At 45.2% G+C, this 72,089-nt stretch overlaps 2 protein-coding genes and 1 long non-coding RNA gene across 10 annotated transcripts; 1 reads left to right on the top strand and 2 right to left on the bottom strand.

The window, feature by feature from the left end:
- Nucleotides 1–33,352: 33,352 nt before the first annotated feature.
- Nucleotides 33,353–37,912, bottom strand: LOC125510563. Of its 8 annotated transcripts, XR_007284663.1 has the most exons (8): nucleotides 37,279–37,912; nucleotides 36,377–36,633; nucleotides 36,105–36,196; nucleotides 35,767–36,012; nucleotides 34,099–35,675; nucleotides 33,923–34,011; nucleotides 33,742–33,844; nucleotides 33,353–33,610 (listed from the first exon to the last, which is right to left on the bottom strand). It is a non-coding gene; the product is annotated as an uncharacterized LOC125510563 (long non-coding RNA). The 8 variants fall into 8 exon arrangements; XR_007284660.1 differs by lacking the exon at nucleotides 36,377–36,633; XR_007284665.1 differs by lacking the exon at nucleotides 36,377–36,633 and having other exon boundaries at nucleotides 35,767–35,920.
- Nucleotides 37,913–47,729: 9,817 nt separating this feature from the next.
- On the top strand, nucleotides 47,730–53,719 carry LOC125510562 (magnesium transporter MRS2-I). Its single transcript, XM_048675779.1, has 11 exons — nucleotides 47,730–48,220; nucleotides 48,678–48,707; nucleotides 49,334–49,478; nucleotides 50,472–50,593; nucleotides 51,283–51,357; nucleotides 52,211–52,438; nucleotides 52,519–52,563; nucleotides 52,721–52,765; nucleotides 52,851–52,880; nucleotides 53,245–53,364; nucleotides 53,473–53,719. Exons 1-11 carry the CDS (start codon nucleotides 47,969–47,971, stop codon nucleotides 53,557–53,559), a joined length of 1,179 nt encoding a protein of 392 aa, XP_048531736.1. The 5' UTR covers nucleotides 47,730–47,968; the 3' UTR covers nucleotides 53,560–53,719.
- A 10,862-nt stretch (nucleotides 53,720–64,581) lies between these two features.
- Nucleotides 64,582–68,139, bottom strand: LOC125505963. The gene is made up of 4 exons (XM_048670857.1): nucleotides 67,615–68,139; nucleotides 66,478–66,596; nucleotides 65,097–65,191; nucleotides 64,582–64,972 (listed from the first exon to the last, which is right to left on the bottom strand). Exons 1-4 carry the CDS (start codon nucleotides 67,777–67,779, stop codon nucleotides 64,917–64,919), a joined length of 435 nt encoding a protein of 144 aa, XP_048526814.1. The 5' UTR covers nucleotides 67,780–68,139; the 3' UTR covers nucleotides 64,582–64,916.
- Nucleotides 68,140–72,089: the final 3,950 nt, after the last annotated feature.

The following is a 72,089-nucleotide window of genomic DNA, read 5'->3' as shown; positions in this document are numbered from 1 at the left end:
TATTATAAGTTTTTGTGTTTTGATGTACTGAAGGTAGTTCAGAGTCCTGGATATGATCACGGACATGACGAGGAGTCTCGAAATGGTTGAGACGTAAAAATCGATATATTGGACGACTATATTCGGACATCGGAAGTGTTCCGAGTGGTTTCAGATAAAAATCGGAGTACGGGTTACCGGAACCCCGGGGGAGTTAATTGGGCCTCATGGGTCTTAGTGGGAGAATAGGAGGGGCGGCCAGGGTAGCCGCGCGCCCCTCCCCCTCTAGTCCGAATTGGACAAGGAGGGGGCGGCACCCCCCTTTTTCCTTCTCCTCCTCTCTCCCTTCCTTCCCTCTCCTACTCCAACAAGGAAAAGGAGGAGTCCTACTCCCGACTCCCCCCTGGCGCGCCCTCCTCCTGGCTGGCCACCTCCCCCCTTGCTCCTTTATATACGGGGGCAGGGGGCACCCTAGAACACACAAGTTGATCTGTTGATCTATTCCAGCCATGTGCGGTGCCCCCCTCCACCATATTCCACCTCGGTTATATCATAGTAGTGCTTAGGTGAATCCCTGCGTCGGTAGCAACATCATCACCGTCATCACGCCATCGTGCTGATGAACTCTCCCATGAAGCTCTGCTGGATCGGAGTTCGCGGGACGTCATCGAGCTGAACGTGTGCTGAACTCGGAGGTGCCGTACGTTCGGTACTTGGATCGGTCGGATCGTGAATACGTACGACTACATCAACCGCGTTGTGCTAACGCTTCCGCTTTCGGTCTACGAGGGTACGTGGACACACTCTCCCCTCTCGTTGCTATGCATCACCTTGATCCTGAGTGTGCGTAGGATTTTTTGAAATTACTACGTTCCCCAACAGTCGGTAGAACCAGTCTTGCGTAAGCGTACGCGTAATGTCGGTCCGGGTCGCTTCATCCAACAATACCGTCGAACCAAAGTATGACATGCTGGTAAGCAGTATGACTTGTATCGCCCACAACTCACTTGTGTTCTACTCGTGCATATAACATCTACGCATAAACCTGGCTTGGATGCCACTGTTGGGGAACGTAGTAATTTCAAAAAAAATCCTACGCACACGCAAGATCATGGTGATGCATAGCAACGAGAGGGGAGAGTGTCGTCCACGTACCCTCCTAGACCGTTAAGCGGAAGCGTTATAACAATGCGGTTGATGTAGTCGTACGTCTTCACGATCGACCAATCCTCTGCACCGAACGTACGGCACCTCCGCGTTCAGCACACGTTCATCTCGGTGACGTCCCGCGAACTCACGATCCAGTAGAGCTCGGGAAGAGTTTCGTCAGCACGATGGCGTGGTGACGATGTTGATGAAGCTACCGACGCAGGGCTTCGCCTAAGCACCGCTACGATATAACCGAGGTGGATTATGGTGGAGGGGGGCACCGCACACGGCTAAGAGATCAACAGATCAATTGTTGTGTCTCCAAGGGGTGCCCCCCTCCTCGTACATAAAGGAGGGAGAGGAGGAGGGGCGGCCAAGGAGGAGGAGGTGCGCCCAAGGGGGGCAATCCTACTCCAAGTAGGACTCCCCCCTCTTTCCTAGTCCTAGTAGGAGAGGGGAAGGAAGGGGAGGAGAAGAAGAACGAAAGAGGGGATGTCCCCCTAGTCCAATTCGGTTTGGGCTAGGGGGGCCGCGCGCCCCTAGCTGGCCGCCTCTACTCTTCCTCCACTTGGGCCCATAAGGCCCAATAACCCCCCGGGGGGTTCCGGTAACCTCCCAGTTCTCCGGTATTTATCCGATAACCCCCGGAACTCATCCGGTGTCCGAATATAGTCATCCAATATATCAATCTTTATGTCTCGACCATTTCGAGACTCCTCATCATGTCCGTGATCATATCCGGGAATCCAAACTACCTTCGGTACATCAAAACACAAAAACTCATAATACCAATCGTCACAGAACTTTAAGCGTGCGGACCCTACGGGTTCGAGAACTATGTAGACATGACTGAGACACGTCTCCGGTCAATAACCAATAGCGGAACCTGGATGCTCATATTGGCTCCTACATATTCTATGAAGATCTTTATCAGTCAAATCGCATAACAACATACGTTGTTCCCTTTGTCATTGGTATGTTACTTGCCCGAGATTCGATCGTCGGTATCTCAATACCTAGTTCAATCTCGTTACCGGCAAGTCTCTTTACTCGTTCCATAATGCATCATCCCGCAACTAACTCATTAGTTGCATTGCTTGCAAGGCTTATAGTGATGTGCATTACTGAGAGGGCCCAGAGATACCTCTCCGACAATCGGAGTGACGAATCCTATTCTTGATCTATGCCAACTCCACGAACAAAATCGGAGACACCTATAGAGCACCTTTATAATCACCCAGTTACGTTGTGACGTTTGGTAGCACACAAAGTGTTCCTCCGGTATTCAGGAGTTGCGCAATCTCATTGTTTCGCGAAAAAGAAACGTCCCCCGGGTAGGGGTATTTCCTAATGCGTAACGGCGATAAAATAAAGTGTGGGCGTGCCAGTATACAATAGTATACAAATAAAAGAGAGAGACAAGATCAGGGAACTCTGTATTTCATTAATTCTTTTGGAGAATTACATCAAATGGTTCCCACACAAGTACATCATGTTTCTCTATGCAATCTGACTAAGTTTAGCGACTGTGTAGCTTCAGGTTCCCGGAGCCTCGGGAGACGATCCGGTTAATTACCTCCACAAGATGCATCTTGTAGAAAACCTCCGATTAAGCTGCTCTTGATGGTCATCGTCTTCAACCTGAAATATTCTCCAAAAATATATGTGGCCGATGTGGCCATGTTGTGACATGGTAAAGACTTGTCGGTCTTTGGACTAAGATATCCGGCCTCGTCGGCACCGGGTTCATAGCAAAGTCTCAAGGTGAACGTTCGGCCTCATCGATCGCGAACAAAAGGATATCCTGCCTCATCAGCAAGGACGTGTGAGTAACTTCCGGCCTCATCGGTCACGGAAGGTAGCAGTCTCCCAACCTCGTCGGTCGAGGAGAAAATGTCTAGCCTCGCCGGCCTAGGCTATGAGTGGTTCCGGCCTCGTCGGTCACGGAAAAAGAAATCATGTCATGAGACTTTGGAACGGGCACCAAGCTATGAAGGCAGTGGGTAAACTGTATCTAGATACTAGTCATGGCATGGCATTGAGAAGCCACACTGTTCACATATCACAGAACCTCGTCGTCACCGGGTTCATAGCAAAGTCTCAAGGTGAATGTTCGGCCTCATCGGTCGCGAACAAAAGTATATCCTGCCTCGTCAGCAAGGACGTGTGAGTAACTTCCGGCCTCGTCGGTCGCGGAAGGTAGCAGTCTCCCAACCTCGTCGATCGAGGAGAAAATGTCTAGCCTCGTCGGCCTAGGCTATGAGTGGTTCCGGCCTCCTCGGTCACGGAAAAAGAAATCATGTCATGAGACTTTGGAACGGGCACCAAGCTGTGGAGGCAGTGGGTAAACTGTATCTAGATACTAGCCATGTCATGGCATTGAGAAGCCACGCTGTTCACATATCACAGAAAGTTTAACTTCATGTGCGGGCTAAATTAACTAGCCGGCGCTACTGATAATGCAATGTATTGCGCCACTTACTGACCATAAAACTTATTTAGCTAGCCCTTACCAATCTAGTCAATCTGAACTTTGTACACAAGCTTTATGAGAAGATCTGCCACCCCTCTGAATATTTACAAGCCCAACCTTTCCTGATTAGGCTGAGGAAATTTTATAAGTGCAGAATCGATCTGCTTCTTGAGTAATCTGGATCCGAGTCAAACGTCATGATTTTTCTCTCAAAATTTTCTAAAAGGAAACGATCTGCAATGGCGATCCGAATCTGACTCAAGCTGCCAAATTAACAGGCTCCTCAAATACTTCTACGTGGAAATGATCAGCACTAGGGCGATCCGAAACCAAATATTTCTTCTCAAACATTTCTATACGGAAACGATCGACTATGAAAGCGATCCGAATCCAAATCCAGCACCAGCAATTTGCCCCCAAATATTTTTATAGGGAAACGATCTGCTATGGGAGCGATCCGAATCCAAACCATGCATTGGTTGATCTGCCTATCAAATATTTACTACATGCCACGACTGGATTGGTAAACCAATCTAAAACAATCCGAGGCAACAAATGGATTCGGTGTAAACCAATCTTTTAACTTGAGGCAACCACCCGTGAGAAAAGAGTATGTCAAAGATCTCACCATTTCTTACCATTAGAGCATGGGGCCATGTCGACGCGGCCACCGACGAGGCAACGTATACTAGGGGATTTTGGTGAGTAGCAGGGTAAGGGTAGTAGGGCTTCACCATCAGGGACTATGCGGGAGTTGCATGTTCAGGTCTCCATGCATGCGAGCAGCCTGGCGGCGGCCAGCCCGTGTATGCCTCTCCTCCTCTCTTGTACATGGGAGGAGATGAGCCTTTTATAGCCAGAGGCTAGGGTACGAAGGAGCAGCTGGTACAGCACGGCCGCCGTCGTTTTTCTGTTGAAGCCAGCGTGATCCTGCCTACAAACCAGGTGCTTTTGTTTATCCCTCCCGTCGGGTGTGCTAATGTTTATCCTGGCTAATTAAGGATTAATTATGAAAGTGTACGCGGTTGGATGCTCGCAGCACATGAGTACACGCTGACCTGATCGATCACGTTTGGGGTCGTGTACTGGTGCTACTGTGCGTCTACACCCATCATTATACGTACACTATACATGCTTAGCCACGGCTCTTTGCGCCTGTTGTGCATGCTGGCACATAGGACTAGTAGTTGTACGTGAGGCACAATCCATCTATGTACATGCAACATTGATTAATCATGGGACTTGCTAATAGCTAGTGCCTAGTGCACCTATGTATATTACTAAGCACCACATCCATTGCTTTCTCCTTTTTTAAATCTTTCTTTTACCAAGGCTAAACATATGGCCTAGCAAAGTGGCCCATGTAAACATACTCAGCCAACTTTGCTATGGATGATGACAAAATTTCGTCGAACACTCATAGTCACAGGAACATGTATAAATCATGAAGAAAGCAATAGCAGTAAACTAAAACGATCAAGTGATAAGCTAATGAAATGGGTCAAGTCAGTCACATCATTCTCCTAATGATGTGATCCCATTGATCAAATGACAACTCATGTCTATGGCTAGGAAACTCAACCATCTTTGATCAATGAGCTAGTCAAGCTAGAGGCATACTAGTGACACTATGTTTGTCTATGTATTCACACATGTATTACGTTTCCGGTTAATACAATTCTAGCATGAATAATAAACATTTATCATGATATGAGGAAATAAATAATAACTTTATTATTGCCTCTTGGGCATATTTCCTTCAGCTTCCTATGGTGCGCCAAGGATGGAGCAAATGGGAGCCAATGCTTGGTCGCGTGGGACAAGTTATGCACACCAAAGTGGGCTGGAGGCCTGGGGATCCCGAATTTGAGCTGGCTCAACACCGGTATGCAAGCGTGATGGCCTTGGCTGGAGTGAACGGATACATCCAGGCCTTGAGCAGAATTTGACATCCTGGTCCTGGAGAAGGCAAGGGCGCTCGGCGCGGCAGCCATGTGTGCAACTGTTGGGAACGGACAGCAAACCCTCTTCTGGGAGGATCAGCGGCTCGATTGATTTCGGCTGCAGGAGATCACGCCTCGCGTTTATGTAACATCCCAAAATTCTAAATTTTGGAATGTTATAATAAATAGATAGATTCGATTGATTGTTTGATTGATTGTGTGAAATTGAGTGAAATTCGAAACCTTTTTGAAAGTTAAACAAGAGGGAATAAAAGGACTTTCCCAAACTTCCATTTTGCATTTGTGATCTCCGTGAATTCAAATTATTTTCACCACGAAACCCTGGAGAGAAGATGACATGACTTCTTCCATTTATTTAAATGACAAGGGGTGTTGAAAATATTTGAATTTCATTTGGAAAATATTTCCAATTCTGAAACTTTATGCAACTCAATGATTTTCACGAGAGGAGATAAAATGACTTTTTCAAATTATATGAAATATGAGTTGGGAGTTTCAAAGGATCAAATTCAAAGTCTTTTGGAATTATTTTTCAATTTGGAGTTATTTGGATTTTATTCAAATTATTTTTCTCCAAAAATAAAATACATGGAAAATAGGGTAACATGATTCCCTACAACAGAAAATTGGAGAGAAATAAATTTGATTTCATTTTGGTTTCTTTAAAATAATTTTGTTGGATCTTATTAGAGCAGGAGCACTGTTGGAAATATTAGAATTTGTGTGTATTTTATTTAATGCTAGAAAAATGTTCATGTCGTAGGAAAACTTTTTCTAAAATTTTTGATATATAATATGCCTATATAAAATTTTCATTTTATTTTTGTTATTTGGTTTTCCTTCTGTTTCTATTTAAAAAAACTGTGTGTGCGACCCATATTTATTTATCGCCTACACTGCGCAGTATAGTAGCTTCTGGCGCCCCATTGTCTTTTTTCTCTCTTAAATAGGCCAGGCCCAGCCAGCCTTTTCAAATAAAAATATTTTTTTTCTTAGGCCGAATTTTGTAAAAAAGAAATGCAGCGGGAGCGTGCGTGCCGCCGGCCGAAGGCCTTTAGGCCCATGCGAGCCACCTCTTTTCATCTATGTTTCGTATATTTTCGTCTACGTTTAGTCCCACATTGCCTAGCTTTTGACCTCTAGGCCTCTTTTCCACCAATAAATATAGATTCATAGAACCTCCAAAAATCATCCGATTCGGGTTAAATCAATATTTTGGTTTGACTAGATTCATTTAAGAAAAATATATTTCTTCTCTCCGGCGCGACTTCTAGAAATTTTCTCATCTATCCATAGGTATCTTTCTTTGTTTTTTTTGTTTTCTTCTTATACTTCCGTAGTTTATTATTTTTAGACTAATACGATAAAATAATTAGATTATCAATTAGTCTATGTATTTATACATTAGACCTGTCCCGTAGCTATTTTTTCTTCCATAAAACAGCTTGGGCCTGATTTTTCAAATAGCCATAACTTTTTACTCATTTGTCCAAATCCAACGAAACCAACGCCCACTTCTTCGTTATCATCTCCTCTATCCAGTAATTCAACTCAAACATGTTTTTGAAAAGTTTAAAATTTGAATTAGATCAGATTTGAATTCAAACTTCGTTTGATCATAACTTGAGTTTCGTAGCTCCGTTTGAGTTGATTCTTTTTGCAAATCGAAGCTCTTGACCTAAACTTTCTGATAAGGCCAAATTCATATAATTTTGGTACTGTTAGAAATTGTTTTATGTTGCAAGAGTTATTTGCTTGGTTTTGATGTTTTCTGAATTGTCTTCTTCGATCTTTCTGATCTTTTGAGTGATTGCTTATGTGTGGTTACTATTGCTTGCTTACGATAGATTGACCGGAGTGTGACGAGTAGAACTATCAAGAGTTTTGAGTGCGAATCATCTTCATCAACATTGCAGGCAAGTTCACACTTTGATCATATCCCTTTCATACCCAGTTTTTATGCATTAGTTTCACCCTCAAACATTGCATGAGTAGGATTGATAACATGTGGGTATTGGGAAGTAGTTGATGAGGTAGGAACCTATTGTCCTGCATTCAAACCTGGGAGTTACTATTACGTTATGCTTATATTGTGATGCTATGCTCATAGACGTGGATTGGGTTTGAGAGTATTTCATGACAGATGTGAGATTGTTAATTAATGGTTTACTTAAGGTGGCAACTTTAACACACATCTGGGTGGATTGAGGCACCTGGGTATTCCAGTGATTGCCTGTCTAGGCACCTGGGTATTTCAGGATTGCCTGTTTTTTTATGGACCGCCACCCAGGCTCAAAGGCATCATGAGATTATTCATACTAGAAACTTCCGTGCGCAGCCACAAGCTATTATGGGCTCTAGCATAGTTGATTAAGTCGTGTGAACTCTTACAGTGGTAGACTAGCAGATGTAGGGGTTGTAGGTGGTACGGTCTACCCATCGTAAGGTGCAAACACTTCTAAAAGACTATGTCTTGGTCATCCGTTTCTCAAACACCATGTAGTGCGAGAAATCCAACAGAGGAGATCGAGTCTTGTGGGGAAAAGTGCGCAAACCTCTGCAGAGTGTATAAACTAATCATGATTAGCCGTGTCCCCGGTTATGGACGTTTTGAGTATCTAGTACTTGGATTATCATGTGAATCTCATCATGTGACTTTAAATTAATTTTGTTGGGTTTAATGATGTTACTTAATTGGGATTGAGAATGCTGTCAACCATTCTCAATGTTCAACAACCACCATGATAGTTAATTAAAATGTATTCCGTTGCAGTAGGGAAAAATTAGCTTTTCGCAAAAACCTTATAACCATAGAGCTTTTCCACCAGCCATATATGCATGTAGTGATAGCCATTGTTCATCATTTCTCTATGGTGTGAATTTGCCAGTACATTCAATGTACTGACCCTCTGTGGCTGCAACGTCTCATGTTGCAGGATTTCTTACGACGAGTAAGTGATACGTTAGGGTTACGATTTCTACACTCAACTTTGCCGTTGGTGTTGATGGGAATCCACAACCTTTGTTACTTCCGCTATTTGGATTGAGGTAATAATATTTATGTTACTGTTACATGTGATTTACCTCTGTTATAAATCCTCGAGTACTGTGTGTGTCAGCATACCGATCCAGGGATGACACTTAAGCACAGAGACTTGATCCATTCGGGTCGGGTCGCTACAGTTTATGAGTCTGTGAGCCGATCTGCGAGGCGCTGTAGAACGGTGGATCAAGCGCTGACGGATGCTGGCTGGGCTAGGGACATCGGTCCTGAACTCTGTGCGGAGGCTCTGCATGAATACGTGCATCTATGGACATGGGTCGGTCAGGTGGCTCTGACTCCGGAGGCCACCGATGAGATTAGCTGGGCTTGGGAACCGGATGGTACATACTCCTGCAGATCTGCCTATCAGGCTAACTTTTGGGGACGTGAAGTTTCGTCGACTACTGCTTTCACGTGGTCGTCCAGGGCTCCGCTACGATGTTGTTTCTTCACCTGGCTTGCGGTCCAAGGTAGATGCTGGACGGCAGCCCGGGTTGCTCGTCATGGCCTGGATCACCATGACACCTGCCCTTTCTGTGCCCAGCATGAGGAGTCCATTGGGCATATATTCTGCTGAACTGCATCATGGCTAGGGAAGTTTGGACTATTGTGTGCACGACTCTGGAAAAACCAGGTTGGATTCCGACTAGCGAAACAACATTGGTGGAGTGGTGTGCGACGAAGAATGGCACGAGCCAGAGCATGAAGAAATTGAGGACGATCATCCTCCTCATCCTTTGGGAGCTTTGGAAGCACCGGAATGCCATCGTCTTCGATGGTGCCACACCATCCTTGCAAGCCTTGCTGCAAACCATTGTCAAGGAGGGCCGGAACTGGAAGGAGGCGGGCCTTATCAAGGGAGATGTGGAGGCTCTCTTTAGAGTGGTGGCTAGGTGGGATGGTATGAGAGAGTAGAAGTTCAGATGTTCTTTGCGGTGGAGCTTGGGTTTCATGTAATGTAATCTCATGTAACACCAAACGTGGAGGGGTTCTTCCCCCTTTCCCTTCTTTAATGTATAGTGCGCACGCTCGTGCGCATTCGAGAAAAGGGACCATTATGACGAAGCATTGTATCATATCTCATTATCAATAAAGATTACTTGTTCTTTATTTCTTCTCATTTATATGAAAGGTCTATATATGTATATGATCAATTCATAATGTCATCGGTAACTGAACTCTCTTTTATCATTAGTAAGAAATACCTTTTATTGTTTATTGCAACTAGGAAAATTGCCCGTGCGTTGCAACGGGAGAAAAAACCACATACCCATTGCCCGTGCTTCGCTATTGGTTAAACAACAATTGCGATAAACCAAGCGGCAGACGACAATGCAGCTAAATGAACCAAATGGATTTTTTTAGACATAAATGAACTACATAGATAATTAAGTGTATATGGTTGATGGATCAATTAACAATACGATTCTTTGGGACGCTGGCACATATGCCCATGCGTTGCAACGGGGGGAAATGTGGCACTCCCCTAGCCGAATAAGTATCCATTTTCTCTAACATGAAAAAGCATTGTACTTTCACCCAAATCATTGTTGCAAAACTCCTAAGGAACGTGTGGATTGTTTGGTTTCCAACTTCTCTATTTTATTTGGACACCCACTATTTCAGGTGCTATCCACTAACAATGGTGTACTAATTTTCCATGATTAATGCAAGACATATATGCACTAGTAGAAAAAGGGACATTTGTCCCGGTTCATAAGGCCCATCTGTCCCAGTTGGGGAACCGGGACTAAAGGGTCGTTACTAATGCCCTAGGCCTTTAGTCCCGGTTCTTATACCAACCGGGACAGATGGGCCTCCACGTGGCCGCTCCGGCGAGCCCAGTCACGAGGGCCTTTGGTCCCGGTTGGTAGCACCAACCGGGACCAATAAGCTTCCACGCGTCAGCATTTCAGGGGATGGTTTTTTTAAAGGAGGTGATTTAGGGGTTTTGGGGGTTAATTTAGGTTGGTATAGGTAGCTAATAGGATGTGTCCTCTCTTATCTCCGTGCTACTGCTACTGCTATGCCTAAACATGATTTAGATTGAAGTGAGGCAACATGTGGTGCATGTCGAAAGTAATACTAATCCTAACTTGATCAAGTTTGGATTGTACTACTTTCGACATGCACCACATGCATGTTGCCTTCACTTCAATCCAATCCATGTTCATTTCACCCGCTGATACATAATAACTCTTCATGCTCGCATCATGTATCATCATATATAATAACAAGTCTACTAATCATCATCATACAACTTCTACTCGTTATTAGTAACAAGTCATACGATCATCATCCTCATAGTCATCGAACCAACCCTACTTAATTGTTCTTAGCACATGATCATCACTATTAGGTAAGACCTAAATACCCTCCTTAAGGTAAAATAGCATAAAACAATATAGACCCTGACTCTCCATTATGGAGAATGGAGATCATCATGTCTCCAATTCTTGCGCTTCGCTTCCTTTTGCTTCCAAGAACCTCCTTACGACTGTCCATACATTTTTTCCATCCTTTGATTTGCATGTCTCCATTCCTTTTAGAAATCTGGTATGGACAGTTGAGATTCATAGGATGACCTGGCTGTATGTTCAAAACATTAAGGCTACCTTTATGATACATCAAATGAGGCACACAATTCTCTGGGATTATCTGTTGGAAAACATAGTAATAACTTCATAGTTAGCAATGATGTACTAGTTTTAGAAGTATGCAAAAGATGCACGGATGTCGTAATAGTAAAAAATCCTACCAGGGTATCTCCATGGTAGTTACCGTAGTTGAATACATGCACTAGTGGCACGTATTGACCATAATGTTAAGGAGTTTGATTGTAGATATTGTAATTCTCAATGTCAGTACAAAATCCGACCAAATGATTTTTCTCCTTGTAAGTTAATTCGGAGCCATCGGTGTAGTGGGTTTTGTCTACCATCTCCCGCACATTCTTTGAAGAATGAAAATAAGCTGTCAATGGAAATAAGAAGTCAGCTATTTTGAAATAGACAATATAAATTAGCTAATAACTATGTTTGAGAAACTAAACTCACATAGCGGTAGAATTGGAGGTGTATCAACAAGGACCCAAATGTCCATATTGTCTTGCTCGATTTTAGGATCACCAAGATCCATGGTGACAAGCATACCCTCATCAAAACCATACATCTTGCAAAGTGCTTTCCATTTTTTGCAACCAAAATGGGTTATGCTCTTAGAATTGTGCAACTTTACTTCAAAATCCACATCATGATGAGTCCTTAGGTGAATTTTCTTTGTTTCAAAACTTTCATGGTCTTCAAAACCCATCCTCTCCAAGACATAGTTCCTTGCATGGCATGGGATAAGCTACTCGAATTGTAAAAGATGAGAATTACATGTTGAAATAGTTTTAGTCATGCTTAATTATGAAAAAAACACTTGTCGTCGTTGCGTACCGTTTCAACATCGAAGGTCTCCTCGAGCTTAATGCTGAAGCGCCGATCATCGTCCAGGTGAGGCATGTCGCACAGACCTCGATCGTCATGGCACCAGCTGCACTCCCCCGGGAGACTTTCGTCATCTGGTGACGACATTTCCTACGTTCATATATTCAAAGATTAAACTTGTACAATTAAATATTTGTACTACAAAAACTAAGTTGGATCATTATTATTCATCACGGGTTGACTATCGGTCTGCCGAGTATTTTCTTGAAAACTCTCAGCTCACGTGGTGTATATATTCGACTCTCGGTGATGGTCGCTCCTCACTTTGTCCCCGAGTGCATTACACCAAAATGTCTAGCACACGGGAACGAAGGAGAAGCGACCCCCACGACAACAGTCGGGATTCTTCCTCCTCTCATATATATATGGTGGAAGTCTCCCTCACTGATTCCTCTCTGACATTTGCGACCGTCGGTGATGGTCGTTACTCCTTCTTCCCCTACTGCATAACAAAGGTCTAGCACCCGGAGAAGGACAAACGACCCCCACGACAACAGTCGGGCTTCTTTGTCCTCTCATATATGGTGGAGACTCGACAGACTTAAAGTCAACCCGAAATATCGTTTAATTATCTTTTTTAAAAAGGATTTGGCTGGTCTCACCTCGAGGTCGGAGGGGGTCGGTGACGGGGACGACGGCGGGGATGATGGAGGGGGGCTCCTAGATTTCTGCGAAAATTATAAGCTATCAACTAATCATATGCATACGCCTTGCATAGTGCTCTCCAACTTTAGCATTCAAAGTAGGAGTAGTTTTCCAATTTGAGCATTCAATAAGCAAAATCAAATCACAAAATAAAGTAGTATTAAAATTAGGATGCATTCAGTTATAAGCAAAACTACATCATCTCTTGCGTCCGTACATCGTCGAATATTATCACTAATACACCTCGAATACTATCATACATATAACATCGCTAGTACAGCTAGAACCATAGCACCCGACGGGTATCGGCACGGGCGGTGGACACCCAAAGAGAAGGAACCATCACAGGATCGCTCCAGTGAGATCCCTGAAGAACTTGCCAGGTATTGTCGAACCTGCCCTCCAACCCAGCCATGTAGCGACGGACGTGCTCGTCCTCCTCGCTGACACAGTGACGTACCACCTCCCTGGTGTCCGGAAGCCTCGGCACCGTCACTGGCCCATGCGACCGCCACCAAACAAGGATCGGGTCAATGACGGGCTGGATCCTCACCAACCTACGCCCCCCGGAAGGTAGCACATCCCAAAACCATCCCGGCGGAGCCCAGTCCCGGACATGGCCCCTCTGATCAAGCCGGCCTCCTCCGCCAAGTTGACGACGAGGATGCGGGATAGGCATCCTCGACGTCGATGCGGGAATAATTGCTTTAATTGAAAAAATAAACTAGTTTTATTAATTTTCTTGCTAAAAATAAACTACTTCTATATATAGTAAAATAAAGTAGTTTTCTTAAATAAACTAGTTCAACTACTACTAAGCACCTAATTACTATAAATAAAATAAAGTAGTACTTACTAAAAATAAACAACTTCTATATATAGTAAAATAAAGTAGTTTTACTAAATCAACTAGTTCAACTACTAATTAAGCACTTACTATAAATAAAATAAAGTAGTACTTACTAAAAACAAACTATTTCTATATATAGTAAAATAAAGTAGTTTTATTAAATCAACTAGTTCAACTACTAATTAAGCACTTACTATAAATAAAATAAAGTAGTACTTACTAAAAATAAGAAGAGGAAGAAGAAGGAAAAGAAGAAAGAAAGAAAAGAGGAGAACTATTCTATTTTTTCTTCTTCTCCTCTATTCCTTCTTCTTCTCCTCTCTTTTTCCTTCTTTTTCCTCTTCGTTTTCCTCTTCATTTTCTTCTTCTTTTTTTCTCTTCTTTTTCTTCTAAATATGAACATATACATAAAAGACTTTGATCATACACAATTTTAATATGAGTTTTAACTTAGTAAATTCTATGAACAAAAAAAATCCACAAACATCTCATCTCGTCTCCACAAAACACATCTCATCTCATCTCATTTCATCCAAAAATAATTCTTTGCACATTCGTTGCATATGAACATACATACATTTACTTTTTTTCCTTAAATGTAACATATGAAAATTTTCTTAAATGAGCATATGAAGATACATATCACCAAAAAATGGACATTTTTCTTTGCATATGTACATAAAAAAATCTATACACATCAATCCATCCATCCATCCATATATATAAATACATCAATCCATCCATCTATATATATATGAAAACAATTAAAGAAAAAAATTCTATGAACCTAAAAAATTCTAGGAAGCAGGGGCAGGGCGGCGGCAACGCGTAGGGGCAGGGGCGGTGGCGGCAACAACTCGCAGGGCAGGGGCGGCAGTGCGTGGCGGCGGCGCAGGGGGAAGGGGAGCGGAGCTCACTGGGGGCGGCGGCGACAGCGCAGGGGGAAGGGGAGCGGATCTCACTAGGGGCGGCGGCGGCAGCGCAGGGTAGGGGCGGCGGCGTAGGGCAGGGGAAGAGGGGTCAGAGCTCACTGGGGGAGCGTGCAGGCTCGGGGAAGGGCGGCGCAGCCTGGCGGCGTCGAGGAGGGTCGGCGTCGTCGGGCGGCAACTGGCGATGAAATCTGAAAAAAATGCTAAGTGCTGGCTTATATAGGAAAGGCTTTAGTCCGGGTTCGTGGCAACAACCGGGACCAAAGCCCCCCTTTTAGTCCTGGTTGGTGCCACCAACCGGGACCAAAGGCCTCTTTTCAGCAGCGCAAAGGGCGGGAAGCAACCGGGACTAAAGGTGGGCTTTGGTCCCGGTTCGTGGCCCAACCGGGACTAATGCCCCCCTTTAGTCCAGGTTGGTGCTACCAACCGGGACCAAAGGCCTGCGCCTGCAAAAGCCGCGGTGCGGTGGGATGTTTAGTCTCACCTCGCTAGCCGAGGAGCGACATGACCTGTTTATAAGCCCTGCCCCTCCATCTCCATTGAACTCCTCTGAATTGCAGGCCTGTGGGCCTAATCTCGCGCTGCTATGCATGTGGGCCTGCAGGGCCTTCTGCGGGCCTGAATCCTGGCCCATGGATGGGTTTCTAGTCGTATTCACGCCATGGTGGCCCAGTAGGCGACATTTTTTTATTTTTCCCAGTTTATTTCTTTTCTTTTTTTCTTTATTTATTTCATTTGTTTCTACTTACAACGAAATACTTATTTATTTTATTTTGTTTCTAATTACTTATTTATTTTATTTTATGATAATTCCTTTTGCTATTAAAGTTTCTAACAAAAAAAGTTCTTTATGAAAATTCTTTTTGCTTTTAATGATTTTGAACAGAAAAAACTTTGATAATTTTAGTTGCATCAATTTATATAATTTTAATTTTAATAATACTAGAGGTTGCTTATAATATTTTGAACAGAAAATATGTTGATAATTTTAGTTTCATAAATTTTATTTATGTTATTAAAGTTTATTTTATTTTATTTTATTTTGTTTCTACTTATATATTTTATTAAAGTTTATTTTATTCTGTCTCTAATTACTTATTTATTTTATTTTATGATATTTGTTATTTTACTGATTATTTTGAGCTATAAGACCCTGAAATTGAAAAGCACTACAAATGAACTCTGAAAAGGTTGAAAGTTGGCATGGTATCATCATTTCACCCGCATAGCATGTTCAAGAAAGTAGAGAGGGTTACGGCAAAAACTAGATGCACTTCGTGTACAAAACGGACAATCTCTTTCGAAGTATCAGGGTTTCATACGGAAACTCGTCAGTTGCAAAGGGATTTCATTTTTTAGAATTTATTTGAACTCCATAGTTTTTCTGTGTTCAAAATGCACCATTCAAAGTCACATCATCAATTTTCAACCCTTTCTGACTTCATTTGTTATTTTCCATGCATTTACTAATTATTTTGAGCTATAAGGTCCTGAAATTGAAAAGCACTACAAATGAACTCTAAAAAGGTTGAAAGTTGGCATGGTATCATCATTTCACCCACATAGCATGTGCAAGAAAGTAAAGAGGGTTACGACAAAAACTGGATGCACTTCGTGTACAAAACGGACAATCTGTTTCAAAGTATCAGGATTTCATACGGAAACTCGTCTGTTACAACATGCATTTCAAATGAACTACGAAAAGGTTGAAAGTTGGCATGGTATCATCATAATAGTTGTGGAGAGAAAGTCTTCACTTTTTTCGCTTGTGTGCTTTGCTTATTGCGCCGTAACCATGGATAATCTTCATCGTTTATCAGGATGCTTGGGTCAGCCTTGACTTTAAAGGCAGGAATTTCATGAAACTTTTCATAATCTTCAGACATTTCTGTCTTGCCCTCCACTCCCACGATGTCCCTTTTTCCTGAAAGAACTATGTGGCGCTTTGGCTCATCGTATGATGTATTCGCTTCCTTATCTTTTCATTTTCTCGGTTTGGTAGACATGTCCTTCACATAGATAACCTGTGCCACATCATTGGCTAGGACGAATGGTTCGTCAGTCTACCCAAGATTGTTCAGATCCACTGTTGTCATTCCGTACTGTGGGTCTACCTGTACCCCGCCTCCTGACAGATTGACCCATTTGTACTTAAACAAAGGGACCTTAAAATCATGTCCGTAGTCAAGTTCTCATATGTCCATTATGTAACCATAATATGTGTCCTTTCCCCTCTCGGTTGCTGCATCAAAGCGGACACCACTGTTTTGGTTGGTGCTCTTTTGATCTTGGGTGATCGTGTAAAATGTATTCCCATTTATCTCGTATCCTCTGTAAGTTAATACAGCCGAAGATGGTCCCCTGGACAACGAGTACAACTCATCACAAACAGCGTTGTCACCTCTGAGACGTGTTTCCAACCAACTGCTGAAAGTCATGATGTGTTCACATGTAATCCAGTCACCACACTGCTCCGGGTGTTTGGAGCACAGACTTTTCTTGTGTTCATCGACATACGGGGTCACCAAGGTAGAGTTCTGTAGAACTGTGTAGTGTGCTTGAGACCAAGAATGCCCGTCCCTTCATATTATTGAGTCGGCTCCTAGCGTGCCTTTTCCAGACAGTCTCCCATCATACCGCGATTTAGGGAGACCTATCTTCTTAAGGCCAGGAATGAAGTCAACACAAAACCCAATGACATCCTCTGTTTGATGGCCCATGGAGATGCTTCCTTCTGGCCTAGCACGGTTACGGACATATTTCTTTAGGACTCCCATGAACCTCTCAAAGGGGAACATATTGTGTAGAAATACGAGGCCCAGAATGACAATCTCGTCGACTAGATGAACTAGGACGTGTGTCATGATATTGAAGAAGGATGGTGGGAACACCAGCTCGAAACTGACAAGACATTGCGCCACATCACTCCTTAGCCTTGGTATGATATCTGGATCGATCACCTTCTGAGAGATTGCATTAAGGAATGCACATAGCTTCACAATGGCTAATCGGACATTTTCTGGTAGAAGCCCCCTCAATGCAACCGGAAGCAGTTGCGTCATAATCACGTGGCAGTCATGAGACTTTAGGTTCTGGAACTTTTTCTCTGGAATATTTATTATTCCCTTTATATTCGACGAGAAGCCAGTCGGGACCTTCATACTGAGCAGGCATTCAAAAAAGATTTCCTTCTCTTCTTTGGTAAGAGCGTAGCTGGCAGGACCTTCATACTGCTTTGGAGGCATGCCGTCTTTTTCGTGCAAACGTTGCAGGTCCTCCCGTGCCTCAGGTGTATCTTTTGTCTTCCCATACACGCCCAAGAAGCCTAACAGGTTCACGCAAAGGTTCTTCGTCACGTGCATCACGTCGATTGAAGAGCGTACCTCTAGCTCTTTCCAGTAGGGTAGGTCCCAAAATATTGATTTCTTCTTCCACATGGGTGCGCGTCCCTCGGCGTCATTCGGAACAGCTAGTCCGCCGGGACTGAGGGAGTCCTGGATTAGGGGGTGTCCGGATAGCCGGACTATACCTTCGGCCGGACTCCTGGACTATGAAGATACAAGATTGAAGACTTCATCCCGTGTTCGGAAGGGACTTTCCTTGGCGTGGAAGGCAAGCTTGGCGGTATGGATATGTAGATCTCCTACCATTGTAACCGACTCTGTGTAACCCTACCCTTCTCCGGTGTCTATATAAACCGGAGGGTTTTAGTCCATAGGAACATACAATCATACCATAGGCTAGCTTCTAGGGTTTAGCCTCCTTGATCTCGTGGTAGATCTACTCTTGTACTACCCATATCATCAATATTAATCAAGCAGGACGTAGGGTTTTACCTCCATCGAGAGGGCCCGAACCTGGGTAAAAACATCGTGTCCCGGGTCTCCTATTACCATCCGCCTAGACGCACAGTTCGGGACCCCCTACCCGAGATTCGCCGGTTTTGACACCGACATTGGTGCTTTCATTGAGAGTTCCTCTGTGTCGTCGCCATCAGGAAGGATGCCTCATCCCGTCTTTAAAGACGGCACCGTTGCTAAGGGAGCTTTGGCTGTCGGCCAAACTCTCCGGCTAGGTGGTTTCCTTATGACCGCCTGTTCGGCTGCTGCACCGACGATGACCTCTCGGGTCATCGAAAGCAATCTTCACGTCAGCTTGGAATTCGCCGAGCAGCTATATCCAATGGAGCTCTCTTCCCTAAACGAGCTCTTGGATTGCATCGCTGCCCTGGGAGTCGCTACGGATTACGACCAGATTGGGCCTAAACCCGATCTGAGAGAGATTAACTCTCCCCAGGTCACCCATCACGTTGCCGTGGTAGAGGGACAGTGCGGCGACCCTTCATCTATCTTAAGGACTAGCTATGTCCGGATTCCCAATCCCTCCAAGCCGGATACCCGCGGAGGGGAGGACAACACTCAAGACCTGAACTTAAAGTCAGGCGACGGGCTAGATTCATTGGACAGCATCCAAGAATCCAAACTTCCGAGTTCGGAAACTCCTTGGCCCCTGGGTCTCAGATTGGGTGAGGTTTCGGATTTGATTCCACCCACCCACCCGTACATAAGTGATCTATCCCAAATTAGGCAAGAGCCCGAAGAAACAGTACATCATTACTGGGCCAGATTCCTCCTGGTTATGAACAGGATAAAGGACTGCCGCGAGGAAGACGCAATTTCATTCTTCTGCAATAATTGCATGGACAAGGGAATCCTCAACGCCATAAGTCGCCGTGATATTACACGCTTCGCTGACTTGGCGTCCATAGTACGAAAGTACTGTGTGATGGAAAGCGCCTGGAAAACCGAAATAAAATTTTGGGACAATCCGGCCCTGAATACAAACCCAGTCCGAAATAAAAGGGTGCATCATCGCCAGACACCCGGGTTCAATACCAAAAAGCAAAAGCCCTCTACAGCACACGTAACCGTACTGGAAGGATGGCTTAATGGACCCTGTAAAATTCACAGTGCAGAGGGCGCCACACCAACTCATAGCCTTAGAGCATGTTGGATACTCCGGCAGGTAGCAAAAATTGGTGAAGATCTTCTAATTCCAGAAGCCACAGAAAGCCACCCCAGAGACACCAGTACGGTATTAACAGTCTTCGAGACTTTCGCATCAAATAATATGCGAAAAAGAACACTCCGCAGCCTTGCCGAAGTCTACCAAGTAGCAACAATAAACCCATGGAGTGACACGGCTATTACTTTTAACGCCAGTGATGAACCTAAATTCCGAACAGCCCAAGCACCAGCCGCATTGGTCCTCAGTCCAATAGTGGACGGCATTCGTCTTACCAAGGTACTCATGGATGGCGGCAGCAGATTGAACCTCATTTATGAGGAAACCCTTCAAAAAATGGAAATAAACTGGAACTGCATTAAGCGAAGCAGCACAACCTTTAGAGGAATAATCCCCAGTCAGGAAGCGCGCTGTACAGGAAAAATCACACTAGATGTGGTGTTCGGCATGCTAGATAATTACAGGTCCGAAGAGGTCACGTTCCAAGTGGCCCCGTTCAGTAGCGGATATCACGCTCTGCTAGGGCGGGAAGCGTTTACAATCTTCCAAGCAATACCCCATTACGGGTACATGAAGCTCAAGATGCCCGGGCCTAACGGAATCATCACTCTCACTAGTGATCCGGACATAGCACTCCGCGCCGAAAACAAGACAGCCGCACTGGCCCTCGAGGCGCTATCCGAAGCCCTAGCGGCTGAGGAACTGACTGCGCTGCGCTCCACGGTGAATAGGGACGATGTGATACTCGACAAAAGATCCAAGTCCACCTCCTTTAAACCGGCGGACAAAATAGTCAAATTCCAGGTCCATCCAACGGACCCCAATAAAACAGCTTCCATCGGGGCACACTTAAACCCTGATGTAGACGCCGCACTGCGAGATTCCTATGAGAGAACTGGGACATTTTCGCCTGGCACCCTTCAGACATGCCAGGAATCCCACGCAGGCTGTCCGAACACAGCTTAAATATCCTAAAAGGATTCAAGCCAGTCAAACAGGCTCTTCGGCGTTTTTCCGAACCTAAGAGATAGGCCATGGGAGAGGAACTAGCCAAGCTATTGGAGGCCGGATTCATCAAAGATATAAAACACCCGGACTGGCTAGCAAACCTGGTGATGGTACCAAAGAAGGACAAATCCTGGCGCCTGTGCGTTGATTTTAAAGACCTTAACAAGGCTTGCCCAAAGGAACCCTTCCCTCTCCCCCGCATCGATCAAATTATCGACGCTACCGCAGGACACGATTCGTTGTGTTTCCTCGACGCATACTTCGGCTACCATCAAATAAAGATGGCAGAGTCAGACCAAGCCACAACGGTATTCATCACACCATGCGGCCCATTCTGCTTCAACACAATGCCCTTCGGGCTCAAAAACGCCGGCGCAACATATCAGCGCATGATTAAGACATGTCTGGCAAACCAGATCGGTAAAATAGTGGAGGCATACGTAGATGATGTGGTCGTTAAAATAAGACATGTCGAATCTCTAGTAGACGACTTGAGGCTAACATTCGATAACCTCCGAACATACGACATCAAGCTCAACCCGGAAAAATGCATTTTCGGCGTTCCAGCCGGAAAGCTCTTGGGCTTCATTGTATCCAATAGAGGAATTGAAGCAAATCCAGCCAAGATCCGAGCTCTGTCACAATGGGATATCCCGAAGGACCTCAAACAAATACAAAAATTAACCGGATGCGTGGCGACTCTAAGCCGCTTTATCTCCCGCTTGGGAGAAAAGGCCCTACCCCTTTACCGCCTCCTTCGGCGCATCGAACACTTCGAGTGGACGGATGCAGCCACGGCCGGACTCGATGAAATAAAAGCCATCTTGGCAACAAACCCAGTCCTGGCCACGCCAAACATTGGTGAACCAATGCTATTATACATTGCAGCAACCCATCAGGTCGTAAGCGCAGTGCTCGTCGTCGAACGAGAAACGGACGGACACAAATTCCCCCTTCAAAAGTCGGTCTACTATGTGTCCACTGTCCTTACTCCGTGCAAGTCACGGTACCCGCATTATCAAAAGATTGCGTACGCGGTATTTATGGCATCCCGGAAGCTGCGACACTACTTTCAAGAGTGTTCAATAACAGTAGCCTCGGAAGTGCCACTTAACGATATTATAAACAACCGTGACACGACGGGCTGGATTGCACAATGGGCCATTGAGCTCCTCCCGTTCGACATAACTTACAAGCCATGGCGAGCTATCAAGTCGCAAGTTTTGGCCGACTTCGTCGCAGAATGGACGGAGGCCGAACTCCCTAAAGAGTACGGCACAAATTCAAACTGGGTCATGCACTTCGACGGCTCCAAAATGTTGGCCGGTCTAGGGGCTGGCGTCGTTTTGACGTCCCCCATAGGAGACACAGTTCAATACGTACTCCAGATAATGTACATAGACTCCAACAATGCAGCCGAATATGAGGCCCTTTTACATGGTCTCCGGATGGCAGTATCCATGGGCATTCAACGCATAGAGGTGCGCGGGGACTCGAACCTCTTAATATCCTAAATAAATGGAGACTTCGATGCCAAGGATCCAAAAATGGAAGCTTATCGCAACGCCGTCCTAAAAATGCCAGCTCGGTTCGAAGGGCTCGAATTTCACCATATAGCCCGGAAAAATAATCAGACGGCAGATGTCCTGGCACGCATCGGCGCAAAACGCGATGTAGTCCCCCCCAACATCTTCTTGGAAAGGCTGTTCAAGCCATCCGTAGTATGGGAAGGGGAACCTGGCAATAACAGCCCGGACCCAACCGCACTGCCCGACACCGAACACTCTGACATAATTGGAGGCTCTGCCAATGAAATAACACCTTCAGCCCACGTAATAATGGCCTCATCGCCCCGTGGACAGAACCATTCCTCGCCTACCTTACTAGGCAGGAACTCCCCGAGGACCAAAATGAAGCACGTTGCATAGTGCGGCGATCTAAAGCCTATAAAGTCCATGAGGGAGAGCTTTATAAGAAAAGCACTACCGGAGTCCTCCAAAGGTGCATCTCCGAAGAGGAAGGGCGGAACCTCCTGGCTGAAATTCATGCCGGACTCGGCGGTCATCACGCTACAGCTCGGTCCCTTGTAAGCAAGGCCTTCTGTATAGGCTTTTATTGGCCGACGGCCCGGGCAGACACCCAGGACTTAGTCCAACGATGCGTCGGTTGCTAGCTTTTTGCAAACCAAAGCCATATGCCACCCACCGCCCTCCAAACTATCCCCATCACTTGGCCCTTCGCGGTCTAGGGGCTTGACATGGTTGGACCCCTTAAAGGCGGAACCCACAAGAAAAAATACTTACTGGTCATGGTGGATAATTTCACCAAATGGATAGAAGCCAAGCCTGTTAAGATGGCCGAATCCGGACCGGTGATAGACTTTATATCCGGGGTTGTACACCGTTACGGCGCCCCCCACAGCATCATCACCGATAACGGCATGAACTTTACGGCCGACAAGGTAAAACTCTGATGCAAAAACATGGGCATTAAGCTCGATTATGCTTCCGTCTATCACCCACAAACTAACGGCCAGGTCGAACGTGCAAATGGTCTTATCATGAGCGGCATCAAACCCAGATTAGTGCGGTCCCTTAAGGAATCTAATACGCACTGGGTAGAGGAGCTCGACTCCGTACTCTGGGGGCTGCGAACCACGCCGAATCGCACCACCGGATACACACCATTCTTCATGGTGTACGGCGCAGAGGCAGTTTTGCCCTGCGACATAATTCATGACTCACCTCGAGTGCGCATGTACGAAGAAAGAGAAGCCGACCTCGATTGGAAGGACAGTTTGGATGCCTTGGAGGAAGAGCATGACATGGCAAAAGCCCGTTCCGCATTCTATCAACAGCAGGCTCGAAGATACCAAAGTAGAGAAGTACGGGCCAAAAATTACAACGTTGGCGAAGTAGTTCTACGCCTGCCGGACAAGAAAAAGGACAAACTCAAGCCCAAGTGGGAAGGTCCCTTCATAATTGACCAAGTCCTGACTGGTGGAGTGTGCCGCCTGCGAGATGCATCGGATAACCGACTCGAGCCGAACCCATGGAACGCAGCCCGTCTCCGAAGATTCTATGCCCAGCGACGGACTCTGTGTTCGTCTCCTTCCTCTGTCCATTTTTATATGCTTTCTGTCTTACATTTCTCTCCTTCTCCCCTCTCTCTCTCTCTCTTATAGCCTTTAAAGGCTCATAAAGTGATGCGCTATCCGCGCTCATTAAACCTGGGGGCTTCTTTAAACAGAAGCTTATTTATACGGGCTTCATGCCCAACACATGGGTCACACTTCCGCATGTACCTTTTATTCACCATTATATGCATCGATATGACTTAAGTTTTGGCCAAGCTGGGTTGCCTGGCTCCTGTGCTTACCCCTACGTTCCCGATTGTTCGGCTAGGTGGTAAAGGGAGCACCTCTGCGATTGTTACTGCCGGGTCAGCCAGATGTGTACCTCAGACTGGGTGAAGCCGAAAGCTAGCGTTCTTAAGGGAATATTCGGTCGGTGAACTAAAGATGATCCTTTTTTTTCACTTATTTATCTATACGCCCCCATATGTTTTTCCTGTGTCTCTTTTCGCGGAATGGACATGCACTTTAGGGCATGCCTCCCAGGGAAAGGAACCCCTAACGGAACTATTCTCCCTGGAAGATGTTTCTTACTAACCATGTAATATAACATAACTAGTTGGGCACTTGTCTGTTCAAGCACTAATGACCCCTACGCCTGGTCTCCATGCATACCCCGGCTCTTATATAACCGCGAGGGTATTCGGACACACTCCGGACCGTCAGGTCCCGAGGTTGAAGCGAAAAGGTCGGCCATGACAAACGATCTACAATCCGGCTAGAAGGCATTACACATCTCAATTAAAATTACATAGTCAATCTGACTGATTGTATTCCTCTTCAATACCATCTAACAGGCTGTCTAGCTTACAGTCCTGTTGGGAATACTTTACGGCCAATTCTACTTGGCCGTATACTAAGCTCACAGGGATCTCCTTCCCATCGGGCCCCACGGGTCCGACCTCGGCCATGTGGTTTGGGTCAGCCTTCGTGTACCGCGTCTTCACCATGGCCCAGGCCTCCCTGGCGCCTTGACGGCAGGCCGACATCTTCCACAATCGGAAGCGCCGCCGCGCTCCCTTCAGCTTCTCTACAAGCTCTCCAAGGCCTTCGGGCATGGAGACGGATGGCCACAAGGCCTGGGCGACGCCTTGCATCACCTGCCGAACTCGCTCATGCAGTTGTGAGAGCTCGGGAAGAAGGTCACCCGTAGAACCGGGCATTTCCTCTGTAGGACGACCTGTTAGCATACCTACAGACATTACTCTGTTAGTCGACTTCCTCGCCGAACTCTTTTTTCAAAGTTCGTTTAAGCACTTACTAAATATGCCGCGTCGAAGCCGCTGATTCTCCTTAACGGAGTCCAACAGCTGGGCACGAACATCCTTCAGTTCAACGCCCAGCTTGGTGTTGACATCTTGGAGATCGTTCTTCTCCCGCCTCACCTTTGTCAGCACACTCTCACCAGCCTTTAGCTGGCGTAGGAGTTGTTGCTTTTCCGGATTTAATCCGGCGCCATCTGCAATTTCATCTGTCAGATTTGCACCCACGCCGCACTTCGCAAAATACTTATCTTTCGAAGCATATATTACCAGAGGGGTCTCCTCAGGCTCCCCTGCCGTGGCTAGTGCGGCCTCAAGTTGGGCTTTGCACTCTTCCAGCTCCTGGGACAGTAGGGTATTCTTTTCTGTAAGAACCTGCATAACAAATGATCCTTAAATCAGTTATTCTATCTGTTTCAAGTCTCGGGGGCTACTGGTATATATATAATTACCAAAATTTTCTTACCCGTATGTCTTTTACATATTGCTCTGTGGCTCTGGCTAGACCATTTTGAGCGGCACGGAGGTACGCATCTTCCTAATTGAAGGCATCCAATGCCTCTTGGGAGAAACAAGCATCGCGAAGAACTGTCCGGCGACGCCTGTGGTTCATGGCACTCTCCACCTCGGAAATAGTGGCAGACAGCCTGTCCGCATCCTCTGTCGGAGGAGCGTCCGGTGCGCGCCTTGTGTTCGCCTCCGCTTCCGGACCAGGCTTTGGAGCCTGGCTGGTGGAGACGTGATTGGCAACCTCTCTGGATATAGTCCGGCGAGGTCTCTTCATCCAGAAGAAAGCACGAGCGTTAATATGCCTTGAAGGAATAACACCTGGGAATAAGATGGCGCGCTATACCTTTGCGCCGGCGTCTCAGTTCGGACCGCACTTCTTTTCAGCCCGCGGGGCCTTGCCGCACCTCGTTGGCTAGTCGCCGCAGGCTCGGCCTCCCGTCTCAAGGACCTCCCCTGCAAAACACGGTTGTCATACGGCAATCGAAAACACGCGAGGATAGATCCCTTTTCAAAGTGCTGGGACTTCGGTCTCAGTTACCTGTGAGGCTGGGAGTAGCCCTGGGTAATCGGCCGTAATGGCCACCAAGGCGTTGTCCTTGCTCAATTGATGAAACACCCCATCAATCAGCTCCACAGATAAGTCCGGATCCTCTTGAGAGGCCGGGTCGAGGGACCGTCCCGGATCCTCGGGTTGTGGAGGAGGGCTATTTATTTCTTTAACAGCCTGGCGCAGTTCCTGCGTTGAAGTCGTTAGACTGGATATTTAACGATGGGAATATAAAACGGATGGGCAAGTAAAAGTGTCCACTTACCCAACTTGGGGGATTGTACATAGAAAATCCACCCTGTGGGTTAACACGGAGAAATTCCTCCTCTTCTCCCTGTACAAAGCGGACAAGATCTTTATTAGAGCGGCAGCCGAATCCGGCCCCTTACGGCCGTGGCGGGTGGCGTCGTCCTCCCCGTTGAAGTCCCGCATGGGGTGGCCTCTATACTGAAGCGGCTGCACCCCTCGCATGATGCATGCGGCCATGACCCCGATCATGGTCAGTCCGGAATGAGCTAACAATCTTATCCGGCGCATCAAGTAAAGAACGTCCTTGTCGCTTTCCCTCTGAGGGCTCCATGGACGCCAGCTTAGGCGCTTCTTTAGAGGAGCACTGTCGAACTCAGGGAGGCCGATCCGGACAGGATCCGGCAGCGGGACGTCCTCTATATAAAACCATTCCGAAGGCCAGTCCTCGGACGCCTTCTTTGGGGTTCCGGATAGATATCCGGTCCCGGCGATGCGCCACACTTCGGCTCCGCCCACTTGATATATTGACCCCTTCTGAGAACGGGGCACAAGGCATAATAGCCTTTTCCACAGCGCGAAATGAGTGTCGCAGCCCAAAAACAGCTCGCAAAGGGCTACGAAGCCCGCGATATGCAATATGGAGGCAGGCGTGAGGTTGTGCAGCTGGAGGCCATAGAACTCCAGGAGCCCCCGGAGAAACGGATGAATTGGAAATCCGAGCCCTCTTATTAAGTAAGGGACAAGGCATACCCGCTCTCCTTTGGAGGGATTGGGGCGCTCTCCGCTCGCTCTCCGCCACTATAGGTGGCAAGTCCGGCTCGAACCGGGACCATATAGGCCGGGGGGAGAAATCCCTTGGTCTGGAGCGTCACTAGCTCACTGTGCGGGATGGAGCATCTCTCCCAATCTCCAGGCCGAGGGCTGGAAGGGCGAGAGGAGGAGCTGCGACGGCCGGCCATGATAGAATGGACCTCTGTCGGATACGCTCTAATGAATACTCGCGGAGGGGAAAAGGTGTGGTTTGGATCTAAATCCTTGTCCCCTTAAATAGGCGGCTCATTCACGCGGCTAGGGGTGTAAATGTAAAAACACCCTGACTTTTCGTATTCGTTTGACACGTGGAAGACGGCCATTATTGGGCGTAGAAGCCAAGGAGCGCTACATTTACAAGAAACCGGACATTATTCAACAGGTACACGGAATTTGGAGGAGAACCCGCCTTGCAATGCCGAAGAAAATTTGTGCGCCGGACTCGTCGTCATTGAAGCCTGGTTCGGGGGCTACTGAGGGAGTCCTGGATTAGGGGGTGTCCGGATAGCCGGACTATACCTTCAGCCGGACTCCTGGACTATGAAGATACAAGATTGAAGACTTCGTCCCGTGTCCGGAAGGGACTTTCCTTGGCGTGGAAGGCAAGCTTGGCGGTACGGATATGTAGATCTCCTACCATTGTAACCGACTTTGTGTAACCCTAGCCCTCTCCGGTGTCTATATAAACCGGAGGGTTTTAGTCCGTAGGAACATACAATCATACCATAGGCTAGCTTCTAGGGTTTAGCCTCCTTGATCTCGTGGTAGATCTACTCTTGTACTACCCATATCATTAATATTAATCAAGCAGGACGTAGGGTTTTACCTCCATCGAGAGGGCCCGAACCTGGGTAAAAACATCGTGTCCCTGGTCTCCTGTTACCATCCGCCTAGACGCACAGTTCGGGACCCCCTACCCGAGATCCGCCGGTTTTGACACCGACAGGGACCCTTTCCAAATATTACGTGTAAATCAGAGACCATATCAAGTACGTGATCACCGGTACGCATAGCGGGTTTCTTCCGGTGATCTGCCTCGCCTTTGAAATGCTTGCCTTTCTTTCGACATTGATGGTTGGTCGGGAGAAATTGACGATGGCCCAGGTACACATTCTTCCTGCATCTGTCCATGTATATACTTTTGGTGTCAGCTAAACAGTGCGTGCATGCGTGGTATCCCTTGTTTGTCTGTCCTGAAAGGTTACTGAGAGCGGGCCAATCGTTGATGGTTACAAACAGCAACGCATGCAGGTTAAATTCCACCTTTTTGTGCTCATCCCACGCACGCACACCATTTCCATTCCACAGCTGTAAAAGTTCTTCAACTAATGGCCTTAGGTACACATCAATGTCGTTGCCGGGTTGCGTCGGGCCTTTGATGAGAATTGGCATCATAATGAACTTCCGCTTCATGCACATCCAAGGAGGAAGGTTATACATACATAGAGTCACGGGTCAGGTGCTGTGATTGCTGCTCTGCCCCCCGAAAGGATTAATGTCATCCGCGCTTAAACCAAACCATGCGTTCCTTGGGTCACCTGCAAACTGAGCCCAGTACTTTCTCTCGATTTTTCTCCACTGCGACCCGTCAGCGGGTGCTCTCAACTTCTCGTCTTTCTTACGGTCCTCACTGTGCCATCGCATCAACTTGGCATGCTCTTCGTTTCTGAACAGTCGTTTCAACTGTGGTATTATAGGAGCATACCACATCACCTTCGCAGAAACCCTCTTCCTGCGGGGCTCGCCCTCAACATCACCAAGGTCATCTCGTCTGATCTTATACCGCAATGCACCGCATACCGGGCATGCGTTCAAATCCTTGTATGCACCGCGGTAGAGGATGCAGTCATTAGGGCATGCATGTATCTTCTCCACCTCTAATCCTAGAGGGCATACGACCTTCTTTGTTGCGTACGTACTGTCGGGCAATTCGTTATCCTTTGGAAGTTTATTCTTCAATATTTTTAGTAGCTTCTCAAATCCTTTGTCAGGCACATCATTCTCTGCCTTCCACTGCAGCAATTTCAGTACGGTACCGAGCTTTGTGTTGCCATCTTCGCAATTGGGGTACAACCCTTTTTTGTGATCCTCTAACATGTGATCGAACTTCAGCTTCTCCTTTTCACTTTCGCACTTTTTCCTTGCATCAACAATGACCCGGCGGAGATCATCATCGGGCACATCGTCTGGTTCCTCTTGATCTTCAGCTTCCCCCATTGCAGCATCACTGTATTTAGGGGGCACATAGTTGTCATCGTCCTCTTCTTCTTCGTCGTCTTCCATCATAACCCCTATTTCTCCGTGCTTCGTCCAAACATTATAGTGTGACATGAAACCCTTATAAAGCAGGTGGGTGTGAAGGATTTTCTTGTCAGAGTAAGACCTCGTATTCCCACAATCAGGGCATGGACAACACATAAAACCATTCTGCTTGTTTGCCTCAGCCACTTCGAGAAATTTACGGACGCCCTTAATGTACTCGGAGGTGTGTCTGTCACTGTACATCCATTGCCGGTTCATCTGCGTGCATTATATATAATTATGTGTGTTAAAAGTAAGAAAATTAGACAAGTATCTATCTAAAGTAAGATTTTTTTTTCTTTCAGAAAGAAGATAAGAACAAGAGGCTCACCACGATGGTGCCGGCGACGAGATCGGCGCGGGCGATCGACGGCGGTGAAGATGAGGACGGGGCGTGATGGACCGCTAAACCTAGACAAATCTCGGAAAAAATGGAGCTCCAAGGTCGAGCTTCGAGAGGAGAAAGCTTAACTAATGTGGCTCGGGCATTTCATCGAACACCTCACATGCAAAAGAGGTGAGCTAGAGCACCCAAATGCCCTTCCTCGCCGGCCAGCAAAAAACAAAGCATTGTGGAGTGCTCTGCTCGCCGACGATGGGTATATATAGGAAACTCATTGGTCCCAGCTCGTGGCTGGAACCGGGACTAAAACCCAGACTTCTGTCCCGGTTCAAGCCAAAAATCGGGACCTATGTTTGTGGGCCAGGAGCGAGGCCCATTGGTCCCGGTCCGTGCCAAGAATCGGGACAAATGGGCCCAGACGAACCAGGACCAATGCCCACGAGGCCCCGGCCGCCCCCTAGGCTCACGAACCGGGACGAATGCATCCATTGGTCCCGGTTCATGGAAGAACCAGGACTAATGGGCTGGCCAGGCCCGAACGAAAGCCCCCTTTTCTACTAGTGATGTAGTGCCAGGGACAGAAGGATCTGAGATATTTGATTAACTGTTGTGACTGTTTCATTAACCGGAAACACACATAATTATATTTACTAAACCGGGGACAATTTTCTTATGGGAAATCTTCTCACAAAGCTCTATGAAATTGCATAATTAATTGTTGTGTTTCATTATGAGTTATCCCATGTGCATGCATGATATACTTATACATAAAAAAATAAATCATGTTATGTGAGACATGAACATCAGAAGAATGGTGCATATAGAAACACTTTTATGTGATGGATGCTAGTGTGATGCATATATACATAGAATTAGAGTGTGTGCTTGCCTGTGAATAATTCTTGTCTAAAGAGTGAGTGCTTTTAATACAAAAAATACAATTTCTTTTGAATATATACCAAGCGAAAAGGGAAATAGGAATCGATTGCGTACCCGCACTTATTAGGTCGTGTGCAAACGTGTGTTTGCTTGCTACCATAGTTGTATGCATCTTGCCCATGGGGCTTGCTTACTTGCATGCGTGTTGCATAGACTAGGTGTTAGGGCGCGCCTCTTGAGGGGGAGCTGAGCGGTGTCTTGTTGTACTCACTCCTTTGACACTCTTTTGATTGCTTTAGTTAACAAATTTAGCAGCAGAAATAGAGAAAGCCCATTATGGATCTGAACATGAAACGTCTGACTGATAATAGTGCTCTTAACATAAGTAGCAGCATGGGTTTAGCGTCTTGAAAAGCAAGATATAAGAAAGCCCAAAAGCAAATCATAGGTTATCATATGATATAGCATAATTAAGAGTGCTTAATGCTACATTATATTAGATTATATTGACACAAAGGCTGCAACGTCTTCGATGGTGCATCTAGAGACGATGCACGGTGAGAACCAAGCGGCACTTTGAAGTAATCCTGAAATGAAATGCACAGATGTCTCCTTCACGAATGTTGGCGCGGCAATGAAACTCAAACCAATTGATGGTTATAGTGGCCCTCTTGTCAATTCTTAGCATGATGCGACACTCGACGAGCAGATGGCCCTCTGCAAGTCTGACCATGAGCAACGGCGGAGCCAGGGGACCAGCAGGGGCCACGGCTCCCCCCAACATCCAGAATATTTTTGAACCCCAGCTTAGCTATGTATAGAACTATGTGGCCTCTCCTGTTTCTCTCTCCCAAACAGCATTTTGGTGAAATAGAGTAGATGCATGCTCACAGAAGATCCTACTAAGTAGTGAAAAGTGAATGCTTTTTTGACTTTTGCTCCCATTGCTTCAGCGATGCCCTTGCTTATTTTTCATTCATGCGGCCTCTCTGTCTCCCTGTTATGCGCTTATGTATGATGATTACAGGGGCAAATTATAGGAGGACAAGGCAAAATTTGATGTTGAAATTTATAAATACCTCCTGATTACTTTGTTTCAAAATAAATAAATAAATTTAGACTGACATGTTACCAACTTAGAACCTTAAAATATCAATCGATGGATTAGAAAGTCTATGAAGTGTGACTGATAATTATTCGTTCATCGATCATCACCATTTAATTGTACATATGTCTATGTTATCAAAAATTTAGTAATAGTGCTACATATTTTAGTATACCCATGGCTGTTCCTATATACTCCCTCCGTCCCATAATGTAGTGTAGTGTCAAAAAATGTCCTATATTATGGGACGGAGGGAGTATTTTTTTACGAGAAAAATCAAACATATTCCGTCTACCATGTTGTATTTTAGAAGAGTTTAGTTCAATGTTCAGAGAACTGGGTGAGGCTAGGCATGCAAGGAGCGAGTTAGCCCACCTAGGCTCGAGTCCTGATGACCAGTGGTGCTTTGAGATTTTTTCTATAAAAATATGCCTTCAGTAGTTAGTTGTGGATGGTCTCATTTTTTTAGTTTAATGTTCGGCCCCCGCTACATATAATTCCTGGCTCCGCCATTGACCATGAGTGTATTATTGTTTGGATCAATGTAGTCGAGCAGGTTCTCTTCAGTATAGTTAATCTGATAATACTGATAAAAGAAAGCAACTTATTTACATGGACAGAAATTGTTGTGTGATATGGAAGATAGGAGTATGAATGCTCAAGTAAAATGGCTGATGAAAGAGCAAAGAGAAGTGAATATTTCTGGTGTCCAGTTGATGATTTGAGTATGTACAGCCTAGTGTATGAACAGATAACAAACGACTGAAAAAAATGGTAAGCTAGAAAAGATAAAGTAGAAATTTCAAAAGGAGCAGGAGAAAAATAACAACAGAGCAGGTGTTGATCTATCTGGTATACAGTGAGAAAGGGAACATAATTGGTATTTGTAAGATGAGTAAAGTGCTGACTATTAAGTAGTATGAACAGAACAAGAATTATTTATATCTTAAGCATGGATAGAACAATAGTATAAATAAGAAAATCTGTATGCAACTTCCGTTTTTGCTAAAATGGAAAAGGGCTTTCTTTCTAAAAAAAGATGCATAAGAAAACATCATTGTATATTCTGTAAAATGGCTGGTGAAGCACATGAAAAGAGTGAAGCAGTAAAGGAAGATGAAGAAGTAAAAATAAATGTGCTTGTAATTGAATGGTCGACTACAGAGTAATATTGTAAAAGTGAGTTCAATGAATCTCATTGAGTATAACAAAGTATGAGAGTGGGAAAGAATGGCGACGAAAGAAAATTGGGCTTACACAAGGCAATTTTGTCATTTTTCATATACAGTGTGTGCATGCCATTAAAGCATTAGTAGTGGTGTTGAAAATAGAAAGTTAAAAGCGCAGATACTCGGTTAGAATCAATCAGCGTCTTTTCTGTTAAAAAGACAATAAAAAGTGGGACTTGTACAGTATGGAGATACAATTTGCTATATTATGAAGTTAGTAAACATTGAATAGGCTGTACTTTGAGCATACCATGCGCTGGCATGGTTGGGGCGCCACCTGGTGGCGCCTCTCGAGGCATGATGGTGCGGTGCCTCATTTGCTACTGCCCATTCATCTTGCTTGTTTGTTCCATGTTGTGACATGAACATTTCTAGGAGGCTTAGCAGATAAATATGCTATTTACATGCATCAGTAAGTCACATGGATAGGTCTCCAAAAATAATCAAATTATACGAGCTGATGTTCATAACAGATTGATATTTGTTAGGAAAGTAAGCATCTCATACTTAGTGCACATGAGGACATTAGGCATGTGTTGCAACAGAGAAATTGTAAGTTCAGATCAACTTAAACTGAATGTATAGATAATGAGGACCACCCATTACAGTTGGTCCAATCATTTGGGAGACTGATCTTCTTAAGGAATGACATGCAAGTGAGTTTGGTCGTCTAACAAACATCATTCCTGTAAGTAGACAACCACAATCTTATAGTGAATTCATAAATTAAGTAAAGAACTTCACAACAATAAACAACTAACAACATTGCAGTTTACGCTTGTAAGGCCACAAGATTCAAATCAGGCTCGATTATTACCTGCAAAATGTTAAGAAGAGATCTGATAACATTGTGGTTCTTCAGGATATCAATGCTTTGGCCCGCCTGTCCAATTATTTCAGCCCATTTTTTTCAAATCAAACTGATCACAAGATAACCGTGTAAAGACTGTCCTTAAGAGAAATGATAAAGAAGGTAAAAATGCATGCTAGAAGGGAACCTGATTAGGAAGGCCCATCAATCTCTTCAGGTATTCATCCCTCTTAGACTCTTGGTATTACCAGATTCAACTACAATTGTATGACCCACCTGAACAGTGAGCACGAAGGCACAAATGATATCAGATTCGGCTTGAATCATGTGGCCGTCCTGAGCGACTTGATTTATTCAACATACCGATTCACAAAACGTATGAATCTGATGTGGCCCAAGATCAAAATTGTCGTAGCAAGGATGACATCAGTTTAGAAATATGGGCAAGCTTCTGCCATGCCTCTGGGGTGAGCACAACAAGCCACAAATACTACCAAAATTAACTAACTTCTATGTGTTTCACAGTTCAAAATTACAGGAATATGTTCAATCCATTACAAAATTATACTGACTAAAAATACAAGTCTCATCCCAAATAATACATGATTACACATGGATAGGACCAACCATTTAATCTAACAGCTATCACTGGAAACATATAATTACAGAATTTGTCCAGAATACATACCCTCTTGTCAAACAAAAGAATACATACAGTTGAAATAAAATCTGGCGTACAAGCCTGCAAGAAATCCATCAATATGCAATACGAGTAACCTGAAAAACAAGATTGATACAAACACTTGTTCTCAACGAATGCAACTGAATCAGCTATGAAACTATATGAGTGATCTTTAAAATAGAATATGACCTCAAATAGTTGAGACCAACTTTCTTATATAGTATAGAAACTTCACAGGAAAACATTTTAACCAAAAATATTTAGGGTCAGTAGGCATCCATGCGGTAATAAACATTAAAAAAATATGTATGTGCGGTCATCTCGACCTTCCACGTGATTCGGCGCAAAAGCATATAATCTATTTATCTACGTTAGATGACAAGAATAAGAAACAGATGGAACCATTTAATCAAGCAGCTATCACTGAAACATATAATTACAGAAGAAGTAACCAACCTGGTCCCTATTCGGAAAGGATTCATCTACCTGGAAACACATAATATTTATGAGAGCACGCCACTATCACATAATCACCAGCTGATACATGCATGATAATATTTATGAGAAGCAAACCTATAGAAGTATGTCCAAACTGGGAAATAATGAAATATACTCTAGTGTATTGTAAATGTAACTGACGTCCTTCTTTTTATAGTTACAAGTCAGTGGGACATCTCCCACTGTACTTTGCTCCTAAAAAACTCTATTGTAACAAAAGTACATTAAAACCACGGTCAATTTCACCGGTTGTGCAATTCTTTTGGACCATTGGTAAGGCAATCAAGAGTGCACTTCTAATACAACAATTCCAACAACTTAATGCATCCAGCCACAAACACGGTATACTTTTTTCCTAATGTTGTACTAATTACATATAACCATTGAGAAAAAGGAATCAAGAACCCAAAATAAATCTGAACAGGAGAGGTCTTCCATCTAGACATTGCAGCTGGCCACCCACTCGTACCTCTTAATCAACAAGCTACTGAAGCGAGCGTGGCAGAGTGCCGAACCTAGCGACGACGAAAGAAACTAACGCATTGAGAGGGAACTGCGATAGGAGAAAGGGATAAGGAGGGAAAGACATTGGGTTGAGAAGGTCACCTGGTTTCCTCGCCGGCGAGGACATGAAAATGTTCCAGTCTATGAAGAGCTTACCTTAGCTCGATGACCTTTATCCAAAAAAAACTACCTTTTGCAATGGTCCCTAAGAGAACCATGGAAAGCAACTTTAATGGTCCATTGCTCATCTATCCATCTATGATAAAAAATCATGTATAGAAAAATAACAACTTAGCATAGGCATTACTGCTTGTATGGATAACTAAATGTTGAGGAAAAAGTGGTACCTATTCCTCTCTCAAATCTGTGTAGACAATACTGTAGGCATGGCAATTAGAATAATTTTATGCTCTGAACTCCAGTTACCAATCCCCTTAATCCTTTTTTGTAGAGAGGAGTTCCAAATAGTTGGTATCCTGGATACTATGTCCATCTAAACTTCTGTGGTAAGACAATGATGTACATTTACAAAGTGGGTCTGAAAGTGAAATAATCCTCCATTTGGATCATCTAGTAGTCTTGATCAGATTTACCTATAAGGGAGAGTCATCAGTAAGATAGAGTTTCCAACAGGTATTAATACATAACCTCTGATACTGCTGATTACTGGAAGGTTAGTACATACCTGGAAATTTGACTTCCAGTGTATGTTCAATTAACAATACTGAAGAACTGAATACTCAAGAATATACAATCACAATTCCGTAGTCGCAAAAACTGCAGCCATATGTGAACTCTATCAAAGACTGACATTAGAAATCTATGCCTCTCTATCAAGAATATCTAATCACCATTCTATAGTTGCAATCCCCTTATTTTGTTTCCTTCCTTGCATTGATTTTTTTATCAGAACAAGATAATCTCAATAAATTTAAGCTAGGCATGGTGATTTCTCACCATCCAAATAACCAATATGAGAGATAGATGGCATGTGCTTCCTTTAGCTTTGTCAATTCAGAACATAGTCCCACTAAACATCTATTGGCTCCAGCGTTTTCCCTTCTTCCTCACCAGAACATGAAGAAGAAAGCACAAGCATCAATGATCACAAATCTGGACATTATCTACAGTCCAACTTATTTGAAAGCCCAGTCTAGAGTTCTTGCTTGAAGAATTGAAGTTCTTCCTGATTGACAACTCAAGCATTTCTTGTACTAACCAAGAGCAGAACAATACAATCAACAGTCATTGTTACATCACTAGGCTTACAATTGAACAAATTGGAAGAAGTTTATATACAAATTTAACTGATAATCATGTACACTGGAGACCCTATCGCCATATCAAGAAGTTTAATTCAGTATAAATCGGTAAAAAACTTGATAGAGCCAACCATTATATAAATGCTCTCATGTATCACCCGGCAAGTTTACTCTCTGCACTGTATCTTGGCCATTAGTTCATTAGTTCAGGTGATCAGTACCCAAGCAGACTAAAAAACAAGTGGGGTGGTGAATCCAAATTCAAGACTGGTGTATTATAGTGGTAGATATTGGTATACACAGAACACGACACTGCAATGATAAGTACTAATTCTGTAGTTTTGTTGCATAAAAAGAATTGAACAATCCGGTGATCCAAGTATATAGGTAGAGGTTCTATACATAACTTAAGAAATATAGCATAGTAACATATAGTGTATTTTTTTCAGTCACACGGGTAACTGAAAATACAGGAGTAGACAGATCTAATGAAGCTCTCCTCCAGCTGATTTTTCAATCGGTTGCCAAAAGAGTTTAGCATCGGTGGCATGTGCTCGTGACGAGACAAAAAAGGAACATGATGGAACAAGAACAAACCTGACCACAGGAACGGAGAAGAAGAATCAACCCATCGCCGTAGACAGAACAAAACCGCCGGCGACCGAGAGCGCGTCCTCAATGAGCGGGAGGAACACGACGTGTGTTGCTCATCCGGGGCGCCTCCTTCTGGATAGTGTTTTGGGCCTGCACCTCCACCGGATTGGAGCACCGGCGCTTCGATCCCCGTCATCGTGTTGTAGGGCGACCTAGGGATCTTCCTGGGGTCAGTGCCCTTGGGGGTGGAGAGCCGGGGAAGAGAAGGTCATGCTCGTCCCCGCTGGCGAAGAGCACCCGCTTGGCACTCCGTGGAACCTCGCCAACAGCGAGTTCCCTCCGCGTGCAGCCTCCCGGAGGATGAGCAGCGAGACGCAGACCCACGGTCGGCTGTCCCTCCCGGCCGCTGCCGTATAGCAGATCGAGCAGCACTTGTCGGAAACCTCCATGGATCCTGAATCGTGATTGAGAGGCAAAAACAACAGATTAGGGGAGAGGGAGGATTTGCGGATGCTTGTAGAGGCCGTAAGAGAAGGGGAGGAGGTGTCGGCGCAGCTTCGGGAGCGCGAGGTGGGGTCGCTTGAGGAGGCGTGTGGGAGAGGGAACGACAGAGAGAGCAGGTCGCGTGCGTGGGGAGGTATTAACTCAGCGGCACAAACACCGATCCCTTTCTTCCTTTCTTTTCTCTCGCGTTTTTTCTCTCGGCACAGTAAAATTTACGTGTCTATCGCCAACGATCGCCCCTTCTGCACAGCTGAATGTGTTCAATCGTGGCATGTCCACAAGTGACTGATCTGAAAATAATGGAGTGTCCGGGTGCTTGACATGGAGGATGCGTTTGTATCTATCCTCGTTGTATCCGTTTCCCGTCCAAGTACACCAGCGTGTCTGGATCCGTGTGCATATGCATGAGGCAACAGCTGATGCCGCCGCGTCCTGTATCTGCCAGTCCTTCATAGGTCCTAGGCGGTATAAGTACGTTTATATAGCACCTAGGTAGTAAAACAGATGGCCTAGACGATGTCCATTTCTAGTCCTATCTCAAATATTTTCTTTTCTCTCCTCTCCATCTGTTTCTCTTTTCTGAGATGAGAAAATAAGAAAAACCTTCAGCGGCGCTAGGCCAGCCCAACTTTCCTTGTCTCTCTCTCCCTAGTTTTTTCCTCCAGCCCAGCTGGGCCTACCAGCGCCTGCCGGCCCATCTCCTAACCAAGGCCCGCCTAAACCCTTCTAAACCTAGCTGCTGCACAGGAGCCATCGCTCCATCCCCTCACAGCCACTCCATCCCAACTCTTTGCCTAAAAAAACTTGATCCCAACTCTCTCTCCCTCCCGGTCCCCTTCAAAGGCTCTCTCTCCCTCACCCCGATATCCTTTCGCGCCGCTGAGGTGGGGGCTCGATCTCGAGCGCCCGTCCATCGCTCATGCCGGTATCCGTCATCGCCAGATAGACCCCGCTGCCTCTTCTTCCCTTCCTGCCGCCGAGGACGGGGCTGGATCTCGTGAGCGCCCATCCGTCACTCCTGCTAGCGTCCCTCGCCGCCGGCTGACGGGACGGCTGGACCCCGCCGCCTCTTCTTTCCTTCCTCTCCGCCTGCTCGCTCCTCCAACCGGCCGTCCAGCACGCCGTCATCTTCTTGCAGCGGCACCGCCATTCTCTGCTCCCCTGACGCTCTTCCCCGCACGCCATCTCCGCCTCCTGCCCCGCCATCTGCTGCCTAGGTCGCTAACCTCCTCGTGTATCTCCTGTGAACAAGCAGAACAATTTTTTTACTGTACTAACTTAAATCTGTAGCGCGGGTTAGTACCGCCTCGTTTATATTACGATTTTGTCTATACAAATCGTAACAGCATATTATGACATGAAAAAAAAGCGTATTTGTGACGATGAACCCGACAAAGTCAATCCGTGCTTTATTATTAGGGAGAGATTTCATATTTCCAATTCAAATGTTTATTGAGCCATGGTTATGCACTTAACACCTTTGTGGTGTGATCTATTTATATTGTTGCGCTAAATGCGAGAAAATGTGCAAAGGTGATGACCAAAACACTCGCAAGCCTGTGAGCCCTATTCTAGCCCACTCGAGCTCGACTAGTTTAGGGCTTAAGCCGAGCTCAAACCGAGCCACATATCAAATCTCCAGGAATAATGTAAGAGGTGCAAGTGCAGCCATCTGTCGTGATGACAAAGGTGTATACTTGGGAGCTTCGGTGACTGTCTTTGATGGACTAGTCGATCCTGAATGTTTAGAAGCCCATGCCTGCTGTGAGGCATTCGCCCTAGCAACAGACCTGCAGTTGAGAAGGGTGAAAGTTGCAACTGACTGCTTAGCCACTGTCAATCATTTATACGGTAAATTCATGGGCTCCTCGGCGACTATTATCAGGGATATAAAACTGAGAATGAGGCAAGTCGATGAGTTTGAAGTGGTGCATGAAGCTAGATAATGCAATTTTGAAGCTCATGCTTTGGCTAAGGCTTCGGCCTCTCTTGCCGCGGGACGGCACCTTTGGTTATCCACTTTTCCTATTGTTTTATTTGTACCAAACATCATTGAGGTTTACTAGCAATATGGTCCGTGCGTTGCAACGGAAGAAAGAAAACATTATATGCGCTAGGAAAATATCTAACGGGCTACATTGCAACATATAAAAGACTATTAATGTGCTTAAAAAGATATAACTTTTTTTATTTATGCCACTCAAATAGCATGATTCTACATTAAATGATGATAATACCCACTTGTGACTAATCGTTACATAGCATGCAAGGACATATGCCATATGATCGAAGCCAAATGAAAAATAACTACATGGGTCTAGTCCAAGAGGGATCGATAGACAACTCCACATTGCGATTTTGCAGAATTATGCCCCTGCCAATTACACCTACAGCACCAATTCTTCACGCGAATTTCTATATATATGTACATGTAAACAAATTCCGTGGTTCAAGAGCAAAATGTGGACAAATACATTTCTATCCACAATGGAAAGTAATAAAATTTAATCATTACAATTTGGGTATGCAAACAAACCAAGGTGATTTAGAAATTTCATCCCATGAACAACTATTACAAACAAAAAACAGGAATTAAGACCAAACAGGAAATAAGCAAATAAATGACATGAAACAGCAAATCTGTATGTAGGCCTCTTGCGCGTGGCCCACCTCGTCCGTGGAGGAGCAGCTGTTGGTGGACGCCGCCTGCGTCGGATTGCCGTCGAGCTCGACCCGCCAGCGTGGAAGTGCACCTTGAACTTGGCCGCCCTGCTAATCTTCCTCTCATAAAACTGGACATTTGGAAATAACCCGAAGAAGGATTCATGTGATATTGTATGTTCAGCAAATGTATATGCAAATGTATATTAAATTTGAGCATAACCAATCTCTCAAATAAACTTGTGGCAAATCCAACTTCTTTGCATATCTAGAGATAAACAATGAAAAGTAAGAATTAAGATTATCAAAAACTGATAAATAACAATGGAACATAAAGGAAATATATGGCCATTACAATTTTTCTCAAGAAAAAAAAGCATTTTACTATCAGAAGTTTATCTTTTAGTAAATATAAAGCGTCGGTCACGTCGTGCCTACGTGTTCGAGCAGTTCTCCTACGCTGACATAGCAGGGATCCAATCTGAATCCTGGTAATCTCAATCTCTTCAGGAAAAAGTTTAGCGCCGCATCAAAACAACCATTTCACGATTTAAAATTTTCAAGAACATTAGGTGAAAAGCCACCCCAAATTCTGCAAGTAAAAGTCTGTTAATCCACAAATCAAACACGAAAAGCCTTTGTTCTCCCTTAATTTTGTAATGGCTTCCTTAACGGATCCTGGAATAGGATAATCAAGTAGTGTGATCATCAGAGTTTAACATCTAAAAAGGATAAATGCATAATAAAGAAAGTAAGTCTGAGCGAAAGCCATTCAAACCAGCAGCATTTAGGTTAAACCTTGTTAGTTTGATGTAATCTCACGCATCATTGACCTCAGCGGGTTTCAAGTATATCTTTCTCTCATGGCATATATTCTATATTAAATTAAGACGAATGAGCAGCAACCACTCTTCAGTATCGAGTACAAGAATGGAATCATTTCTTCTGAAGGAAGTACAAAAGAATGGTGTGCAGGAGCTTACTTCAGAATAACATCTCTGGTATCATCTCCACTGAGAATAGTCATCTGTTGAGCTTCCTCGAGGACCCTTCACAAGACTCGTTGTACTTTCTAAAATATTAAAAGGCATGTAATGACTTGTGGCAGTGTTAATATGAACACAAAATACAAAATACCAAGCATTTTACTCAAAGCAACCAAAAGAATACGTTTCGAGAAATCTACTCAGTTCCCATGTTAATACGAGCCAACAAAAAAGTCTATGTTATATGCATGCGTAACTGGAATCACGTGACTCATGTTTCACTAATCAGGCAAACGTAAAGGTCAATAAAGAGGGAGAAAGATACCTTGCTGGAGCAAAAGCAGTGATAACCTGAACAAGACTCCATTAGTTTCTCCGCATGCTGTTTGTACAGTGAAAAGCGCTCCGAGTGGCCGTAAAGGCTGGAATTTGATGCAAGGTATGGACCTAGACATGGAATGCAGATGAGCCTCTACATCCTCCACCAATTCATAGAAATAACCAAGCAACTCCACCTTTCTTTGCAAATCATGCTCCATGGCAGAAGGAACATGCCAATATCGAGCGGCAATAGATTGCTAAACAAATGTTCAGCGATGGTAAGCACCTTCGTTCCTGTCAAGGCGATGGTAAGAGGAACATGGTGAATGACTAATATGAGAGAAAACATAAACGTTACGCAACCATACCATGGATGTAGACCATCAAGGCAGTTATAAGGCTATCACCCAAACAACCATGCACTTACCTCTGGCTGCGACAAACCAGTGGTGGTGGTTTCTTCATTGCATGCTCCCCATCAAGAAAAGAGAGGTTCAGAACCTCCTAATTGCAAGTTGAAATATGTATCTAATTGGAAAATACTGACCCAAAAATATCCATTGTCCTCCTGCCTATTTAATGTTGTTCCTCGAAATCACATTATTTTGTTCCTCAACCCGTACGTCTTCAAATATACATCATTTTTCTTCCTTGAAATTCAGAATAATATGACCACGCAGACTGAACATTGCTGCTCTATACACCAGATTTTTGAAGATGCAAGTAAATTGAGTAAGAAATAACAGAATCCCCTTGTTATTAAGGTTCAGTACGCACTTTTACAATGATAAATTACACTCCTGAACTTATGTCCCACCAGGAAGTCTCAGAAGTTCCTAAGATGGTATGCTCAGATCTTGGAGAAGTACGGACAAATAGTATGCAGATAATCAATTTGTAGATTTCCATGCAGAAGAAGGATGCATCATCTACTTTGCAGTAGGCAAATTTTTGTAAGCACACTTATCTTATTACTTGGGAATCCTCGCTTCTTTCCAGACTTCTTGAGAAAAGTCACCCCAGTGGTAATTCTGAAGTTGATGAGTGCCTCAGGATACTAAAAGCTGCAGCTGAAAGCTCGAGTTCAGATTCTACTGATAGTGGAGGAAGGACAGGAGGTACGTAATGAAGCTGCTGCTGAAAATAAATCAAGGAACCCTGAAATCGAAACGAAGGGCGGGTGCTCGGCCTCACCGCTCTCTGCCATGGCGTGCAGGCAGCCGACTGGCTGACGCCACCACACACAACGCCTACCAGTCCCAGTTGAGCGCCTGGAACTCTAGCCACAGCACCGCCGCGCGTCCAGCCTTCAGCGGCCGCGCGTGTTCCTCGTCGACCGTATCTGAGATCGAAGGGACCGTTGGAAGATGTGGTGGCGACGGCTGCGAGAGTTGGGGATCATGGGAACGGGTGGTGGAGGGGCCGCCGGTAGGTTGCGAAATCGGTGGGAGCAGCGATCTGGACGGGGGAGGACGCGACCTAAACTCCATCGATCCCCTTTTTACTTTGCTCAGGGGTGTCCCAGTTGTAGACGAATTGTATTTTTTTTTTGGGATCAAGTTGTAGAGGAATTGTCAGACCTGTGTGCCGTGTGCGTGCGGAGAACCCGGCGTGGGCCGGCCCAAAGCAGCGATGTGCCGAACTACAGAAATTTTGACGACGGTCAAAACTACAAACGGTTCCCCAAATTAGTACCACCTCGTTTATATTATGATTTTGTCTATACAAATCGTAAAAGCGTATTATGACATGAGAAGAAAGCGTATTGTGACGGTGAACCCACGGAGTCAATCCGTACTTTATTATTAAAAATTAGGGAGAGAAATAAAATGTGGTGACCCTAAAAAAAATCAAATCCAAATAAAGTAGCAGCTGGCTGAGCTCAAACTATTTTTTTTACACCATACATGGAGTCAGCATATTATTTCTCCGCAAAAAAAAGCATATTATTTCTCATGCTGTAACGCCACACCACTCATTTCTCGGAACCACACCGGCAGCACCGTTCCTTCTTTAGTCCGCCGAACGGTCACGTTCATGCAAGGCTGTTGTCTTCCATACCGTACCAGTACTAGGAAAGTTGACGTGCAGACAGTTTAGTTTCTGTGTTTCCTTGTACCGATTATGCCAACAAATTGTATGTTTCCATGTACGTGACTGTCAGACGTTCACTAGTGTCACTAAAAAAAATCAGACGTTCACTAGCTGTATCTTTTTGTTTTCATTTTTTACTGTAGCTGTATCTGACTTAGTTTAGACCAGTGGAATCTTGTAAGATCCCCCGGGCGCCTCTGCCAAGGCTTGCATCTTGTGTCAACATATTTTAGGCACTCGATCCAGTGTAAGGTCATTCATCTACACGTAACCTATGGGAAAAACTCGACGTCGGCGCACAAAACGGCCCGACTACACTAAACACTGTTTACGGCAAGTTGTGTTGCATTTCGCGTTGTATACTCGCGGAGGGTCCACGGCAGGCGGAAGGAAAAGACCAGCGCACCCGCCATAGCAACCCATGAACCAGAATCGGGCCGACCGGATCAACGGACGGAGAAAAAAGATGCCGGTACAGCACAGTACGACCCGGCCGCGCGACCGGTCGCTCTTCGCCGCTGATGGAGCGCACGTACGGTCACGGGCTCTGGCTGAGCCAGCGTCAACGTCTCGGAGCGCGACGCCCACCGATCACACGAGCAAAGCGGCCGCGGAGGGAGCCCTACACGTTGGACATACGCGCCGGGCACACGTACGTACGCGTCCAGGCCCGGGCACGGGCACGCCGCGCGAGGGCACGAGGCGGAGGCGGGGTCGTACGTGGCGGCGCGGCGCTCGGGACTGCGGAATTGGATGGACGGACGCGAAAGGGGGGAGGACAGCGGAGCAGGATCCGGGCGGCGCAGGTGAGGTGGGTGCCGGGCGGCGCGCGCGGCGGGGAACGCGTGGTCCAACGAGGTCGACCGCCCGCGCCCATGGACGCGAGCGGCGCGTGGCGACGGCATCCGATTCGATGCCCTCCCCACCGTACCCGGGAAAAGAACACGCGTGCCGCACCAGCACCAGCACCAGCGCCAGCGCCACCGGCCGCCCGGCATGGCATCCCGTACGCGCGGCTCGGTTCGGTGAATTCAACCTTCGGCTCTGGTTGCCGCGCGACGTCGTGGAGAGCGGGCCTGGGACCACCGTCCGTCACACCGCACAGGCGTACAGGTCGCCATATGTAGGAATACGTACTATGTGTACTCGTCGAATATTAAGCAGCATTGAAAATGACCGTACGCAGCGACACCACGCAGAACACTGCAGCAAGAGCCGGTACCTCAAACCAATGGGTGGGTGGAATTCTTTTTCCCTGAGACCCTAGCCTGTGGCGACGGCTAGGGTTTTGATCGGAACAATCTTCTTGTGCGTCCTTTGGCAGCTCCCCTTCGCCAACGGCTTCCCGATCGTTGGTGGTGAGGGGGTCGCCGAAAGAATTCACACGTGTACAGATCATGCATGTTAGGTTTTTGACTGTTCGACGTCATGACTTTGGCAAGGGTGATGGCTGCACAGAATAATAATGCCTCAAATTATTCTTCCTTGACACGACGTTCTACTCATTGGTGGGTGATGAATCTGGTTGCTAGTCTGTTCAACGAGGATGTCGTGACAACGACAACCACCCTATGATGGAATTGTGTACTCATGCGACGACGTTTGCTCCGGCGTCGACATAGAGCTCAAGAGGTAGTGTAGGAGAGGATGCATATAGTGGCCTGCATCGACAACAACTGAAAGAGGGTGGATCATGTGGTGGGTTCGTAGTTGGCGGTTGGCAGGTATGGTTTCTTCCTTTGACATCATCTTCAAGCAGGGGTGTCAAATCTAAAGTTCGATGACGTGTCCGGAGTACTGCCCCAACTAGATTCTTTCGACGACAATGACTTTGTCTTTGGTAAGTTACTTTTGAGGTACAAATAGCCACATGTACATGATGGACCGCGCCGAGCTCGGGTGAAAAGGCGATCTGTCACGATTTTTTTTGGTGGTTACTGTGATGATGCCGAGTTACTGTGATGATGCCGAAGGCAGGTAATAGGCATTGGCATCATGCTCAGACGATTCTCTCGTCTGGAGTTTTTTTTTCTTTCTAAGCTGATGGTTCTTTGGGCAAATGCAAAAGTTTTACTACCTTTTTGGTTTTGCCACTTCATTGATTACGTGACTTTTACTATGAAAACAAATGGATGAAAGAAGATATCCTATACACAAATTACGAGGTACAGGCCTAATTGGTGTCATTATTGATATATTTGAATGATGTCAAACTAAAGTTATACTGATTTGGTAGCCATAACTAAGATAAAAAATAAATGGACTCCTCAAACCCTCCTCAAATGTCTGGGCGAACAACCCGGCCATTTTCGAACAGATCCACCCAACAGGACCCTTCATAGCCAACCCAAACGTCCGGACTTTTCGGCACCCCCCAAACCCAACACATATATGGGGGTGGATATGGGGAAGACTGCCCAGTCTGACCCAGTTCAACCCCACACATACCCACCCGAACCAAACCATAGTCACTCTCGATTGCTCTGCTCTGCTCTCATCATGTTCCCTCCCCTCCCCTCTTTGTCGTCCTCCTTTCCAGCATAGCTGGCTCCAACAACGGCAGTGAGGTGAACCCAATCGACCGGGATGGGCTCGCAGTGGAGGACTTGAGTTCCACATCGCCTGACGAGGAGCTCTCCCTCCACCACTAGTGGGTGGACAAGGGTGACTTTGCGAGTTTTGCACCATCTCACCGCTCGACAGGGTGAATGTAGCTGCGGGTGGAGCACTCCGCGCTGTTCCCCATGGACCGCACGTCTGAGAAAGTGGTGGCCACCGTTGACGCCGCCACCTCGCTGCGGAGCAGGCCCGTGCCACCAGACATCTCATCGGGCTGCCCCCCCCTCCTCCAGCTCCTTCGACGACGACCCCGACGCGGTCTTCGCCATGTACTACGGCCACTGCAAAGATGGCATGAGGATTGCAAGGTGCCGCGATTGTGAATTCTACCATATGAGAAAAGGTAGAAGAATAGGATCTATTCTAGGCCATACAATGCACTACAGACGTATAACCATTACCTTCAACCGGGCTATTCTATTCCATTTGTAAATAGAGAAAAAAGAATACTTAATAATATGACGAAGTAGTGTCCCTTTTCATTGGTCAACGTCAAACTTAGTGATGAAACCGTATGATCATTTGGTTGCCCGATACCGTGATGAATCCTCCATGTTTTATGTATAATCTTGGTTACCACTCGACCAACGTTGCATGAATTTGTATGGATTTTAGGGTGAAGAGTGAGGGGGACGATTGCAGACATGGACATATGAGGGGCGAGCCCATGCTCTTCGCGGACGCGTCCATAAACGTTTAGAGAGTCAAATTTGACAAACATGGTTATAGACTCTAATGGCATCTGCTTGGATTACTGCCAAATTATAGATGAGATGACTAAAAATCAGGAAAAAATACCCTTGTCAAGCATCAGTTCAAAACCAACTAAAAAATCAGAAAAAAAAACCCTTGCCAAGCATAACTTTTTGCCAGGGTGAATGTGAGTTCCACCCAAACATGCACACGGCCCCTTTTGACAAAGTTGTATAGAAACCGATTACTTTCCTTGAGGTTGACTTTGATTATTTTTAGGAATGTTGACCGGATGTTTCTTCTTCTAAATCTAAGGTTGACTGGAAGTTGGTGGCAGGAGGGCCTTATATTAGTACTGTAATAAATGACTAAAAAATCAAAGAAAAAAGGATCTGGCAACGATTATGCAGTTAGAAAACCTAACACAACCGTGATATTATTCCACTCTCCGCTGTTATTATTTTTCCTAAAAAAAAGGGTCATTCTTCTTCTGACAGACGGGCCCCCTTCCCCCGTCTCTGCTTCCCAACTACTAGTAACAGATCCCCAGCAGGTCATCCGCCTCCGCCCTACCACGCGCGGACGCAGGATCAAACGACCAGGCGGCGTCTCTGCCCGTCCCCGGCCTCCTCGCGATTTATTTACCCGCCCGCGTCACCAGAAAGCCTTCCTCCTTTCCGCGCGATTAAAAGGGCAAGGGAGAGCCGCGCGGTAGAACGCATCCCGCCGTCCACGTGGCGGCGGCGGCGGCGGCGGCGGCGGCGGCTTAGGAGGCAGGGCGCCCCCGGAGATGTGAGAGGACTGCCCGCTGCGAGATGGCGGCGGCTGTGGCGGCGGCGGGCGGCGAGGCCGCGGCGGCGGCGCTGGCGGCGGCGAAGAAGCGGGCGGCGTCGCGGAGCTGGATCCTGTTCGACGCGGCGGGGGAGGAGCGGGAGCTCGACGCCGACAAGTACGCCATCATGCACCGCGTCGACATCAACGCGCGCGACCTGCGCATCCTCGACCCGCTGCTCTCCTACCCCTCCACCATCCTCGGCCGCGAGCGCGCCATCGTGCTCAATCTCGAGGTGAGGCCCTCCCGCCGCAGGCCTTGAGTTTTTGTTCCCCTTTCCGGGCGGAATCGCGCGGTCGATTATTCGCGGCGCTGTGTTTTTCGTCGGGAATTTCGCTAGATGGAGGGGATCATGGAGCGGCACGAATTCCTCCAGGAAGTCACTCGGTTTTCCTTTTCTGGTTGAGGATTTTTTAGGTGGATCATGTGCTGATGATTTGGGCATCAGATTGGTGCTGCGTTTTGACTCAATTGTAGTAGACGTGTGTACTGAACTTATTATAGTTTAATCGTTCGTTTTGACGATTTTAGTGTGGTGTCGGCGTTCTGTTTCCATGGATCAAAGGAGTTGATACAGCTGCCAGTATTTTTGTATCTGACAATATAGTGATATTCATGATTCATTAGCTCGTGGTAATCTCTGACGACTCTTCTGTCTGTTTTGGTGGAACTCTTATCGGCGGGTGGATCAGCACATAAAGGCGATCGTTACTTCTGAAGAGGTGATCTTAACTGCCTAGTCTTTTTTCACCGTCGAATACTTGTCATGGTAGTATTTTTCAATTATTTGTTCTCATGAGCTGGACTACTTCATGAATTTTGTGGGGAGTATGTGCACAATTTCACTCAGTCTCAGACTAGAATGATTAGGCATCTATAATTGTGAAATACTCCCTCTGTAAACTAATATAAGAGCGTTTAGATCACTAAATTAGTAATCTAAACGCTCTTATATTAGTTTACGGAGGGAGTATTTAGCAGGGGAACCGGGTTTTTTATACTGTTCTGGAGCAAAATGGAACAATGAGTATATGCACATTTTCACTCAGTCTCTGACTAGAATGATTAGGTATCTATAATTGTGAAATATTTAGCAGGGGATCTGAGTTTTTTATGTTGTTCTGGAGCAAAATGGAACAAGCGTATCCTCCATACCATGCTGAATTTGACGTGATCTGTCAATTTTGAACCTCTACCTGCAAAATGGAAGTTTCAAATCAGTTTGCTACACAATATTCTGGGAGCCATGGCTTGTTTCATAGAACTGTGTGCATCTAAATATATTCTTAGTTGTCCAGCAATGTTGGTGATGTACGTACTCACAGTTATTGGTTTTTGCTGGGCTCAGGTTTTGCTCAGGGATCCTTCAGATGAAAATGTTATTCCTGTTGTAGAGGAGCTCCGGAGACGACTAGCACCTTCAAGTTCTGCTCAGCATGATGGAAAGGATAATTTAAGTGGCCAGCATGATGCGGAAGCTGCTGAAGAAGATGGTAAGTTTAGTCGCCATTTCTTGAAATTACAGATGTCAGAAGCTGAGAACATGCTCTCTTTTTGTCAGGTTGCTCTATCTCTGTAATGTTGATTGTAGTAACTTCTATCACATATGTCCATGTGTAGTATGCCAATTTCCCTTCCATGCCCAATAATTGGAACAAATAAGGAACAAAAACGTTCTGAAGGAATGCAAACATGTGAAAGAAAGCTATTGAATAAAGATCCGATTGGGATGCGCCAGTTGGCCACACTGTTCTGTTGTATTCCTTTTTTAGTGCATGTCCATGTCAGTTGGACATTCTTTTGGCAAAAATACAACCACCTGTCCAAGAAGAAAACTCCAAAGTGTACAGTCTTGGCACCTTACTATTATATGGCGATGCTTATCTGAGTCTTCTTGTACTAGACCAATTACACTGCATGACACTCTATGTTATACAATTTTATTCACCGGGTAATCTGTTGAGAGAAATTTGAGATACTACAATATTGATCTAGTGGTGACATGTGGCTACCCTTCCTTTTAATAAGGATTACTATGGTTGACCAAAGGACTTTTACATTTTATTATAGGTTACAACCGGACCCATGTCTGATTAATTTAACTCACATGGTGACAGTCATACAGACCAGTAATGGTTTCATTCTGATTGTTTACAACAATGCTACCACTTTTTCACTTGATATGTTGTATATAATATATATATATATATATATATATATATGTATATATGATAATTGTTGTGTCATCCTGATTCTTTGATCAAAATGACTCAGAAGCATATTTTCTGTCCGACTGGTTCATGCCAGCTGGTACATTTGTATAACCATACCCTCGATCCAGAATAGTGGTGTCGATCTTACTGATTTTATTGCTTCTTTATTTCTGGTTTAGTTGCCAATTATCGTTAATTCATATCCATGGAAATAGGGTTGCATACTTATGCACATTTTTTTCATGCCCTGCAATCTCGTTATATGAACACCAGAATCTCCCTTTGAGTTCCGTGCACTTGAGGTTACTTTGGAAGCAATCTGCAGCTTTCTTGATGCGCGCACTACTGAGCTGGAGACTAATGCTTACCCAGCTTTGGATGACCTGACATCCAAGGTGAGTAAGTACATGCTTACTCTACTTTACTTTATGGTGCTAACATTGTTGAGTAGGAACTTTTTCATAGAATGATCGAAATATGTCATAGTAGGTATCTCATTTCTCCTATATGCCACTTTTGGTCATATATGTTTCAGGATCCATTTACTGTCCGTAGAATTATATGGTGAGAATAAGATTAAGATGTTAGGCAGTGCACTTTACTTCTGAAAGGAGTGCATGCTAGAAAACGCTAGAAAGTGTTATTTACTCTTTATAACTGTTATTAATAACAGGTAGTCAGTCTGCCATAAGATTTTCATTCACCACCAAACATAATACAGTAGTAGCTAGAATAGCATTGCAGAACTTTATGATGACATAATGTTTTATTGAGGAATAAAATGTCACATTAGCACACCTACTTCTGTAACACTTTCATATGCTTAGCAACTTACCATGCACCCATTAAAGCACACCAGGCTAAATTATCGTCCTTGTTGGCTTGTTGAAAACTTATGATAACATAAAGTTTCATTGAGGAATAATATAGCACATCAGCACACCTATCTGTGTAAATGCCTTCATATGCTTATTAATTTTCCATGCACCCATGAAAGCATGTCAGGCTAAAATATCTCCAAACTCTTTATTGGCTTGTTCTTCTATTTTCTCCATATTAATTTTCTCTACTATTGGCACAACAGATTAGTAGCCACAACTTGGACAAGGTACGGAAGTTAAAAAGTGGCATGACGAGATTGACTGCAAGGGTCCAGAAGGTCTGGTTTCCTGTTCATTCTGTTTCATTTAGTTTGTTATCTGACACTTCAGTGTTTAGTGACTTCTATGTATATTTTCAAGCACTGACTTCTTATGATGTTCTGTATGTCATATTGTCATCTGAATTCCACTACCGTGTATAAGCCAAATTCCGATTATGTGCGAGTCATGTGAATTAAAGAGGCCATACAGTTCTGAATGTCTGATGGGCATCGCCATGCTTTTCCTTTTTCCCTTGTCTATCATATCTGATTCGTAATTAATGTACCCAAGTGATTATTTAGAACAGAATTTAACAACCCAAAACATCTGGAAGTGCATTTCTAATACCAGATGGTATATCTATATTTCATAATGTAGAATTAATTCTGTTTATTTTTATTTTTATTCTAATCGCTGCTTAAACTGTACATTTTTATTTATTCTCTTGCATACTTTGTTGGAACATTATCTTAGCTTTTCTATGTATTGTCTCCGGCCCTTTGTGTGTATCTTAAAAAGCTTGATGGGATGGAATTGTCTTCCTTCACGCAACCTTGGGATTCGCGAGTTGTTCCAGAATCTATATAGTGCTCCAGCTAATATTTTTCCTCTGATACTATACATTCTCATGGATGAGTATGCTCTCTATGTTATTTCTGTCTTGGAATATATATTATAGTATACTCCCTCCGTCCCAAAATTCTTGTCTTAAATTTGTCTAAATACGGATGTATCAAGTCATGTTTTAGTATTAGATACATCCGTATCTAGACAGATCTAAGACAAGAATTTTAGCTACTATGGACTGCTATGATTATTTTCCTTGTTTATGGTTTTCTAGCATATCACAAGGTGTATTTTAATTTCTAGGTGAGAGATGAGCTTGAACAATTATTGGATGATGACGATGACATGGCTGATCTTTACTTGTCTAGAAAGTTGGCCGGGGCATCATCCCCTGTCAGTGGTTCCGGTGGACCAAATTGGTTCCCAGCATCCCCAACTATTGGTTCAAAAATATCAAGAGCTAGTAGAGCCAGTGCAGCAACTATACATGGAAATGAGAATGATGTGGAAGAGCTGGAGATGTTGCTGGAGGTTGTTATTTGCTCCTCTGCCTTAAAATCTCTTGGTTACACTATCTCTGGCAGAGTACTGAAATTTACATATACTTGCAGGCATATTTCATGCAGATAGATGGCACATTAAACAAATTGACAACGGTAAGTTGGGGCACCTAAGTCAAGTACACAATATCATAATAGGCTATCAAAATCAGGACTTATCTTAACAGTATCGCTGAAGTTCTGTTAAGCCTTGTTTAAAATCTGGGATTTGGCATTTTGTTAATGTTGTATTTGTCTGCAACTTCTTTTTCAGCTGAGAGAGTATATTGATGACACAGAAGATTATATTAACATTCAGGTAAGGTTCCTAGTAAAATGTATGTGTTCTTGATGCGGACCTTTTCACCCTTGGAACACCACTTAATCCTTCTTCTTTTCTGCAGCTTGATAATCACCGTAATCAGTTGATTCAGGTAATTTTGAAAGCACAAACCTTATGATTATCTTTGTGAAATACAGTATGTTAGTACTCCCTCACATATTGGATGTAATAATGTCTTATATTATGGGATGGAGTGAGTACTTCAGAACTGTTCATTTTAGACATTCTTGTGCTTGTAATAAACACATGCTTAATAATAAAAAAGAAGCTTAATAGGCAACCCCATGTCAAGTAAAGGTTTCACAAACTTGTCTGATTTAGATGACTGTCCTAGTTCCTACCAGTTACCACATTGGTCCTATTGCATTTAAATTCTATAATCTGAATATTCATTGGCTCGTTACATGTTAAACATTCTGCCAGAGTAAAACTTAATTTCTCTTTGCTTCGTGCAGCTAGAGCTATTCTTGAGTTCTGGGACCGTCTGCTTGTCACTCTACTCATTGGTTGCTGGAGTCTTTGGTATGAACATACCTTACACCTGGAACGACGGCCATGGATATGTCTTCAAATGGGTAAATGGCATCACTTTTTCTTGACATGCTCTATTTAGCGTTCGTTGATTGTGAAGTATTATAGTAATCGCCTCACTCGTCCATAACATTGTGTTTGCCATGTTGCAGGTGGTTATTGTATCAGGGCTGTTTTGTGCTTTCATGTTCGTCACGATTGTCGCTTATGCTCGGCACAAGGGCCTTGTTGGGTCCTGAATAGCTGGAATAACCGCATTACTCGCTTTCTTCAACTGTAAATTTTGAGCTAGAGCATCAACTTTGCGGATGATTCATCTCTTGTACCAAATTCATTAGTATGGAATTAGGGATGATGAAAAGGAACAATAAATAGAAATGAAATAGGAATTCGGATGTATACATGGTGCAATGTGGTTTCTCCCGTTTTGGTTTTTATTTCCTGAAGATGCTGGCTGGGGGAGGCAAGAATGTCCGTCCAGTGCACAGTGAGGTCCCTCTGGCACAGTAGCACGTCGGCGGTTCAGGGTCTTACCAACGGAACGATCTACTGAACTGAATGACATTCGTGAGATCGAATGGTGCTCGTTCATATATTTCCAGAAAATTGAATCGGAGGCAGGGGTTCAGGGTTGGTGTCACGAAGGATGCAAACATGGCCCATGAATCTATCAATTCTTAAAAAGTTGCTCCCCACTACCTATTCTTACACCATGCATACCGTCCATACCAGCGATGTGCCACGTCATCCTATATTGTCATGCAAAATGTACGGATCCTGCTTGCCTGCTCCCATCCGTGCTCCCACTTCATCCTACGGCTGTCCTTTTTTTTCTTTTTAATCTAATCATCTTCCCCCTGATTTTAAGGAGGTGGGGCCGGGCCTTATTTTGTTCCAATCAAATCAAGTCACGTATGCGGGAGCATGGATGGGCACACACGCGTGGAGCAGGCAAGTCTCGTCCAAAATGTACACGTAGCAATGCAGCCACATCAGACTCATGCATTCCCCACGGTACGCCCACCTCCTCGGGTGTGAATTGATCGATAATGAAGACCAACCTTTCTATCCGTAATAAGGCATGTTGTTTCATCTCCCCACTAGATTATTATTTGTGTCTGTTCCTTGATCCTTCTCCGTCTCTTCATTCTCCGGTAGTTTCCTCAGCTATTAATCCCCTTCTCCGTCTCTTCATTCTCTGGTAGTTTTCTCAGCTATTAATCCCCTCGCGTGATCCACTGGGGAGATCCAATCCAACGATGAAGGATGATGGTCTGCCTGGGTAGGACGCACAGAGGAGAGGGACGCATCAAGTGGCTCCGCACGGCGCCGCCGTGGGGCAGAACCGAGGTGCCACCACAGTGAGTATGTGCACTTCCACTGCGATGCCACCTCCCAGGTTGTTCCCCATGGTCGTGGTGGAGATGTGCTCTATCAGACCTCAGAGAAAACTTTGGCAGGGTTGTCCACGCCTCAAACTCGGGCAATGCTTCGGTGCCTTAAGGCACCGAAGCAATGGCTCGATTTGTGGTCAATTGGTGACAGGTTCTCCATTCTCCGTTTTTTTTGCATTATTAAAGATTAATCGTAGGTCTTAGTTTGGCTTCAATGGAAAGTCGAAAACACTACTGCTTCAGTCTTGATGATGTTTATTGGTATTGTTTTTATTAGTAAGCACGGCTGTCTCTTCACTATCTTCAGGTGGAACATATGAGATTATCCTATGGAACTGTACAGGAGTGCTTGCAATGGAAAATCATCCTATCGTATGTCATGTCGAACCTGAATCTTGGTATGTCTTTGCTCACCTATTCTGTAGGATTCCCTTAAATAAACTACAGCGCACGTGAATGTATATGTGACTGATTTCAGTTATTAGCTATCATCGCTCTGGTTTTAGGCTACTAATTTATATATGTTTACGTGCCAGATTACTATTTGTACCTGCATATTCTCTTTCTTTTGCAAAAATACTACTAGGATGGCATATTGAGTTCATATATGGCACATATCGAAGAAACATTTGCTTTGCAGCTTTTTTCTACTAATTATTTTTGCAGCTTTTTGGTACTAATTATTGTGTTGAAATATGCCATGGTTCTTTTATATTTGCATCAAAATCAGTTGCGAACAAGTTAATTTTGTAAGTATAATGTACCATGCTAGCATAATTCCTAGGTGAAAAAAGGCCCGTCACTTTTTTCTGAATCGAGTATCATGTCAGGTTCTTTAGCTACATGTTCTGTCCAATACTGAAGACAATAGATCTATGGATTGTTTTCACGAGCAAGTTACTATTGATTGGTGTCGGGAATATATGGATTGGTCGTCTCAAATCAATAAGCCGTTCATGACTTGCATCTTGCCCGTTTCTCGACCATGAACATTATCAAATAAAGAGTCCATTGGTTGCCATTTTGTAATCATAAGAGTCCACTAAAGTGGCGGCCAACTCTTTTTTTATCTTCTTTTTAAATACTCTATTTGGATCTTACACAAGGAATGACCATAAAGGGCAGAATGATATGAGTTGTTACTTAATTTTAATACGCCCAACCAATGTCCTAAAACCTTATATTTTATAATATATCAATTGGTCAACACATTACCAATGCACTTATTGACTATGTTACTCCAATTTTTCCAACTCCTCATATCATTCTATCAAAGGTTCAAACAAACATATATTTATTTATACACCCCTTTAATGGTCTCACTACGTTTTACTTGATAAACCCCCTCCTTATAGTAGCACAAGTTCTCGCAACAACATGCGGGGTATCATCTAGTTCTCTGAAACCAAGCCACCATGTTGATCAATCAATATGATCGGATTGCCATCCTCTTGCAAGCCCTTCACCCTTCGGGTAGCAATCCCCTTTCCTTTTTCTTTTGAATGATTTGATAATTGCCGCCCACACCTATTGCGTAGTTACGGGAAGCAAATCTTGGAAGGCTCAGAGCATCTCCACCAGACCCCTTATCGCGCGGACCTTTAAAGTGAGTACACAGACCACGGAAAACGTGTTTTGAGGGCTGGCGCGGGCTGCGGCCGAACAGACCCTACAAGGCCGAACGATAAAACAAAATATTCACAGTCACCGCCACCTCCATGACCATCATCATCACCATCGCCACCACCACCACCGAAGCCACCACCCATCGTCGTTTGCTTCCTTCTCTCCAAGATCACTCTCCTTGCAATATCATGCCATTCTTTGGTGATGTCGTCCATGTCATTGCAGTTCATCGTCATGATCTTGTTCTCTTCTTGAAGAAGCTTGGCCAAGGCCTTGTTCTCCTCGGCAAGGGCTCTTCTCTCCTCAATGGCGGCCTTGTGCAACCCCTCTTCCTTGAGTAATTCCACTTTTCTTGCTTCTCTTGCGCCTTCTTGTCGGCCAATTCCTACTTTGCCTCCAATGTCTTGCCACCATCAACTCATTTGATTGCACCATGGCATCTATCTTGTCCCGCAAGCTTGATGCTTTCGCTTCCCTCTTGATCTTGTCCTTGGCCTTCTTGTTTTCATCGGGCTTGTTCTTATTTCTTGGGCCATCATCATCATCCATCTTGGTGAGTGAACCTCTCTTCGGCGGGGATTCTTTGTCAATCATCTTCCACTTCTCGCTATTTTGAAGCAATTTCCAACAATGCTCAAGTGTAAATGACTTGCGATTGGAAGCTTCCATGTCCTTGTACCTTTCTTGCGTAGTTTTGACCTACAAAATGAAAACAATGTCAAAGTATGTCACCTGCAACCACTCCAATGGCTACAAATCATTTGTACTACTTGGGACGTGAAAACAAACTCACATAATCGGCTTCAACGGCACCACTTGGAGGTGCATTGTGGACTTGCTCCAAGCAACCACTCCAACGGATACAAATCGGCTTGATCACATCCCAATAGCCTTGGAGTGACCTATAGGTGTTGGAAATATGCCCTAGAGGCAATAATAAAATGGTTATTATTATATTTCCTTGTTCATGATAATTGTCTATTGTTAATGCTATAATTGTATTAACCGGAAACCGTAATACATGTGTGAATACATAGACCACAACATGTCCCTAGTAAGCCTCTAGTTGACTAGCTCGTTGATCAATAGATGGTTATGGTTTCCTGACCATGGACATTGGAAGTTGTTGATAACCGGATCACATCATTAGGAGAATGATGTGATGGACAAGACCCAATCCTAAGCATAGCACAAGATCGTGTAGTTCGTTTGCTAGAGCTTTTCTGATGTCAAGTATCATTTCCTTAGACCATGAGATTGTGCAACTCCCGGATACCGCAGGAGTGCTTTGGGTGTATCAAACGTCATAACGTAACTGGGTGGCTATAAAGGTGCACTACAGGTATCTCCGAAAGTGTCTGTTGGGTTGGCATGAATCGAGACTGGGATTTGTCACTCTGTATGACGGAGAGGTATCTTTGGGCCCACTCGGTAATGCATCATCATAATGAGCTCAATGTGACTAAGGACTTAGCCATGGGATCATGTGTTATGGAACGAGTAAAGAGACTTGCCGGTAACGAGATTGAACGAGGTACGGGGATACTGACGATCGAATCTCGGGCAAGTGACATACTGATGGACAAAGGGAATTGTATACAGGATTGATTGATTCCCCGACATCGTGGTTCATCCGATAAGATCATCGTGGAACATGTGGGAGCCAATATGGGTATCTAGATCCCGCTATTGGTTATTGATCGGAGAGGTGTCTCGGTCATGTCTGCATGATTCCCGAACCCGTAGGGTCTATATGCTTAAGGTTCGGTGATGCTAGAGTTGTAATGGGAATAGTATGTAGTTACCGAAGGTTGCTCGGAGTCCTGGATGTGACGAGGAACTCCAGAATGGTCCGGAGGTGAAGATCGATATATTGGACGAAGGGTCTTGGAATCCGAAATTGTTCTGGAAGTACCGGGTGACGACCACACTACTAGGAAATAGCTTATAGATAGACGCTTACTAGTAGCGCGCTATTTTGACCCACGCTACTGCTAATTATTAGTAGCGCACTGTATTGTCCCCTCGCTACTAGTAAATATTACTGGCAGCCACATGACAAAAAAACACGCTATTAGTAAATATCTCTCTAAGATAAGGCGTAGCAGTAGCGTGGTTATAAAACCTGCGCTACTACTAAGTGAATAGCTATAGCGCAGGTGACACACCCCACGCTACTACGCATCCACCGCCGCACCCCAACCCACCCGATCCACTCCCACCGCACCAAACACTCTCTCTCTCTCTCGTGCGCATCCCTAAAAAAAACTCTCTCTCATGAACCTCACCCCCACCCTCGGTCCAGTTCCTCTCCCCCACTATCTCCGCGCCGCCGCCGCCACCCACGTCGGCCGGTTCCGGCGAGCTCCGGCCGCGCGCAACATACCCCCAAGCTCCGCCCCTCTATCCCCCCTTCCAGATCCGCGCCTCAAGGGTTGCACCCTTGCCCGCCGCTAGGGTTTCAGGCTCCTCTCGTGTTCTTGCCAGAATCCACCACAATCGGCGATGGCGAGGCCGGAGCTTGCGGGATCCGTCTACGGTGTTGCCCAGGTAGGCCCTTCCCCTCCTTCCTTGCTTGGGTCCACCCTTTCCTCCTCACGTCACCTTCTCCTCCTATCCGTCCCTTTGCTGCAGGTCACCATGGTGCAGAGACGACAATGATGGCAAGAGGGCACAAACCTTGCCCTGATCGAGGAGGAGGAGGAGGAGGGGCGCACCTAGATGCCAGCCCTGCTCTGCTCGAGGAGGAGGGGTGGGAGGGGTCTGCTCCTAGGGCGACCAAGAGGTCCTGCCCGAGCTCAAGCATGGCCATGATGACCCACCACAGCAGGTCAGATATCCCGCAACTGTGCTGTTGGAGCACTGCACTCATGATGGAATGATGCAGTGTTTTATGTAGTTTTTGCTATCTTAGCTCTGATGGTAACATCATATCAGTTAGGAGCAGTGTTTAGGAACAATTAGCATATGCTATGGTCGTCTAATAGAGAGAGAGAGAGATTCAAGGGCCTTCCCAGTTTGGACAATGAAATGTGTTCACAAATGACATCCACGTTGGTTTGTACTAGGTCCTAATGGTGATGCGATGGATTTTAGTACGTTGGTTGAGGCCCAAGTTGATCTGTGCTAGTTCTAGGATGTTTATTTATGAAAAAGTATATGTCTGATAGACGTGATTAATTATTGTGTAGAAAAGTACCAATGTTTCTTGTTCAGCGCACTGTTTATCTGCTTCCCTACTGTCAGTGTCGAGCAACAATTTCATCTTTATTTTTCATTCATACTCATGCGTGTTCTGTTCATGTGCATATGCTTAATTACTTTGTGGTGACTGACAGGGAGTACACCTTTGGTTACCAATCACTGCACAATCGTCCCACATTTGTTTTTCTTAATGTTCATTGCCCAACAGGCTACAATGCCCACACGCTGAGCCTTGTTTTGCCTTCAATTTACTGCTGCAGTGCTGTAGGAACCAAGCTAAGCTCCAGCAGAACCTCATGTACCTAATGTACATGTAGTTAACAGAACACTAAAAGAGGGTCTTGGGGTTTTGTTGCCATTTATTTGGTGTGTGTCGTTTGGGTTTGTATCTTGGGTCTTGGTTTTGTAGACCATGCGTGCTTGTGTGTGTTTGTGTGCTTGTATCTTTGGGTTCTGGTTTTTGGTTTTGGGGAGTTTGATGTATACATTGTGCATCAGCATACACTGCTAGCTGCCCGTGGAGATCAGCGCTAATGTTTAAAGGGAGTACATTGTGCTACACATTGCTGATTTTGAATGGTTGATTTTTTGTGTTCCATTCATGTGCTTTCCTTTCGAACATCCGAATCCTGATTTCTTCAAAATTTGCCAAATTTGAATGTCTTATCTCCAAAGAATCCCGTCTGTTAATGAATTGTTTCTTATTGTAGGCCCTAGGCATTACAGATATGCATATAAAGTATGTCATTCTAGATGTGCTCTGAGCATTACACAGTTGCATATAATCTTGTTTTTATTTCTTGTATTTACATTTTTATATGTTGTACAGACAAAAGATAGCATATGTTCCCTGAAAGTGAGTACATATGTACTGATTATTAGTGAAGTTAACCGAGAGCCTGTGACATACAAGAAACATGCATTGGTTGATTGGTTGATGCGCCATGGCCGTGGGTTGTCCTAGTGCATGTGTTTGCTGAAGGTGGTGATGCATATGCCTGAAGGTGGTGAGCAGAGCAACTTCTGCTGTAAGAATTTTCTGAGGATGCTTTTGAGTGTAGAATAACAAAAAATATGTACGGAGTAATTATTTTAGCATTACTAGAACTGTTAATTCGTACTCCCTCTGTAGGGAGTATTATTTATTTCTTTTGGAAGATGACCGCTAGTTGTAAGTGAGCGATTTTTTTTTTGAAATTTTCGCCCATTCTGAAGATTGTGCACTAATGAATAAACAATGTGCTCCCTTTAAACATTGTAGAGTAATTAATATGCAGCCAGAGTCAAGTATGGTATCACAATCTTGAGTAAAGCATTTGAATTTAAGCAAGTAGATATTGATCTTTGTGATCAAAGTGTGTTTGTTTAATACCTCTAAACTCAACTATTTCATTTAGAATTATGGTACTTCTTAGTGTAGCATTGTAGCTTTATTTTTACACGATCAGATTACCTTTGGTATATGCAGCATGCAGTCAAACTATGCTATATATCTACAGTAGTAAATGTATCATCTTAAGAGTGTACTGAAGCTATATTATTTCGTAGCTCGAATTTAGGCTTTCTCCATGGTTAATATAAGTTAGGTAAAGCAATGTTTGCCTGGATGTGTAACTATAAAGCCATTCTTATTATATATTCAATGTACAGCGACGGTGCTGCTGCACTTGTGCTAGTCAGTGAAGCTAAGAACCTTGGCCTTCAAGTTCTTGCAAGAACTAGAGGGTATGCTGATGCTGCTCAGGTAAATGCTACATGCCTCGTCATTAATCATTATTGGTGAAACAAATGTCATTTGAGAAATCTCAGCCCATTGTTCTTGTTAATGAAGACTTTTACCAATATTATCCTTTACCGTGCCTCGAAACTATCAACCTGGCCCAAACAATGATCTTTTTCTTTAGGATTCATGGTTATTTTTTCTTGTTATTATGCATTACTATTGATTCATGTGCATGTACTAAAAAGAAAGAAAATACCCTACTTGATTTGGATGCGGACGCCAACTAACAAGTTTTCACTTTCCGACGTGGGCGCAGGGGTGATCGACGTGGACTACTGCGGCCTGGTGGGCGTCGTGCTCTTCAACCACTCGGAGACGGACTTCATCGTGAAGCCCGGCAACCGCGTCGCACAGATGATCGTCCAGGTCATTACGACGCCGGAGGTCGCCGAGGTGGAGGACCTCGACGCCACCGTCCGGCGGGAGGGAGTGCTGGGATCCACCAATGTTTGAACTCCGAGCCTTGGTAGATACATCTAGAGAAGTGGTCTAGTTGTTTGCATCTAATGTTAAATGGGATCTCGAGTTGAGATGTTCAATGTTGTATCCATGAATGCTGCAAGTGCTAAGATGGTTATGTGAACTTAGTTTATTTGCACTGGACGTGTTTTGATTTCCATCCATGAATACTGCATCTCACTTTTTTTTAAAAAATAATTCTAGTTAGTTAGTTGCAGCATGGGGGAAAAATGTGGCGCTACTAGCACTTGGATAGTAGTAGCGTGGGTGTAAATGGGGCGCTACTAGTACTTAGATAGTAGTAGCGTAGGTGTGGAATAGTGGTAGCGTGGGTGGCACCGCGCTACTACTAACTTTTTTAGCTGTAGTACTAACTTTTTTAGCTGTAGCGTGGGGTAAAAAACACGCTACTGCTAAAATTGTAGTAGTAGCGCGGGTACCCATGCTACTGATATGCAAAAAACCTACGTTACTGGTAGTGTTTTTTCCTAGTAGTGCCAGCGTGATCGAAAGGTGTTTCGGAGGCCCCGACAAGCGTTGGGGGGCCTTATGGGCCAAGGGGAGGGGACACACCAGCCCACTAAGGGGCTGTGCGCCCCTCCCAACCCCTCTCACGTAACCTGGAGAGCTGGGGGCGCCTCCCCTAGGGCAGCCGCCCCTCCCGGCTTGGGGGGCAAGTTTCCTAGGGGTGGGGCGCCCAAACCCATCTAGGGTTTCCCTTGTGGCCGCCTCCCCTTCCCTAGGGAACCATAGGGCGCCTCCTCCACCCCCTTCCCCTATATATAGTGAGAGAGAGAAAGGGTAGCCGCACCCTTCCCCTGGCACAACCCTCTCCTCCTCTCCAACACCTCCTCCTCCGTCACGCTTGGCGAAGCTCTGCCGGAGAACCACAAGCTCCATCACCACCATGCCGTCGTGCTTTCGGAGTTCTCCCTCAACTTCTTCTCTCCCCTTGCTGGATCAAGAAGGAGGAGACGTCCCCGGGCTGTACGTGTGTTGAACGCAGAGGCGCCGTCCGTTAGGCGCTTGATCGGATCTTCCATGATTTGAATCGCCGCGAGTACGACTCCATCAACCGCATTCTTGTAACGCTTCCGCTTAGCAATCTTAAAGGGTATGAAGATGCAATCCCTCTCTCTCTCTCTCTCGTTGCTAGCATCTCCTAGATTGATCTTGGTGACACGTAGGAAAATTTTGAATTATTACTACGATCCCCAAGAATAGGCGCATGACGTCCTCGAGGGATACTTTGCCATCGTTTGGAAGAACTGGTCCTCTATCCTTTGCCAATACCGCTTACTGGTTTGGTCAGTGCCGGTGCATGCATCAAGGGACACAAATTCCCAAGCCTTGATCAAGACTTGATCTTTCAATTGCGTGTAGTTCTTCAATCTCACGCGCACTTTTGCTTGCGCTTTGTCGAACACCCCCTCCCCAATCTCCTCCACCTCATCTTCTTCCTCACCATGACCGTCCACAACACCATCCATCTTATTGTAGCCGTAATCATCAATCGGGGCTTGATCAATGTCGATGGCGTTGTCATCCAACATGTGCACGAACTCGGCAGTCGCATCATGCAAAATGGCGCTACAATTTAGCTCCAGAAGTCATGAACAACCGCAATGGCAAAAAGTGAAAACAACTTGAAGAAAATCAAAGTTCCATACCTTGTGCCCATTCTGCCGAACACCTCAGGGGCGGCGACAGCAACATCATCGGTGGGCGTCCTTGGGGAAGCTCTTACGGTGGCGATCGGAGGAGGTGGTGGTGCGGTGCTCGTAGCACCTTTTTTGGCCGCCTTCTTGCGTTTCACCCGTGCCACCTTGTGCATCTTCACCGGTGGGGGTGAGATGGCCTGGACCGGATTCGCAGAGGTCGCCACAACGGCAGGCGCATGTGCCTTCCTGGCGGCGGTGGCGGGAGCGCCACTCTAGACGACGAATTTGCCTTGGAGTTTGCGGGGATGGGCGGTGGAGGCTTGTGATGGGGAATGAAGCATGAAAATCAAAAAAATTTCCTACAAACATCCAAGATCTAATCTAGGAGATGCAAAGCAACAAGAGGGGGTTGTTTCTACATACCCTTGTAGACCGAAAGTGTTAGCATCATAACACGGTTGATGTAGTCGTACTCTTCAAGATCCAATCTGATATGGTGTCGAACATACGTCACCTCCGAGTTTAGCAGACGTATGACTCGGCGGCGTCCTCTCCTTCTTGATCCAGCAAGTGAGTGAGAGGAGGTAGATGAGATCTAGACCCAACACGATGGCGTGGTGGTGATGGTGGTGGCAGCGGAATCCCGATAGGGCTTCGCTAATCGCTGACGGGACATGGAGGAGGAGTAACGGGAGGGAGACAGGGCAAGCGTGGAAGGGTTGGCTGCCCCCTGCACCTCCCCACTATATATAGGGTGACGGAGGGGCATGCCATCCCTAGGCCCCCTCCCAAGGCAGGGGGCGGCGGCCAAGGGGCACTACTAGGAAAAATGCTACTAGTAGCGTTGGTTTTTTGCATACTAGTAGCACGGGTTCCCGCGCTACTACTACGACGCTACAGCTAAATATTACCAGTAGCGTGCTTTTTACCCCGCACTACTACTAACATTTTAGTAGTAGCGCGGTGCCACCCACGCTACCACTCTTCTGCACCTGCGCTACTGTTATCCTAAGTAGTAGTAGCGCACCATTCCCCCCCACGCTACTATTATCCTAAGTAGTAGTAGCACACCATTCCCCCCACGCTATAGCTAACTAATTAGAAATTAAAAAAAAATAAAAGTTAGATGCTGTATTCGTGGATGGAAATCAAGACATGTCCAGTGCAAAATAAACTAAGATCACATAACCAATCTTAGCACTTGCAGCGTTCATGGACGCAACATTGAACATCTCAGCTCGTAGAGTTCACGAGATCCCATTTAACACCAGACGCAAACAACCATACCACTTGTCTAGATGTATCTACCAAGACTTGGAGTTCAACTACCAGTGGACCCGAACCCTCCCTCCCGCCGGACGGTGGCATCGAGGTCCTCCACCTCGGCAACCTCCAGTGTCGCAATTCGCAATCACCTGGACAGTCATCTGCACGACACAGTCTCCGGGCTTCACGGTGAAGTCCGCCTCCTAGTGGTTGAAGAGCAGGAAACCCACCGGGCTGTGGTTGTCCGCGTCAATCACCCCTGCGCCCACGTCGGAGAAGTAAAACTTATTGGTTCACGTCCTCTTTCAAATCCAGTAGGGTATTTTCTTTCTTTTTAGCACATGCACATGAATCAATGATAACAACTAGAGGCTGGACCATACTTGTTGCACGAGACGTGAAGAAGGCCGGGTCCCCTTCTTGTTGAATCCAAGGAAGACACTCCCCCGAGACATGAAGAAGGCCAGCTCCCCTCCTTCTGCAAATAGCTCAGGTGCATGAAGTTGTAAGGAATCTGAATACAATGAACTCGTTGTAATGTATAATAACCAGAAAAACCATGAATCCTAAAAGAGATCGTTCTATGAGCTAGGTTGAGAGTTTTGTGACATAGGAAAGGATAAAGTTGGTAACAATCTTCATTAAGAAGAACAATGGGCCAAGATTTCTCAAATGACATTTGTTTCACCAACAATGATTAGTAGTAGCATCAACATACCCTCTGAATCCTAAAAAAAGATCGTTCTATGAACTAGGTTGACAGTTTTGAGACACAGGATAGGATAAAGTTGGTAACAATCTTCATTAAGAAGAACAGTGGGCCGAGATTTCTCAAATGACATTTGTTTCACCAACAATGATTAGTAGTAGCATCAACATACCCTCTGAATCCTAAAAAAAATCGTTCTATGAGCTAGGTTGACAGTTTTGAGACACAGGAAAGGATAAAGTTGGTAACAATCTTCATTAAGAAGAACAATGGGCCAAGATTTCTCAAATGACATTTGTTTCACCAACAATGATTAGTAGTAGCATCAACATACCCTCTAATCCTTGCATAATTTATATTAATCATGGAGAAAGCCTGCAAATTGAGCGACAAAATAATCTAGCCTCAGTACACTCATAAGAATGAAATTATATATGCAGGTTTTCCAGCATACCAGGTAAGGAATCAGTCATAACAGGAACCCAACACTTGACAGAAACAATTTCAGTTTTCATATATCAGTAATTATGCATAAGAGTTGCAAGCGAGGAAAATTAGTCTACTTCTTTAAAACTAAAACCAGCATCCTTATGTTGTATGCATAGCACAATACTAATTTCCATGAGATGCATAGCATAGTACTAATGTTCAAACTAATAGCACAGTACTTGATAAATAGGATTCTTCCTTCAGTAATATCTAACGAATGGGTGTGACCTACCTTATATCCTGGTAGTAACTAATGCATCACATGATAAGATAACAAAAATAGAAATATTACATCCCAAAAGACTAGATAGCAGTTATACCCCATCTCCATATCAGAAGAACAAGCATCATAATGCTGATCAAGCTTGCTTTATGGTACTGTGTGGATAAACATTATATCCCGTTGTGAATCCAAGGAAATCAACAGTTCTATAAGATATGGCTAGAAAACACTGGACATAACAGAAAGTAGCCACTTCTTTGTTGTGTGGAAAATTTCCCAGGATTACTTCACTATGGATTGGATAAAGAATCAATAAGGACAACACCCACGGTATAACTCTCACCTTCTTCTGGGTGAAGAAGAAGGTGGCCACCGGCTCGAAGTACTAGGTGACAGGCATTTCTTCACACATGTTCCAATGAAATCCGGGATTTGGCGCCAATTGCCATAGTCGTCATGCGCCTGTCACAAGACAAAAAACGGAACTACCTTAAATTGCTATACGTTTGGTTTTCTTCCTCAAACATGAACAAACAAAAAAATGTTTGGCTGAAACAGAGTAATCAGCTATATGTTTCTTTCCGCTCCTAAATTGCATAAGGAAATCTTCATCTATTATTTTACTCTATGCTTACTAGCTACAACCTGTTGGATAGAAAAACACCTTCCACCATATGACTGTAGCTTGCCTAAATAACCTCAAAGTAGAAAATGCACGCTCGACACTTGTGGTACAAATTGTAAAATCAATGGTTTTGCCCTTAACCATTACTGTCTCTAAACAACACTTTTTTTCAGTACAAAATCTGTGACCTAATTAAAGAGCTGGACTTCAGTATAGCAAGATTAAATTCCCAGTGGGGAGAGGGTGGGAAGACTGCTCATGTTGCTGACAGGCTAACTTGCACGCGATGCTGGGCGATGCCTATGCATAAGCACGGCCACGACGAGACATCGGCGGCCGAGGAGGCATCGACGGCGGGATTAAATGCAAAAGAAATGTTTATAAGGTGATGATAACTCATTACCAAGCAACCTGATAGCAAATTAATTCTTCTAAGCACTGAGAATAACAAAAAATCAGTACGCTGTTTGGTCCAATTGGTCAAGGCCCAAAATGCAGGTCAAGACCAACTATATCAACACCTATAAGAACCTCTACCTTATGCATGCCTCTTATGCGACCTTACAAGAATTCCTACAAACATTCATAATTCTCTAGTACAGAATGTACAGTACATTGAAATTGGTAGCAAACCAAACGATTCACGCACAGAACCAATGCACCAGCTCAAACATTCAATCGCTAGCAACCTAGTACAGCATCAAAGGTTTTCAATTAAGAAAAGGCGAACAACCGATCCATCCAGCCTGCCGACCGCCGATCTGCCGGAATCCACCCTGACCCACCCGAGAAACATGCAAAATCAAGCACCCATGACTTGAAATAGCCGGGAGTAGGAGGAGATACGAGCGGCACCTCGAGCTCGACGGGGGGCTTGGCGCTGCCGGGGGGCCGAGGAAGGCGCAGTCCGGCTGCGGGCATGAGCAGGGTATCCACGGGCACACGCGCTTGTGCTTCGCCACGCCGTGGTAGGTCCCAGCCGAAGTCCCTGAACATGGGGGCTTGAGGGGGAGGAGGCATGCCTGGCAGTGGAGCAGCGCCACGTCCATCCTCACGTCGATCTGCGCCGGTGCCATGGCTTCCTCCGCCGCCGCCATGGCTCGATCTGCTCGTCGAGGCCGCCACGCAGATTCCCCATCCCCCCACGTCTCCGCTCCCCCGTCCGCTAGCGTCACGAACCCTGGCACCAGATCTATCGGGAGAGGCGACCGCGAGCGGAGGGAGGAGGAGGAGGAGGCGTGGAGCGGCGAGATGTGCGGAGAGGCAGAGGAGGACGCGGATTGGGAGGAGCGGCGGCGTGGGAAAGATTTGGTGGGGCGTGGGAGGGAGAGGGACCGGGACGTGCGGATTAGTTGTAGCGCGGGGCACGGGTGCGGTGCTGCTACCACCGTGTCTATCCGTAGTAGTAGCGTGGGTAATATACCCACGCTACGGCTGTCAAGTTACTAGTAGCGCGGCTTTTATACCCCGCGCGACTACTATGGTCCATCCCGGGGACACGGTGAGGATCACTTAGTAGTAGCGTGAGAATGGTAGGCCTGTGCTACTACTATTCTCTAGTAGTAGCACAATGTTTTTACCCGCGCTGCTGCTAAGTAGTAGTAGCGTGGGGCTCTTACCCCTCGCTGCTGCTAAGTATCTACCTATAAGGTATTTCCTAGTAGTGGGAGGAGAAGTGCCCTCCAAGCCAAGTGGAGGGCCCTCCCCCTTAGGGTTTCCCTTTCCCTAGGTGCATGGGCCAAGTAGGGGCTGGTGCGCCTAGCCCAATAAGGCCAGGGTGCCCCCCTACAGACCATGCTACTGTTTGGGATGGGGTGCAACCCTCTGAGGACTTCCGGACCCCTCTGGAACCCTCTGGAACCTTCCGGTGACTTCCCGATACAATACCAAAAAACCCGGACTTTTTCCTGGAACCCTGACAACAACTTAATTTCCATATATAAATCTTTACCTCCAGAGCATTCTGGATCTCCTCGTGATGTCCTAGATCCCATCTAGGACTCCGAACAATCTTTGGACTTTCAACTATTAATATCTCAATACTACCCTAGCGCTACCGAATGTTAAGCGTGCGAACCTACGGGTTTGAGAATCATATAGACAGGACCGAGACTCATCTCCAGTCAATAACCAATAGCGGGACCTAGATGCCCATATTGGTTCCCACATATTTCACGAAGATCTTTATTGGTTGAACCATGATGTCAAGGATTCAGTTAATCTCGTATACAATTTGCTTTGTCCAGCTATATGTTATTTGCCCGAGATTCGATTGTCGGTATCTCCATACCTAGTTCAATCTCGTTACCGGCAAGTCTCTTTACTCATTCTGTAATACAAGATCCTGTAACTAAACTCATTAGTCACATGAAGCTTCTTATGATGTTGTATTACCGAGATGGACCAGAGATATCTCTCCGTCACACGGAGTGACAAATTCCAGTCTCGATCCATGCAACCCCAACAAACACCTTCGGAGATACATGTAGAGCACCTTTATGATCACCCAGTTATGAAGTGATGTTTGATAGCACATAAAGTATTCCTCCGGTGTCCAGGAATGGCATGATCTCATGGTTTAAGGAACTGATACTTGACATGAAGAAAGCTGTAGAAAATAACTAAACGATCTGATGCTAAGCTTACGGTTGGGCCTGTTTATCACATCATTCTCCCAATGGTGTGATCCCATTATCAAATGACAACTCATGCCCATGGTTAGGAAATCTTAACCATCTTTGATTAACAAGCTAGTCTATTAGAGGCATACTAGGGACACAGTGTTGTTTATGTATCCACACATGTAGTTAAGTTTCCGGTCAATACAATTCTAGCATGAACAATGAACATTTATCATGAACGGGAAATATGATAACCATTTTATTATTACCTCTAGGGCATATTTCCAATAGCTTGAATGGTGACGGGCACGACACGACCAACGACGAGATCTGCTTCAGGGGTTGGCGTGTCCATGACTTCCACGGTGATGGGCGATGGCTGGGAGGCGTCCATGGCAGCGCTACAGAGCCGAGGAAGGTGGTCCAGAGCGGGCGGAGGAAGATCAATGGCGGCGTAGGGAAGGGAGAGCAGGAACTGCCGCGCGGAAATGTCCCTCCCGCCAAATCTCGCTAGCGATAGGGGTCACCCTTGGGTCGGCCTCCCGCCCTGTGTTTCTAAAGGTTGAGGGGGAGAATTTGCTGCACACAATTTTTTTAAAGGCTGTGGTCCGATACGGTCTCTATTCGGGCCACTTTTTTCGCGCAAAACTATAAACTGGCGGTTATTTTGCAGTTCGGCGCGATATAAGGCGTCTACTAGAGATGCTCTCACAACCCTAAAGAACAAAAAAAATACAAGAAAGTTGATTAGACAGACTGTCCTGAGTAGAGAAGCAAAAGCCATAAGAACACAAAGTTTCTAATCCCGAGCTCACCACCCATATGACAGCAAAATCAGAAAAAATAGTAAAATAATGCAAAAAAAATCTGATTTTTTTTGATAAGCATTGATGATGTCTCATATCTGTGCAATGTTTCATGATAAAATGACATTCATGGAGGTCTGGGCAAAAACAATAAAATCGATGCTCCAAAAAGACCAATTTTGAAAGCATTTTGGAGCATCGATTTCTTCTTCTTCCTAGACCTTCAAAAATATCATTTTATATCATGAAAATTTTCACGCATAAAACATTCATCAATGTTTATTGCAAAAAAATCAGTTTTTTTTACATTTTGTTACTATTGTTTTGGATTTTTACTGTTCATCCGGGTGCATATGAGCTCAGGATTAGAAGAGCACTTTCGAAGCCATAAGGCATCTCCAACGTGGACCCTTGACCATACGTTCAGACGTAGCCGCCCAGACGTAGTTTGTCATCCAACGCGGCACCTCATTGATCTGCGAACAAGTCTGGTTGTTCATAATCCCACGAACCGGACACACAAACCAGAGGGCTTTGAAGGTGTCCGGACCGCCGCCGTGTACGCGTCCAACACCCCGGTCACCCAACCGCCGAAAAACCCTCTCCACATGAAGTGGTTGCTGTGCATTCATGCCAGAAAGCATCACTCCAGAGCGGACATGACTCCACAGCATCGATGCTTGTCAGAGCGACGCGACCAGACGAGCACTAGGAGGGGAGAGGGGTGTAGGGGTGGCGCCTCAATGCCGGCGCGACGATCAAGAAGCCTACTCCGCACTCTGGCCTGCTTCCCGGCCCTTCTCCTAGCCGCACCTATTTAAGCCCAACTCCGGTGCTGTCCACCACACCAAAACACTCTCTCCGATCACAACCTCATCGGCCCCCTCCGGTCCGGCACCATCCACACCATGCCAAAGTCATGGTTCTCCATGCTAGCCGTCAGCAACTCCGGATCCGGATCTTGGCGCCGCCGCTGTCCCTCTCCGGGCCCCACAAGTATAGGGGATCACAACAGTTTTCCAGGGTAGAGTATTCAACCCAAATTTATTGATTCGACACAAGGGGAGCCAAAGAATATTCTCAAGTATTAGCAGCTGAGTTGTCAATTCAACCACACCTGGAAACTTAGTATCTGCATCAAAGTATTTAGTAGCAAAGTAATATGATAATAGTGGTAACGGTAGCAAAAGGTAACAGTAACAAAAGTAATGTTTTTGGTATTTTGTAGTGATGATAGCAATAGTAACGGAAAAGTAAATAAGCGAAGAACAATATATGGAAAGCTCGTAGGCAATGGATCAGTGATGGAGAATTATGCCGGATGCGGTTCATCATGTAACAGTCATAACCTAGGGTGACACAGAACTAGCTCCAGTTCATTGATATAATGTAGGCATGTATTCTGAATATAGTCATACGTGCTTATGGAAAAGAACTTGCATGACATCTTTTGTCCTACCCTCCCGTGGCAGCGGAGTCCTTACAGAAACTAAGGGATATTAAGGCCTTCTTTTAATAGAGTACCGGAACAAAGCATTAACACATAGTGGATGCATGAACTCCTCAAACTACGGTCATCACCGGTAAGTATCCCGATTATTGTCACTTCGGGGTTAACGGATCATAACACATAATAGGTGACTATAGACTTGCAAGATAGGATCAAGAACTCTCATATATTGATGAAAACATAATAGGTTCAGATCTGAAATCATGGCACTCGGGCCTAGTGACAAGCATTAAGCATAGCAAAGTCATAGAAACATCAATCTCAGAACATAGTGGATACTAGGGATCAAACCCCAACAAAACTAACTCGATTACGTGATAAATCTCATCCAACCCATCACCGTCCAGCAAGCCTACGATGGAATTACTCACGCACGGCGGTGAGCATCATGAA

This window comes from Triticum urartu, chromosome 5 (genome assembly GCF_003073215.2).
Source record: "Triticum urartu cultivar G1812 chromosome 5, Tu2.1, whole genome shotgun sequence".
NCBI classification, from domain to species: Eukaryota; Viridiplantae; Streptophyta; class Magnoliopsida; order Poales; family Poaceae; genus Triticum; species Triticum urartu.
This window is presented reverse-complemented; position numbering and strand designations above follow the sequence as displayed.

What these genes read in the sequence shown, in the direction of transcription:
- LOC125510562 (XM_048675779.1), top strand. Translation starts at nt 47,969, where the DNA reads ATGGCGGCGGCTGTGGCGGCGGCGGGCGGCGAGGCCGCGGCGGCGGCG. An exon ending in GGAAGCTGCTGAAGAAGATG is followed by an intron (nt 49,479 to 50,471) that starts GTAAGTTTAGTC and finishes TATGAACACCAG; the next exon opens with AATCTCCCTTTGAGTTCCGT. An exon ending in CATTAAACAAATTGACAACG is followed by an intron (nt 52,564 to 52,720) that starts GTAAGTTGGGGC and finishes CTTCTTTTTCAG; the next exon opens with CTGAGAGAGTATATTGATGA.
- LOC125505963 (XM_048670857.1), bottom strand. Translation starts at nt 67,779, where the DNA reads ATGCCTCCTCCCCCTCAAGCCCCCATGTTCAGGGACTTCGGCTGGGAC. An exon ending in AGCCCCCCGTCGAGCTCGAG is followed by an intron (nt 66,597 to 67,614) that starts GTGCCGCTCGTA and finishes GTCTTGTGACAG; the next exon opens with GCGCATGACGACTATGGCAA. An exon ending in TCTTCTTCACCCAGAAGAAG is followed by an intron (nt 65,192 to 66,477) that starts GTGAGAGTTATA and finishes AGCTATTTGCAG; the next exon opens with AAGGAGGGGAGCTGGCCTTC.